Here is a 63,453-nt window from a genome sequence, read left to right on the forward strand (position 1 = left end):
GACTAGTGTGCATACATACAAGTGTGCACATGCACACATACAAGTGTGCACATGCACACATACAAGTGTGCACATGCACACATACAAGTGTGCACATGCACACATACAAGTGTGCACATGCACAATCATCCCCACAAAAACAAAAATAGACGTCCGGCCCTTTCCCTCTTCTACTTCCTTGTCCATTCAGTTTTCTAGTTTCACTGGAGTGTTTTTTCACTGCAGTGCTTTACATGGTCACCTTCGGTGGTTACAGTGTATTGCATAATATAGTCGCAAGTGTTTTATAACATTTCTTTTTGCACTAATGTAGCTGACGGAAGCAGAAAAACTCCCTTTTTTCTTCACATGTGGGATACAGGTTTCATGTTACAATGAAAAGTTCATGTTTTAATAATTTTTTTTATCCAAACAAAATTATAAGACTTAAACAGTTTGTGGCTGTGTGCAATCATAATAAAAAATAATAGCAGCTGAAGATGAACCCACGATGTTAGCACGAGCTCATCTTCATCACAACAAGAAATTACAAAAAGTAAATAAATAAATAAAACAAAAGTGAAAGAAATACAGCTACACCCCCCACCGCCCTCCCCACCCAACCCCATGCTTTGTTTGTATTTTAGCTTAAGGTACACTTTGGGATCTGTGTAGTTACTGGTATACTCGTAAAATTTAATTCACAGCTACTTGTGACAGGTGAAACCAGCTAGGAAGCATGACAACACCTGATCGAAACAGGAAGAAAGGAGGCTATGTTAGAGCCGAGCTGATTACATCACAGATACTGCAACGCAGTGAGAACTTCACAGCACGAGCAGTGAACTAAACTTGACGTTTTTTCTTCTGTAGGAATAACACAGAGGGAAAGGTAAAAAATAAAAAACACAGAGGGAAGGAGCTTGCAATCAAAAATAACATTTAATGTGTCTGAAAAAGTTACAAAGACACCCGACAAACCCCAAGATTGTAAAACACATGCTCATTGCAGCTTGATGCCTATTTCAGTCCAGTCTGAGGTAATCTCACCAAATATGACCCAACTGAATAATAATGAACAGCAAACCATGGACAAACACACAGAAGGGTGGTGCCTGTGTTTCAAGGCCTAAGATAGTTGCACAACCCAAGAGAAGTGACATTCAACAGGAGAAAAGAGCAGACAATGCAGGGACAAAAAGAGAACAGCCTGAGGTGGGTTCAAGACCTGAGTGAACTCAAAATGCCTTCAGTATGGGCCTGTGGTACAGTTACAATGTTGTTTTTAATCACATGCCCCCCCCAAAAAGGTATAAATCTGTACTTTTCCCAGCATGCTACAGGATGTTCATTAATATTATTAAAGTCACTGATTTACAGTTATAACTTCAGATAAGTGTTCAGTTCCCACAAATGGTCAATCTTATCCTTCCCAACAATACTAACCTACACCTGAATAAATATCACATTTACAAATCCATCTTTAACGTCAAAAGGCTTCTTAGTATTTATTGCAGATAACTGAGCCGTCATCTATATGTCATGTTGGTATAAGCAAGAATTCACTAAATATTATGTATATTCTCCAAACTCTTCAGCCTAAGCTCAGTCTCCTGTCTTTTTCTCAGTGCCACCATCTCCAAGTACACATCATGGCTGGTCTCACCATCAGTTAGATTAATAATGTAGCAGGGCTCGCAAAATCGCTAGCCCGACGTCCCGGGGCTAGCGATTTTTCCAGTCGGGCTACCAAAATCTATCTCTGCCCTGCCCGTCGGGCTATCATAGGAAGGACAAATATATGTCAATGCTTTTGCATTCTTTCGGACATGTAGCTGGGTAATTATGTCATTGGCATCGGTGAGCCACTGTCACTATGTGACATATTGAAATCGCGTTTGAATTTGCTCTTGTTTTTTGCTTTCACTTTGCAATCGCGCGAACTGTGTATAGAGAGCGACAGTACTGATTGGTGAGTGACGATAATTTGCGCACCAATTCCTCTGACATCGTCTTATCAATCGTTAGCTTACTATGCGAACATGACAAGTGAACTCTCCCGCAGCAAGCTTAAACATGTGAGAGGTTGATCGCGCAGAGAATCGCTGACCGTTATGTGAGTGCGTGTGTAACTAATATTTTAGTTCTGCAGAGCCAAATAAGACAGGTCAGGGTGAAGAAGTGACAGCCAAAGAAAAGCCGACCACAAAACGGAAAAGTTATGACAAATCAGACTATAAGGCAAAAAGAAAGTGCAGCTTTATGGTTTCATGGACAAAAGAATTTCTGTGGCTGCAATATGACAAGCTAAATAACCAGGGGTGCACATAAGTGGTCCGCAGGTGCGCATTCACTGTCAAAATAAAAGACGCGCACCAGATAAGAAGTTGCAACGTGCGTTTGCGTACATAAGATTTTCTGGAGGAGGACAGACATTTGTTTAGAACTCTTAAAGATGTCGAAGAAGCTCCTTTAAGCAATTACTTTGGTGTTCCTCCACCTCCCCAAAAAAATGTCAGAAGGAGTCCGAACCACAAAAGAAGAGCGTATTCTCGGAAAAGTGGTTGCAGGAGGTGAGCTGACTTCAAACAAATGATGAACGCACAGAGATTTGGTGCAGAATTGCGCGTCTTTTATTTTGACAGCGAATGCGCACATGTGACCACTTATGTGCACCCGTGTAAATAACATAATGTTCTGCCGGGTGTGTTGTTGGTTTCCCTCGATTTCTGAGTCGACAAGCGCCTTTGTTACTGGGACCAGTAATTTTAAGAAAGGCCCCCATTAGAACCCATGAGAAATGCAAGAAATGCATTATTGCTCAGTCTGCAAATAACATACTAAAAATAAACCTGAAAAATCTGTTTAGAACAGCGTACTGTGTTGCAAAGAGTGAACTACCATTGGCAAAATTTAGCAGTCTTTGCAAACTTCAAAAAGCAAATGTCCTAGATCTTGGTTCCACTTATCGCTTACCCGTGACTTCAGTGGAAATTTCAAATTCAGGATCTGACACAGACTGATTCACGTTCTACACAGTTCTTACAAGTTCATAGAAATTTCTGTTCAATTAGATCCAAGTATTTGAGTTGATGATTGTAATTTTTATACAATGTTGTAATTTGTGTTTCAACAATTTTATAATTAACAATATTATACATTAAATTTAATATTGTAACGGAAACAAAACAGGAAACAAAACATAAAAAAATTGCTCCCTTTTTTATTCGGGCTACTTAAATTTATTTTGGGCTACCAAAAACTGCAGAGTCCCTGCCCGAAGGGCTACCAGGGATTTTGAAATTTTGCGAGCCCTGTGTAGGCTTTAAAAAACTAACAAGTGAAAAATACTTACTGCAGATTCTTTTATCTTGAGGTAACATCTCCAAATTACTCATTTCAATTAATTTAACATGATAATAAGAGGAGAAAGAAGCTAATCCTCACATTTACATAACTGAAACCAGTGAACCTGTGTAGTTTTAAGCATTTTTCCCCAGTGATGTGATTAATTACTAAAACAATGTCAACATTCCGAATCAATTAATCATTTTAATTAATTTATTTATTTATTTTTAAACACGAGTCCCCATTGGGGAAAAATTACAGGGAAATAAGTGGAAAAACTAACTTGTATAATTAGTCAGTCAATCAAGGACGGCCAAGTACTTAAACACAGTCGAATGGATAAGGCTAAACATTATCCAAATATTGATGCCAATCTTTTCCACAGGAAACTATGGAAATCTCTACAAGCTGATAAACCAGAAAAACTGTGAACATGTCATTTATTTTTTTCATCCAATGCAGTAAAGTTCTCACAGGCATTAATGAGATTCATAAACGGAGAAACAAGTGAGCAGAAACAGGCTTGGTGTTACTCAGGGTCATCTTTTCACTCTATCGGCTTGCAGCTGTGCCCACATTAACACATGTGTTCTTCTAATAAAGTCTAAAAATACAATGTGTAATATTTGAAGAAGTGCCTTAGGATAAAGGATTTGGATATTGTTGTTTTTAGACTCTGCAGATGCTGATTAATCTTCTAATTTCATGTACCTGACTGGTCACAGCTGATGATGCTAATAATCCAGCATAGCGGTTGGCTGAGAGCTGGAGGGGTCCATTAAGGACAGCTGGCATGTATAAATATTATATACAAAGGTGTGTGTGTGTGTGTGTGTGTGTGTGTGTGTGTGTGTGTGTGTGTGTGTGTGTGTGTGTTATGTAAGAGGGTAGCAGGCAGGGGGACAGGTGTGGTCACTGCTCAGGACACATAATGCAAATGGATGTGACTTCCAAAGATGTGCGCTCTATGTAGCTTTCTCCTCCAATCCGGCAGAGGATTTAATGTTGTTATCTAACACACCGAGCCAACCATCCTGTTGCCAGGTAGGAAACGTTAGATATTTAAAGAGGGATTTTAAGAACAGCTAAGTAGTCTATTTTTAGCCTGGAAAGTGCATTTGTTATCTTGGTTTTGAAAATGTATCAAAAAAAGAAATCCTTCAGACAAAAAGCATAAAAGGGCAAAACCAGATTGAAAAGATGATGTTTTCACTTTCACAGCAGAAAAGCACGCCGTGGTTGAGATTATCCTATTCTGAGCCGCTTCATTGTATCTTAAATAAATAAATGGAGGACTACATCACAGCAGGCTTTCAGACACGATCTAAATCACAACTGACTGATGCTGACATCTTGACGCCTGTTATCTCAATTCAGCTCTGTCAATCCAGCCAACACAGATGAGGAGGATGAAGATATGAAGCCAAGATACCGAGACTCTTCCTTATCTGTGCTGTCCTACTGCTCAGCTAATCCCAGTCACAATATCATCCCACAGGCTTAGAGACCAGTTCACTGAATCGGATTCTCAGCCACAATAAACAGAGCGCGTTATGAACCTGAGCAGGTTTCCTAAGAACACTAAGCTTGTCCAGAGTCTTTACAAAGTTCTAACATTTTCCATAACATTTTGGATTACTGCAGAAATATAAGCTTTGAGGTAAATAAAACTTTTTGATACATGTGCTGTACTGCAAGATAATCGCACACTGACGCCACTTTTATAACATGATAAGATAGGTAACATCAGGCTATCACATCTACTAACCTCCTATATTTTCCGTAAAGGCGAATATCCCCAACAACATCTTTAGTCTTAGCATTTTTTTTCAAACAAAATTTGAAAATCTCTCAAACTTGGATCAACTGCAAATCTTACTCATATAACCACAGTAGGCAAACTGAAAGAGGCCGGATCGAGATGTGGGAACCGGAAGTGCAAATATGCTAACTCAAATCCAGGTGTTCACACTCAGGTCTGCTCCACTCTATTTAAACCACCCATTTAACTTAAGATGCTACAGCTCAGTGGACTGGATCTACTTTTATCAACCTGTTTTGCATTTATAAATTGACACACTCTCAGGCCTGAAGTAACAGTTTCCTACTGTTTGGTGCTTTAAAAAAAACTTTATTAGCACAGCTGGGCATTAAATGCATTGCTTAAAGGCTCATTTAAGTGGTGATGCATGGTTCACGACAGAGAGAGAGTTTCTGGTTTATTTTCAATAATTTTCTTTAAACCTCATTAACTTCTGGTTATAAGACCACTAATATTCCAGCTGGCCTTAAAAAACTTCAGCCACAGAGTTGCCTTAAAAAGGTAAAAAGCAAACAAAGCAGTTATTATGAGTCATTTTTTTAAGGAGAGATTCTTAATTAATTCAACAAATTTCTGCACTGTTCTGTATTATGTATGATTTACATGTGAAATTCTGGTGACCAATAAGGCGGTTTCACACAGTGTGTCCCAGTGCCAACCATTTCCTTCCAATGGAAAAGCTTGTGTGATGCATAGCAGCAGGCTGCTGCTGTGCTGAATAAATCACTCATGCGCCTTTAAATTAACCAAATTTTAACTTTGACAGTGAACTGTGAAAACTGCCCATGCAGACACTCTGAATGAGTCATGTTGTCAGCATATATCAGTCAACTATAAATTGCAAATTTGAGCTTGTTTAGGAGGAAAGCATATTTTAGAAATGTGTCCATCCACGTAGGTGTGGGTTTTAACTGGTTTTCACATAGCTTGTTGTTGGCAGCCAGTGTGTTTAAATGAACTTTAAACCTACATTCCTGTTAACTGCAGCCAGGGGCTGACTCCTGTGGTTGTGAAAAGACCACAGAAGGTCAATGGGAAAATGGCCCCAGCCCAGACTTCTGTTCCTGATTAACTTATGGGCTTAGTCACTCCTTTAGGGTCATACTGAATAAAAACTTATTGTTTAGGTAATTGTTTATGTTAGAAAGCAGGATTATCAGAGGTATTTTCATTGGCCTGTGTGACATGACCATGAAACAATGCAAACGGAGAATGTAACATCACATTTGCAGGGGGGAGATGAAATGAACATATTATATATGAAAACCAAAAGAATCTATACTATTTTTTTAGCTAACATAGATTAAAAAAAAAACATAACCCACCCCAAAAAACATATACATCTACTCTACTTGAGCACTGAAAGCGCTTTATACAAGTTGACTCGTTCACCAAATCACAAATATTCATACAAGCACTTTTTTTCTATAGTTTTCTGTATCTATAATTTACATTTATTCATACTCCAATGACCACATGAGCTACAGCTCAGCCATTAATGAGGAAATAGGACATACATATGCTATGATCCTTACAGTAAGATGATGTAAACACAGCTTAGCTTTACTATGGGTTTCTTACCCAAGCTGTACAGATCTAGTAAACATTCTTAGTTAAGCTCATTTGGGGAAAAAGTACAGTTTTTCAGGCAGAAAATTAAACCCCTGAAAATTCTGCCTTTGTTGGTGCTATAATGGATCGCAAGCCAAAACCTTTATAATTTCTTTCAGTGGTTTTCTGCCAAGATTGACTTTTTGTGGTTAACGTAAGAAATACAGAAATGTCAGGGACAAAGCAAGCGGAGGTGGAGACAGCTACACTGACGAAAACATTTACTCCTCACTGCCAGCAGCAGAAAATGTCAACAGAGCTGCCCATACAGCATGCCAAACATTTCCTGCTGAACTGAAAATGGGAAAATGTGGTTTAAAAGGTTAGGGAGACTGTAAGAGAGGACACCCTGCAGCTTTGTGCACCTGTCTGATCCTTTCTCTCAGCCTTTTAGGCCTTTTTTGTAGAACCGTTTATCACTGGAGCAATAACTCAATTTGTGGACCCCTCAGTCTTTTATCAAGCAAAAACTGACACGCACAGGCAGAATCAAGCTTCACTGTGTGTGTGTGTGTGTGTGTGTGTGTGTGTGTGTGTCTGTGTGTGTGTGTGTGTGTGTGTGTCTCTGTGTGTGTGTGTGTGTGTGTCTCTGTGTGTGTGTGTGTCTCTGTGTGTGTGTGATTTACACCATTATAAATGAGTGTTCAGCAGACGGAGATTATCATTTTCTCGTAGTCAAGATAAACGTCTGAGGTGCCAACAGGCTGTTGAAAGCAAAAGAAGTCTTTAATTCACTGTCAGATACTATTTAACCTCAGTGTGGCTGCAGCAGAACTCTGAATTGATTTGTGAGTGATGAGGCAGATGGCTGTGCATGTGTGTGTGCGCTGTTGTTGTAGTAATCCCTCGGCGACAGGCAGGACACGTTTGGTTCATTTCCCGTTCAGCAGCAGAACATCAGAGAACATTAACGGGACACAGCCTGTTTTTCAACTGGAGTCCACTAACAGGCGTGACTTCTTCAAAACAACAATCACAAAACATCCATTACAATTTGATCACATAAAGCAACCAGTATGTAAACTATATGAACATATAATTCCCTTAAAATGCTCACGGTTAACCATGAATCAGACACGTTTCCAGCCTGGTACACTTTTGTAGTCTACATGGGTAATTCTCTGCTTTATGAAAACTATGTGGGGTTAACACAGCCCAAAAGCCCATCCAAGAAAATGTCTGCTTAGGTCTTCTCAGCAGATTAAATTCTAGCACTATTTTATTTATATGTTAGCAGTAATCAACAGGTATCTCTGTCCATGTGATACACAAATACCATCTATGGTTGCCTTTCACAAGCCAAGTCACCTAAGCTAGCTTTGTTTATAGCATTCCACCTTCTTATGCCAACACTGTAACATCTGGCTTTATAAAACAAAGATAGTAAATGCCACACTTTGACTTGAAAGGTAAATATACCATCTGTAAACACAGGTGAAAGGTCAATCTGACAAATGTTACATTTTTCATTTCCAACAAACACAAATCATTTTAACTTTTTTTTTTTAACACAGAAACTTATTACAACTTTCAAAAAAGCTAAAAGTAACCAGACATAAAATTTGATAAACCACTGAACACTGTACAGCCACGCTGTACACATTTGTCTCCCTCTCTGCTCATCTTGTCTGATCTTATTACGGACAGACACAGCTTCACTGTTGTGCACTCTGACCCAGCTGGGCACACTAAAGCATTAAAAAACAAATCCAGACAGGACTCGGTATTATTTCTTCAAACACTGACTGGGGTCCTTCAAGGCAAGCAGTCCAAATGTGTTGGGTGTCCATTCACTGACACTGAATGAAGCTATGCATCCATTAGCCCAGACAACAGAGACAGAGCACAGCCATGAAGCACTGGATTCAGCAAGAGTGAAGATAAAGAGGCTTGGAGGGGAGCTGCAATTATCTAAGAAGACTTTATTCAGTCAAAGCTAAATGACTTAAGTGAGGTTACTGGGTCAACCCACATTCATCAAAATAAAATACCAGACAAAGCTATTACCAAACTCGAGTAAACACTAAAACAAGGTGTGAAAAACATTTTTTTAAACCGAATTCAAAATTCTAGCTACACATAAAGCTTACTGAAATAAAAGAAAAACATGCATGAAACAGTTACAATGTCAGTTAAATTTACCAACACAGCAAGCCTGGGAAAGCATCAATAGATAGATTTCTTTGAGACTAGTATACTGATCTGTCAGTCAGTGGCCTTAAGCATTGTTTGTATTGTAATACAGAGTTGGAGTAGTTTTTATATAGGGCTTGTCTACTCTTTTTGTTCACTCAAATTGCTTTTTTACACAACACTGCCATATAAATATTCACACATACATCCATACTGTTCTTTATTTTAAGCATCTTAAATGGCTTCATTTATCACGAACGTCCAGAGACACTACAACAACCAGACTGAAGAACTCAGTGATCGAATCCTCTGATTAGCAGATGACCCACTCTACCTCCCGAGTCAAAGTTTTCCCAGAGGGCAGGAAGTCCTTCAACAATCTCACTGAGAATTCCTTGTTTCATGGGTAATGACTGCAATTCCTGTCACACATGGACTTCAATAGTCATCTACAGTTCACCAAATGCTCAGTAGTACATCATATCTATTATAAACTTCTTAACTTTTGTCCCAAAGAACATAAAAAAATAATACTGACTGTTAAACAAAAATAGCAAATAACAATTAACAATTAAAAAAAAAAACATTATATAATCCACTCACAAATAGGGTCCCCAGTTTTCTTATAGCTAAGTCAAATTAGTCAAATTTTACTTTTCACAATGTTAATACACCTTATACTAAATAATTGTCGGGCTATAAGCCGCTACTTTTTGCACAGTTTTCCCTCGCGCTTTTAGTCAGGTATGATTTTTGTCATATCGTGAAGACGATTTGTTTTGTTTGTTCCGCTGTTGTATGTCAAATTAGTCATGTGATCAGACACACAGTATCGGGCTTTAAGAGTGGTATGTTGGTTTCCATCCACCAGGCATGTTAATACAGCCTTATATTGTTTTAACGCTTCAGTGGGACGTGGATGAGACGGGGAAAACGTGATGTTAAACTCTTGGATTCTGACAGCTGGAAAAGTGTGATTAATCCATGAAATGTTTCGAAGGGCTGGACTGCTCATGATGGAGAGGAGGCCATTCAGAGGTTGTTCGACTCTGACACTGACAACAAGGATTTGTTTGGTTTTGAAAGTGACAACGAGAGCCATCCTATCCGACACTGGAGAAGAGAGAAACAACATGGTGAATGACTGACTTTTCTTCTTGTTAAAGCCGTGTCACTTTAAAATCTGTATTATTGTTAATTTTTGTTAATTTATGAAGCACAGTACATGTTTCGTGCTTGTAATTACAGATTTTAAAAAGTTAAAATATGTACCCCTAATTTGAATAAAATATTAATTGAACATTAAGTAGTTCTATTTAGCTGATTGCAGGAAAGAGAAAAAACATTTTTTTAGATCTTTATGTACTATTTTCCCTGATTTTATCATTCAGGTGATGATAATATATAGACAAGCGTAAATCTTGACACATGAAAACATTCATAAAACATCTCAGATAGAATCAACCACTTTAAATTAAAATTAATATTCAGAATAAAAATTGAACTTAAGTAGTTCTACTTGAATGATTGCAAAGGAGACAAAAGTATTTGGATCTTTTTGAACATTTGTTCTTGATAATATATAGACAAATGATAAAAACATATCAAAATCAGCCACAATTAATTGGAACAGTTCTTTCATGATAAAAACATAAAAATCCATCATTGGTCATAAACCTAAAGACTTCCTGGAACAACCGCAGAGGTCAGAAGAGCTTCTAGAATCACAAACACAATGCTAACATTGGTATAAAAACCTTGAGGTCATTACAAACAACTGTTTTCTATCTCAGGAGTCATAAAAAAAAAAAAAACTACTTTCTTCCGTGATACATCGACAATGTCTCTAAAGTCAAACGTGGGTGAGAAATCAATTGGAGATAGGGCTGATTAAAGAGGCGGTGTTCAGACTAAAGGTACATCAAAGACTGCCTACATACTGAAAGATGACTCAATATTGCCACCAAAGTACCATATTAAAGTCACATAAAAGGACATCTATGGGCAAACATGAGATGAAAGAAATAACTAACCAAACATTTCAGGGCTGAGACAAAAGATAGAGGACAAAATAGTAGGAGGAAGAAGATGATTCACAAAGAAAAGCAAACATGAAACATTAATATCTTAAATAAACTGGAGATTCAATGCATTAAAAACATGAAAGAAATCTAAAAAAGCTATAGATGTAATGGGTACTAAACACAGTGGACCTCAATAATGAGTGGGCACTGGAAAAAGAGTGAGTCATGTCTGAGACGTCACAAATGTGGCCTTGCACTGGCAGCACCCCCCCCCCAAAAAAACAAACAAACAACCAACAACAACAACATGACAGCACACAGAAGTTTAAGGATTACTGTAAATCAGAGGAAAATACTGCAGAGGAGCGGGGGGTTTATATTATGGCAGCACTATGTTATACCATTTGTTCCTTTCCTCTTCCGCACAGACTTTATTTCAGTGACACATTTGCGCAAAACAAATCTGTCATCACCACCTGATTACCAGAACGCCCGTCAGCGGAGACTAAAAATAGGTTCAGAAGCTGATAAAAATGATCTGTGATATTTTTTCAGATGTCCAGACAACAGGCACAGAGGGTAAACATTCAATCTGGCACAGTGCTCCATGACTAAAACATCTGGAACAAAACACACCAAATCAAGTATAAACCAAATCATATCAGGTCAGTGTCAACTTTGCTTTCCATTTCTCAGACAGATCTGCAGTGGTTAAATGTAATAAACAGCCTGCATTCGAGAGGTCACTACATCTTTGGCCTGATTAGGTTAACTAGGTTAGTGGAATGCCATGTAAATAGGACATTCTTACGGAAAGACCTAAACTGGCTTTATTTAGAAAGCCAAGAGTCACACACATCTCTCTGACTCTAACTTGGATGGAACATATAAAACAGCATCCACTCCTTGTCTACTGTTAATGTAGACACACAGTAGTTCTGCACTGGCTTTTAAGTAGTGTTGACCTTTCCAGATTGTGTAGCATATCATCAAATCAATACTTGCTTAAATATATTATTATATATATATATATATATATATATATATATAAATGGGTGGGTTATATGTTTTTAAACTTTTATGTTTTAACTCTTTTCCTTCTTTTCCTTCCTTTAAAAATTTCTAATGACTGTTTAATGAGGTTTTAATTTCTTGCTTTCTACACCTTCAAGTTTAAATGTGCAGTGTAAACAAATTGACATCAATTTACTTGGAAAGGTCTTGCAAACAATCTGTTCCTCATTCTCAACACAAAAATAAAATACATGGTCAAGAAAAAATGTCCACTCACAACACAAACATGAGGTCATGATGTCAAAGAGAGAGGATGACTATTATATATTATCATCTCAGCCAAAAAGCTTCAGCTGTGAGTAGCTAAATCCCACCCATGTCCTTTTCAAACCTTCTGTTTACGAGGTGTAGCCAACCAGAAGAGAGCTGGCTTAAAGAAAGTGGAGTGAAAAACAGACAGAGAAAGAACTAAGGAGCTGCACCAAGGCCATTATAAGATAAATATAGTGAACTGTGAACCCTGCAAAGCTACTTTAGTAGAGCCTTAAATAAAACCATGAAGCTAGAAACTATGTTCAGCTTAAACTCACTGTGCTTTTAAAAGCAAATATAAATTAAGTGCATTTCCTGATATACATTTATACATATACACAATTAGCCATAAATATTATAATATAGGACACTGACCTTATTATGTTTCTGAGATGGTTTGATATTTTTGCCATTTACACAAAATGAAGCTGGAATGACCTGAAGTGAAGTGAAATTAATGATCTATAACTGATAGGAATTCACCATGAGACCACTCCATGCCTTTAGGTCCAGTGAGCCAGTTAAACACTGCATTATAGCCAGCGAAGGGGCCAATAATTGTGTGGCAGAAAAGTTAAGCAGCAGCATCCAACGACAAAATGACAGAGCAATTAGGAAAGCTCGGTGTAATTAAGCTCAACAATGCGCCCAAATACTCCCTCCGAAGTCTTTTTACAAGGTCAACGGCAGTGCAGAGTAATTGGTGGAGAGTAATGAGAAAATAAATGTACAACTAGAGCAATCAGTCCAAGGATACAACACATACTCCCCAAATCAGATGCAGAGGCAGAAATAGAAACAACCTGATAACTGCTGGGAAGAAACAATGAAACTGCAGTTTGGTTTAAATGCTGTTTTTTACTGAGATCTGAGTCCATATAGTTTAGCCTGCCACAGTTCCTGCTGGAGCCTCACTAATCATCATCGTCATGTATCCCAGATAAGAAACCACAGACATCAGTCTTTGGAAAACAGGCCAACGTAACAGATTTGTTCTTAAAAAGGAAACTGCAACAGTTTTAAAAAATGTTGTCTTTTTATGTTTCCTTTAGTATTAATAGGAGAAAGCTGCTGTTTTTCAGTTGAGTAATAAATAATTTCCACCTCATCAGATGATGATGAGGTGGTTCACAAGTTGATGTGGTCAAGGATTTTGAATATCAGCACAAAAACATCTTCTGTTTTGTAATCCTTCCATCACTCTGTGCATTTTTCCTAGCTCATTTTTCACACTCTGTTCACCACAGAGCTGTGTATCGACCTGTTTTTACACACATTCAAGAGGTGTGGTGAAGAGCGAGAAAGGAAAAAAAATATACCTTCAGATTCTTCTCCCCTCCTCCAGGCTACAGAGATGAGGCCACGAGTCTCACAGAATCATGCCTCAACAGCACACCTCTTTATGGAGGAGGAGTAGAGTAAAGGCCAGGTATGAGGAAGAAAGAGTCAGGAAGAGAGATCCCTCTGGCTAAGTACAATCCTGTAGTCAGCCTGTAGCATGCCAAAACTCCTTTTAAAAATGACTATCATTATGGGAGAAACTTGTGGAGAAAAACTACACAGACAGTGATTGCAGGGATTAACTAAAGCAATTAAAACTTCCATGGAATAGTAATTAAGGTGAAATAGGACTTTAGAATGTTATAATGTTAAATAAAAGCAAGCAAGCAAGCAAGCAAGCAAACAAACAAACAAAGATACCTTAGGTTTCTCTGTCCCAACATGATGTAATAACAATGATCATGGAAGTGAATGAGGCTCTATCCTCAATTATCATTTATTGACACTGACTATTAGACACTGATCATCTCATTATAAGAAAATACAATTTGCAATCTCGGGTCCTGGTATGTATGTTGCTGTTAACAACCATCTAAACACTGATGCAAACAAAGCACCCTTGCCTGAAAAAGGCCCCATTGGTTGAGGATCCCGCTACAGGTCAATGGCCCCACTAAACAACAGAAACTGGTCGGGAACAGCTCAAGGAACATTATAAAGAGACCAAGAGACTGACCTAGGCTTCAAGGTCCCAGGATCCAGTCTAAATTAACATTCAACCCATCTTGAAATTCATAGGACTCAAAGAATCTGCTGTCCCTGACAGGTCAGGGCTAGGCTGGCTGCATGAGGGGGGCCAAAAGTAAACTTTACTTTTTAAAGTTACAGGTGACCAATGTAGCACACATCTAGAGCATCCCCATAACAATATTTGTACGGTTAGAAAGCTAAAATATAGAGAGAAATCCTTTTATACATTGACTTCTTTGATTCCTAACAGGTGAAAACCTGTTAAAAACTAGGCTGAGCAAGGCGGCAAAATCCAGCAGTGACAGCTAACCAGCAAGTAAGTCCAGCAGATGCCATGCTGTGAAACTAGTGTTTGGGAATGCAAAGCAGGCTACAGAAAAATAATATTTGATATTCAAAAAAGCTGCCTTGCTAGAGTAAACATAGGTATTATAGTGACGTTCTGGTAGAAAATGACAAAAAAGGAGTGGAAAATTGCATTGCACAGGTGCTGTAAACCACTGTAGCTTGCCTTCAAAATCACTCCTGGCAGTTTTCCATCTACACCGGGGAAGGGGTGAAGCAACGTGGAGAGAGAGAGGAGCAGCCTGCTGGCTGTGATTATTTCAATGACCATGCAAATTCTGCAAGGTCACTGTGATAGGCAAGCAGGGAGGCAGAGACATAAAATCCACAATTTTACAAGGAGCTTGTAGAAAACACGATAGCACACTGGTATAAGTCAAACATGTTATAACATAACAACAAAAGTGAAGAAGTGGTAATGAGCTAAGAAAAAATGATTTTGTAAAGGAAAGCTATAGCAAGCTCTAAATCTATTACAAACTACCAGAGAATACTTTTTCTCCCCATATGAGAGAAACTACAAATCTTAACATTTGTTGACAGGCTGTTTTGTTCTTAACATTAACAGTGAATGAAATTCTAAGAAGAGTGTGGTGTGAGTTAGTTTTGTCCATGAACAATAAAGGATGGAATATCAGCTTCCTGCAACCGTGACTTCCTTTTGACAATCATCACTTAAAAACATTTGTGTTGCAGAAATCTGCACAATAAAGCAGCTGAAAGACAAAGTTCAACAACAAACTCCCTAGGTAGATGTTCAGCAACATTGATCCTAATGTTTTGCAAGTTGTGTCAAATTTTGGTCATTTTGACTACCCCTCATCCTTTATGATAATAATGTAAATTTACTGATAAGCTTGGGAAATATGCAAAATTTCAACAAAGCCAGATGGGGCAAAGAACATTTACTTGCAGATACTGCATGTGAAACCTCTATGATAGGCTCTCAGTACAATTCGAAAGGTGTTTGTATACAGCTACAGTAAGCAGAAAAACGTTAGCTAGGAAATTTACAGCTGAGAGTTTGTTTACCCTTTGCCACATCAGCAGTTCACAATTCTTTACTTTAAGAATGGACTGACATTTAAAAGGAGCAGTGGCCACAACTACAAGAACAACAGCTTAACTTTAATGTTTATTTTAGCAATCATTAGGCAAACACTAATCCAACTTTTTCAGATTTGAGATCAGAACAAATACCTTTGGCCTTGGTACTAATCTGATAGTAGCGCTAAATTCATAAGGTCTAATTCTCAGTGTGAGGAAGACTCTACAGATCTTTTTTTTGGAAGGCTTGACTTAAACATGATCTTCAAAAGAGTGAAAAAGTATACAGGTTACTTGCACTTCTTTGATTTCAGCTTGGTGTGAAAGTCTTTGCTGCTTACAGCTATTGTTTATGGCCTTGCTAGCTTCCCTTTCCCTGCCCTGAACCTCACTGTGAGCGTATCTCCTCACATGTGAGGCAGATATGATGCAGATGAAGGTGAAGATCATGCAAACCGAGCTGATGGCAACTTGTTATATTAACTTGTAAAAGATTTCTGATAAGAGTTAGACCAAACAACACTATGAAAGAAAGACGCCAACAGAAGAAGATTTGTTGGCAACCAACTCGGTCTACTGCAGTTTGTGAAACAGTCACGACCTCTAATCTACTGATGCACGTTTCTGGACACATTATTTTTTCATGCCTGAACACAATTTTTAATCTGTCTGTTCTCTCTCTCATTTGTGGTGATTTGTCTCCATGTACAGGAAATGAATAATTTCCACTTTCAAAAGATGAAAAAGTCACAAGAAAGTTGGAGGTTGGAAAGGTTGATGGTGGTGAAGTGAATCATTCTGCCTCCGAGATCACAGTCCACATCAATCACACATAATTTACTTTTAATACATTATCATGTTGGGTTCTTAGTGCCTAATCCCAATCACAGATCGCATGTTGGGTTATTTAAATGTTGGGTTCTTTAAAGCTCTGTTTTCTTGATTACCATGGTGAACTGTCTCCACTTTGCAACTTGAAAACAATGTCACAAACGGTATCTAGTTCTTGGTGTGGTGAGTTAAAATTACATCATAACTGATTAACATTTGCTATTAGCCAGCCTTCAGCTACTGGTGCACTGCTACTGCCAAGTGTCATAGTAAATGTAGAACAACTGACCTGAAATTAATTGTCATAAAATCCTTATCCAGCTTTTTAAGTCAGGATTGGACTGATATCTGATCCAAATATCAGTGCATCCTTAGTTTGAATCTCTTTCTCACATGTTTTGGGGATTTCTTCTTCTGGGGGGAAAGAAAAATATGTCTTTGTTGTGCCCCTCAACTACAAGTGAAAATGAATCGTATTTTTAGCAGCATTTTTCAGTCTGCACACATTTTATCTCCAACCATGCAGGTAGTCAAAGCTGCAGAGATTTGCACAGTGGAAAGATTTAGTGTCTCGCTCGACACTTCCCTGATGCACTCACTCTAATACAATGTGAAGTAGAGCAAGAACTACAAGAATCAGATTAAACTTGCATTTTAATAATCACCTGAATACAGTGAAACAAACCGTCGACAAAGACGAGCTTCTGTGAAGTGACAGATAAAAGGTTTGTGTATAGTAAAATCCAGTTGTCCTTGGCGAAAAACTCCTCCTTTTTATTCTACTCAGAATACCAGCTGTACGCTAGTCCTGAACCTGTATTTCAGGTCTTGAATGCAAATGAACAAAACTGTGGATCACGTCTCTGGCTTCTCAAACAGTTAACCTGAGCAAGGCACAAAAACCTGCTTGAGCAAAACCAGTTTGACAAAAACAAAGGGGGTTCACTGGTTTTTCTCTGAGGGACAAAAGCACAACATTATACATACAATGGGTGCTTTGGTGTATTACATCTGCTTAGAACTTATTATTGAAGACAGGAAGAGCAAAAGCAGGAGGGAAGCGCATACAGGTCTCCTAGAATAATCTACTAATCTAATCTGAAATGGAATTACTGCAGGAGCCCAGTATAAACAGGAAGTTAAGGAGCTTTTATCCTGCAGGAGAAGAGCTGACAGTGTGCAGCCAGTTCCCCAGAATGACCCTACTCATTCTGTGCGTGTTCATTTATGTTTTATTAAGCCAAAATTAAACAGGACATCCCACATATAAAGCAAATTTCTTTACAAATTATTTATTTAGAAACGTGCAAGCTGACATTCATGAAATTCAAGTTCAGAGCTTGTCTATAAAACTTGTGTATAAACTGTGAATGCTGGAAGAGTTCCCAACACACACCTAGCACAGTCATCTGAGCAGTCAGCCAATCATGCAGTTGCCCTTCGTAGTTCTAACTTGTTCCTAGCTTTAAAGTGCAAGATAAAATCATTCAGGATTAATTAATCAATCTTTGGACTGCACTTTAATAATGAAACTTGCTGAACCACATCTGTCTGATGACAGCAGATAAGCCTGATTTAAAGAAAAGATCTCTGAATTTCAATTACTAGCTCTGCAACTCTCAGACAACTACGCCTACGCTACAAGCTGCTAACTCAGCTACACCGAGGCATTTCAGCAAATACTTGCCTAAACCTGTCACAGGTACATCAGGTAAATAAGGAGGCCTTGAGCTATGAAGAGATGTTCAAACCTGTCGAATTTCAAGTACATGATAACCAAGAAAAGGCACAGGGTACAGGCACAGAGTATTTTTCTTTACCGGCAGTCTGGCTATTATGATGAACTGATAAGCTAAAAGATGTCTGGCTATTATGAAGCTGCTATTCTTCAAACCACCCTGTCTTTGTCCAAGTGGCAAATTCTTAAATTTCGCCAAAAAAAACTATTCATCTTGTGGCAGAATTTTTTTTGTTTATTTTAAGGTTTGAATGATCAGGTTTCATTTTAGTCAGACAGCATTTTTTTTTAAAATCAAACTTCATACTGACGTGGTTAAAAAGAGCATCATCAGGCTTTGTTTCACTTGACTGCCTAAAAGATGAATTCCCATCCTCAAAAAACACACAGGCATGTCCTTTTTCCTTTTGTGGGGAAGAAATTATACTGGGTGCATGTCTCAACTTGTATCATGAATTTGTCAAAGATTTCTATAACTAGAAAATAGAAAATAAGAACCCGATGTCACCAGCCATTTGCCATTTAAGTTCAACCCAGGGTGACTGTAAGAAGACAGTTAACAATCAGCAGGGACTCAACTGTGGAGCTTTGTGTAAGAGTTGAAAAAGAAACTCATTTGCCGAGAATACAGTCTCCCACTGACACATTAGAAACCCACTGTAGGCTCTGAAGAGAAAGTAGGTCTTTGTCGGTAAAGACTAAAGTCTGACTCCATTATCCTCATCTAAGCTTTAGCTGAAGAAACGCACTGTATATACAGCTAATGTATATGTATGTGTGTTCTGTGAATAAGGAAATCTGGCAAAAAGTTATTATAAAAATTGCAATAAAGACATGAAATGTAGAAAAGCAAAGCCACAACTACAAAAATCCTCATAAATTGCAGAGGATGAAAAGTCACTTAAACGCATCTTATTGACGACTACTGCACCTAGAGGCTTTCTTTGAGGGGGGTTTAAAAACAGGACAGACGTTACTTAGTTATAGACCTATGAATCGGCAGCTAAATGTGTGTTGTTTAAGATTATAGGCAGGGATGTTGATTCTTTTGCCATTCTGGGCTATGAAATGAAGCTGTGCTGAACTTTAACTACAAACTCGATGTTATTAAAAAACATAAAATCATAAAGCTCCATATTTCTGTATTACTCTAATTGGTTTATCTTTAAAAATGCTTTCATATTTCTTACAGTCACTTTATTTTTAGGACTTCTCCTAAATATAACATGTAAGGACCACATTTCCTCATAGACCCATACTATATTAACCAGACTGAAGCTGAATGTATAGAACTATAAAATCATGTTCCCATGCTGCCAAGTTAATCATCTCTGACTCTGAGCTTTGCAGAGGGCAAAGTGCACACAGGTGGTTCACTCTACTGGAGAGTCAGAAATGAATAGTGCAAGCAGTCCTCAGCCAGAGAAGTACACATGGGCTTGGCCAAAAGCAAACCTTTATTTATATTGGACCAAGAGATTACATACTGTAGCGGCTCATTGTGGTTCGGTGGCTGCTCGGGTATACATGGTGGTTAGGAAATGACTGATCATCACATAAAGGAAAGGAAGTTTTAAAAGAACTGTCACAGGTGTGTTCTGTCTTACTGTACACTTTGCTTTATTAAAGCCTCCCCTCACAGAGATAGAGAATCATTTATGTATAGTTTCAATAAATACTATTATGATGCCAACGTAAGAAGGCACGAAAGTTTAATCATCCATTTGCTTAGTTGGGTATATCCCTAATTAGGAACTGTGCCATGTTAACATAATAATCTGATGTTGCAGTTGTGGAAGAGGTATACAGTTTCATTAGGGGTGGCCAGGCAACCAGAACCCACCCACCGGCAAGTCCACTGGATAGATCTGCAGAGTGTGAAAGCTGCAGTGCAAGTCATTACTTTCTCATGTTTTCTTCATAAAATACACTGCTATTCTAGGTGCAATGATGCCAGCATGACTACACGTGAGTGAAAATGTGAAAGTAGAAAGATAGTTTGGATCACAAATATTACTGCTTGTCAAAACTGTACATGTGAAAATCTCATGCCTTTAAAGATTTTTTCTCACCTCAGACTCTTCATCATCTTTGTTTAAAAACAAAAATGGATGTTGCATTAAATGCGAAAATTGTAATATTTTCTGAAAGTTCATCTTTAAACCTACTAAACCAGGAGACATTTTAGAGGGGTATTAATTTTCATATAGGTAAATATGCTGTAGTATTTGCGGTATGAGAATTCCTTTAGCTGCATGTTACAGTTACAAGGGAAAAAATAAATCTTAGCTGCTGATTGTACCTTCTTGCACGCATGTTGTATTAAGGGTTTAGGGCAACCCCCCCCAAACCCCCTACTACTCATGACAATCAATAAAAACACAAGATTAATAATTAAGATTAATAATTTTCTAACTACGTATTATTTGTTAAACTATCATTATAAAATACAGCACATCTATAATCAAATTACATGTCACAGGATACTCTGCCCTGTCTGCCACCCTCCCTCCTCCCTGTCCTGTCTGCCATCATCACTGCTGCCCCGAGCTCGTCTCACAAGCCAGCTGTCCAAACAAATGTTACGTAGCTGGCGCTTATGTAATGAAGCATACCAAGTGCTTAGCGCATCCTCTTAGCTATCCTGTCCCATGGCACCATCAGTTCCAACATCTCAGGATAAGACTGAACCTCCCGTGTGTCCCTTCCGGCTACTGAGTTTACTGGATCAGTGGGGGGGGAAAAGCAGCTAGATTTTCACTAATCAATGGTATGGATTACTGTGAACACTCACACTGAGAGAATGGATGATAAACACAAATCTGCCCAAAGCTTGTGAGCTAAAGCTGCAAGATCACCTGCTTTGTGAATGGAAAGAAAAACAGAGCTGTGAATGAGAATGTATGATTATGCATATAACTTTTGGAAAATAGAGTCCTTGCATAAACAAGATAAAACTAAATAAATAACTAAATCACTATATATAGCAGCATGACTGATGACATTCAAAACAGGCAGTACTTCACTTAAAGACAATTTTCTCTTTGCAACAGACTCTGTAAATGCAGCAGTGCCTGCTGGCGTGTGTGCTTCCTGCAACCCAAACAGCCTGATGCTTTATCAAGAGTTTCATTGCGCTAGTAATATGTGCGAGCATTAATCACTGCGCACCACATTACTTTGGTACAACAGAGTATAACACACTGCAGGCTATGCTGACTAGGCAAAAAATGTGCATGTAGTTTTACAAAAATTCTGTATTCAAGAGCATCCCCACTGCCGGTACATGCACACATAAAGTAGCTGTCTTACCGTCTCATTCTCATCTGGGTACATACTGTCCTGTAGCTGGGTTGCCGCTGCAGAAGAATAAGTGTTGTAGCCGGTGTTGCTGATGAGAACAGTGATGGTGCAGAGAAAAGCAGCCGCCCCTGCCTATTCACCAACTCTCTGACTGACATGTCACTGTGGCAAACCAGATAATGTCACTCTGTGAGCACATACACAAACTCCAATTCACTCACACATCCTTACATAAAAAGACAGGGAGGGAGGGACAGAGAGAGAGAGAGAGAGAGGGAGAGCACACACATACAGCTTAGTGATGCTCGCTCTCCCTGTGCTTCCACGACACACGCCGCTTGACCTGCCCTCCCATAATGCCGCGCTGCACAACACAGGGCATTGCAGCTGACATAATAACCAAACACACACACAAACACATAGATATCCAATTGAAGCTCCCAGAGGGATTAAGAAAAGCTCCATGAAGTGCACACACACACACACACACACACACACACACGCACACACACTCTCTCGCTCTGTCTTCCGTTTCATCTGTGTCTCTAATCAAAGAAATACAGAGAATAGCAACGGTTTACATTGGATTATCCCTAACTTCAGTCATTCATTGCTCATCAGTCTACAGTATGATGTGGCAGAGAGCAGCTCTTGTACTAAGAAAAGCCTGATTTTGCATCAATGTGGAAGTTGCAAATACTCGCATCTTGGCTGTGAAATGTGACACAACTCCTACAATCTTGATCAAATTGTTGTCACACAACTTTCCCAAACTAGACATCTGACTTTGTGAGAACTGTGGATGCACCACTCTTTAATGCTGAGCTGACATGTCACCAGTATCGACTCTGGCTATGACTCCACACAATCATGGTATCATTTTTCAATGAAAAGGGACCTCATTTTAGGCTTACGTCATCATCCATAAAACTTTAGAATAGGTGAAGGTTTTTAGAGCATCAGATTAGATACTGATGAGGCTTACAATTAGGAACACAGCTTATTTCACTGATAGGAGCTAACACAGGCCAATGCAGCTGACTGCAGCCAAGTCTCTGAATAACTGAGCTGGACCTCTTATGATGCTGGTCCCTTTTGGAGCATTTTAATGAAATCCTATAACAAACACTAGAACACAATGTGCTCCAGGTTTGATGAGTGGAATTCTACTCTACTTAGCACTAATTATTAGTTATCTATGTGCTAATGATGCAACCACCAGAGTTTATGAAGGTTTATGAATGCCTTCTCCTTCAAAAAAACCAGCAAATTTCACCCTCTAAAAGTCTCATATGTCTTTTTCATGCAGTGGAGTGGAACCAAATTTCTACATCCGCAGACATACACAGAAAGCTGAATGCTCCAACAGTGATCAGAACCATTTCTTTTGTCTGTAAAGATGACAGTAAAGTTAGACTGGTGTTAAATTGTCCTGTGCCAAACAAGTCTTTGTATGGAACTGTCACTTTTAGCTGACACATACTCAATCTGGATGCATGCTTAATGTTTTTTTATTTTTAAAAATGCACAAACTCTCTGTTTAAAGCAAAGTAGCTCTCTCTGAAATCACTGACCGTTAAAGACCCTTTGCAAATTATTCCAAATCAATGAGCTTGACAGCTTTATGGCAATATTGGATTTAAGGCACTTAGTTTGTGAGTAAAAAAAAAAAAAAGTAATCATTTTTCAGTCTTTTTTAATGTGTATAGGGATTTTTATAGAAAGAAGAAAATAAAAAAAACTTATACTGGAAATGCATTTTTTTTTTAAATTACTCAATGGCCTTACTGGAAGCCTTTTTCTATGTTTCAAGTCGCAGGTTAATGTTATTACTTTTGAATGTTTTAAAATGTTACTGAGAGGTAAGACTGCAGTGTACCAACATAAAAAGGTAAGTGGAAGCGGCGGAATCAGAGCTTTGAAGAGGCGCAGGTGAATCTGACTGAAGGCAAAGGTAACAGGATAGAAGAGTGTTTAAAAAAAAAAAGAAAAGGAAAAAAAGACATAGACACAAAGTAAGTGTGTGAAATCTGGCCTCACCGTTGCTCTGTTACACAACAGAGAAACTGTTACACTGTTTAACAGAAGGACCTGTGGGTTTATTGACACAAATTCAAGCTGCAAAAAGGTCAGCTGCATAACAGACTGCCTGAACTCACTACTCTGTGGGCTGTTTCACTGAAAAGCGTGTTTGCTAGCGCTGTGTTTTTCTTCCAGATAAACATGTTTTTTCAGGCTCAAAAAAGCACTTTTTAAGTGCAGCACACAGTTGCAGCAACTGTGACGTTCACTAGTAGAACTGACACACAAAACAAAACGACTACACTACACACTAACTACACAAGACACACACTAACTTGAGACTCAAACATGTCTCTCACGTATCAAAACTCACTCTTTTCCGTATGAGAAGAAATAGGGAAGAGTACTATAAAATCCTCAGGGCTGCTTCATAACATCAGTGATGAGCATCCAAACATCACGTGCACATCATTTCTCCAGCTATCTGCAAAATACTCATGTGTAACACAGAGAAAATTATTTACTAGGACTCACCTATCTTTGGAGAGCATAAACTCCGCCATTGCTTTTTCCATCAAACACTCATCAGCAAACAGGTGATCTCATGACTGTCCGTCTTATTGAAACAGCTGAGCCCAGGCGGAAATTTTGCTTTTGCTGAAATCTGATAAGAAAACACAATCTAGTTATTTAAGTCATTTCATTTTCAGCACTTTTAAGCACCACATCTGAAATTCAAGCCTTTTCATTGAAAGAACATTACAATTCAAGCATTTTCATCAAGCTCAACCCTGTATTGAGGTTAACACAGGTATCCTCAAGCAATAATTGCACCAAAGACACATTTTTCATTAAATCACGCAAACTAGGACCCTGACTAGTAATTTGGTGGGAAAAAATGAGGTATAAGTTTCCTCTGTATGTATTTTTATGTATGCTGTACGCTCCAGATTTTTAGCTAAAAGCATGCAAGTGGCAGAGGTAGGTTTAGCCTCTCTAAACTGTGACAGGCAATGGACGATTCAAGAAAACCCTCAGTTAATTGTTAATAAAAGAAGTATTATTGGTTGTAGCCATACTAAACACAACCTGTCATTGAGCTACCAGTCATGTGGATGACTGTATGGTGACCTAGATGTAAGAAAAGTGGGTTTCTGACAGAAGGTCACTAACAATCTGGCAGGAAACATGATGGAGTACGATAAGGTTAAAAAAAGAAGAAAGGAACATACAGCAGAGGTCAGGGGAAAAAATGGCAGAAAGTAGGTGGAAATAGCAAGTTTTTATTTCAGGGAACCTTTCTCTCAACTTTAGTTCTGTAAAGGTAAGCAGATGCTGTAATTCAAGAGCTGTAAATCAGCAGTGAAAGCTTTTTTTTTTTTCAATATATATATAATTTCTGTTCATGGAAAAATGTATTCTCCAGCAACTAATTCATGCTTTATTTAAAATCCTTACAAAGTAGAGCCCATTTTTTATTATGTTTCCATCTGGGGTCCTAACCCTGAAAACATTTGGGAACTGAAAGACTTTGGATCCTCCTGCCAACATTTGATATAATAAGCTTTTTTAATAAGGCAGAGAAAGAGATTTAACAGTAGTGCAGATGGCCTGGCTCCTATTAACAGATCTCTCAGACGCTGTGTGTGTGTGTGTGTGTGTGTGTGTGTGTGTGTGTGTGTGTGTGTGTGTGTGTGTGTGTGTGTGTGTGTGTGTGTGTGTGTGTGTGTATACAAATTTGTCTGTTTGAATGCGTCTTTGCATAACTGAACAGAAACGGGAGTCCATGCTAATGAGAATGCATAGACTGTGTGTGTGTGTGTGTTTCTGCTTGCGTAAGTGTGCGGAGAATGACTAAAATACTTATTTCATGTGCTAAAGATGCACATCCAACCACTTCATGTAGAAACAAGGTGTGACGGTGTAAAGACACACACTTGCCATCTCAACTTCCTGCCACAATAAGTAATCAAAGAAATGAGGAAGTCCTCCAATCAATCATCCTGCTGAGAGTCATTAGAGGTTTTTAGTTGATTACAGCTGCCATTTAAGAACGATGGGAGTCTGCAGGGTTGAGTGGGTGTAATTGACTGTGACAATCAGAGGAGGGGGTACTGAGAGGTGGTAACTCTTAAGTGTTACTTTTAAAAAGTGAGACAGCAAAAGAACAGCTGATTTACATAATTTTAAGACCTTCAGCAGAGTTTCTAGATTAAAGACACTGTAAAAAGTTGCTGAAAAGTATTTTTTTTAAAGACGTTTTAGTTACATAAAGAGAAACACAAATGTTAAGAAGCACTAATGGAAACAAAACCCAGAGGTAATTTATAACTCCAAGACAACTGAACTCATTATTTGCATTTTATTAATGTTAACTGCTGGTCTTCAGATGTTACGCAGTCACCCAACCAACAGTCAGGCCTGCAGCAACACCCCTCTCTATTCTTCTGATAGAAAGTTGTAAACAAGTGAGATAGTAAGACTGACAGACGACAGCAACACTAACCATTGTGGTTTTTCGCTGCTTTGATCAAGAAAATAACTGGCTGCATGTCGCTGTGTCAGAGTAAACTGGCAAATAATCCCTTAATTCAGTCATTTCCCCCCAAAAAATCTGACATTGACTGTTATACAAATGCCACAGATTACAGCGGCATTTAAAAATAATTCATTATCAAAGAATGTGATCAAATAACTAACAGCTAATAACACAATAGCTAATAATAACACAGGCAATAACTGAGCTGCAATGCTTAACCACAATGTGTCAATGCTTCACACAGTCTATACCACACACACTTAATGTCCACTGACACAAAACAACATTTTGACTTTCAGCACATCATTTTCCTACATTACAGAACTGCTTTATTGCTGGTGTGTAATTAACTTAATGTTATTATCAGTTACAATTTTGGATTTCACTGATCGCTGAAACAAGATTATCGAGATGAAACTACGACTTGATGGCATTCTGTTTTGCCTTTATCACGTCCTTTTGTTTTACTTCACTCTTAGCGCTCTACACATTTATTTAATTTATTTGAGTTTGAAGCATTATAAATTCCTGGAAACCCATTCAGTAAATTTTTAAAAAGATTTTCAAACTCCGCAATCATATTAAATAATCATGACTTCAATATTGAGCAAAATAACTGGAATAATGAGTTCTGCCATAATCAAGGAGCTCTACTGGTCACTCTTATCTACTTGAGCTGCTACAAGAATACAAATTAACACCCCTCACTGTCTTTTCACTAGAGAAGATGTCAGGGAGCAGTGACCAGGCTGGACTAAAAAATGCTTTTAATTTTTTAAACTAATCATGCGAGTGTGTGACATAGTATGTGCTTCAGTTTTTCTCCCACATGCTGACCAACGATCAAGATCCCGATGGAAGGGGGATAATGAAAGGCAACGGATGAGAGTGCAGTAAAGCAGCAAATTAAAAACACGGCGAGATCTGACAGCCATTATATTCAGTGGCAGGAGGGAAGCCTCTGCTTCAGCGAATACAATGACCAATCCAGTGTTGCCAGAGGCTTCTACTGTATGCATGGAAGTACCAAGTGATATCTCAGCTGGAAACTGCAAGAAGGAATCAACTAAGGATCAGAGGCTGATGACAACTGAATACTAATCCAGTGATAGGTCAGCGATGTTTTGCAAACATACCTGCATTGTTTCACTTACTGCTCTAATAGTATTGCAGTACGTCACCTTTAAACTATGAGTTTCCGCTTTCTTTCCGTCTAGTGTAAAATAAGGCAGTATGAGAATAGTTGTTTACCCTTGGTTCTCCGAGATTAACTAAAAAAAAAGTTATTTTTTAACCAAACTAACAGTCAACCTTCTAGCCTCTGCTAACAAATGACATAAAGTGTAGGAAATGTTTAGCTTGCAGTAATCAAACTGTGGCTTTGGAAAAAGCTAGACACATAAAAGGCATATATGTAACTTCATCTTTCCCCCAACAAAGCATGCTTTTTCTGTAAAGCACTTTAGAGAGATGTTTAATTAAAATTGGATGGTGCAACACAGCTAATAAGCTATTACAACAAAGGTCTGTACAGCCAAGGCAACTTGCTTTTGCACAACATCACACATTTATGTCATAAAAAATTTGCCTGGATTTATTTCTCACTACTGAATTTCTCAAGCTTGCAAAACGTTGTTGTAATTCACTAGTCTTGGAGTAGACGCTCAAGTGACAGCTAGGGGAGTAAACTCTTCTTCTTGCAGATGAATGCATCTCTGAATACATCTGTACTATTTTGGACAGACAACATTCCCAAACTTCATAAAAAAAACCCATCTCTGCTGTCTGAGATAATGATGAACAGATGAAGTAATGATGAAACACTGCCAGTAGTTTAAAGGAGGACATGCGACAAAAGTAGTGACAAAGTGGGCCTTGGTGTCAGGTCGAGTGCAGCAGATAAGTGTTTGGCACACTCACTACAGCCTACTCAAGTAGCTTGTCAAAAGCTGGATGAACTGGGAATAAGAAACAGGACCTGGCAGCAGGACACAAACACACAGCTCTCCTTCCTGCATTCAGACTGCTGCTTTGGCTTTATATTCATTACTTCTTTCTTTATACTTTAAAATAAAGGCTGCAGGGAAGCAAAAAGGCTAACGGGCCCAGTACACTCTTCATACTGACAATGAGTGAACGGCACTACACGCCTGCAGGCTCAAGCCATACCTTTGTGTCATTGCAGTCAGTCATGCACCTCTTGATTTTTTGTAACCTTACTTGTATGCTGCTGCAGCACTGCCGGGTGTTGGTTTTTACTGTAATTGTAATGGCATATCAGTGCAGAAGATCAGAGAGTCAAATTATACAAAGAAAGATAACAGTTCTGAAAAAAGGTCACCTCCTGGAAAATGACTTTAATTCGGGTTTTGACTTCTTCTTTTCCTCCTATACCTGCTGATTTAGGCCAGTTTTGATTATGGCAATGCCTCTGTTTACAAGCAACACAACCAATGTGGCGAGTATAATGGACCTTTAAGGCACAACATGAGGGCTCTGCTTGTTTTAGGAAGTCCTAACTCAACCCTGAGTTTGTGTCATCAGCACCCTGCTGCCAGGACTGAGGAAAAAACAAACAAAACAAACCCACTGAAACTGGATGAGTTTCACATCACCGGATTTATGTAGGAAAGTCCACCTTTTGGCTTTCATGAGCTTTGCAGGCCTGAAGAATAGTCAATCACTGAATCATTACTAGGTTATGGGTTGATAGATCACATTGATGACACTGGTTCTGGTCCATTATGAAAAGCCTACAATCACAGAAAGACACTACACCACAGAGCGAATCCAGATTTTCAGAGATAACACATCCTTATAAACCAAAGGCAGGAAGTGAAGAACACCAGATCACATCTTTTCCTTCCAGTAGCAGGACGCCTCAGGCCACTTCTCTTGCCCTACATATTTTGGAAATATCACTTTTGCATGTGCGCGCGCGTGTGTGTCTTCAGAGCTTAACACTAGAGCACATGATAAGTCAGGGGGGTCTGATCACTACGAGAATGGTGGAAAGTTCTCAGGAGACACTCATCGTGTCGTCACCTATAAAGCTGCCACTGCTGTTATGGTCACAACATACACGATACCATTTCCTCCTCGAGTGTCAGTTTCTGTTGTGCAAAAGTCTGTTCTCATAAGGAAGATATTTCAGGAATGATGCTGATGCAGTTTCCACAACAGTGGATACACTTTTTAATCTTGATACTTACAATGAGCACAAAGCCACCCTGAGCCTGCTTCTGCTGGCAATATTTTCCATTAAAAGGAAGTTCTTTCTCCCTGTCATCACCAACTGCTATGAGATGGCCTGATTGTCAATTACAACATAAAGCACATAGCAAGACGACCAATGTTGTGAAAATGACTGAGATTGAGTTGTTGTATCTGCCCTAAGAAAGAGAAAATCACAGAGTTTACTGGTTGTATACATAACCAAAAACAAGCTTGACTGCTTTGACCTTTGTCCTTCCATTTAAATACACACAGACACAATAACCAAGGAAGGAGATCTATTGAGAACTGGGCTGCAATCAGAAAATACATGGACTTGTAAAATAGGACTTCCCTTCAGATAACCTTTTTACGCACAACACACTCAAACAATGCTTACGTCAGTGTGTGATGCATCATACTGAAATCCAAACCTATGAAACTACAGTTGACAGATTAACTAGATCGCCTGTTGTAAAACAAATAAGTCATTTAGAAGACGTGACGTGTCAATGACAAGAAATCCTACAATTGTCATTTTATTATCACAGGGAAGGTAAAGACAGTGTCTTTATTACTCAATACACAATCAAATGTGTTGTTCATGGGTTCAAACCGAAACGTGAGTTTCTTTCAGTGTTTTTATTGTACTTGTAATGATGGTGCTAATGAAGGAGCTGATTTTGTGTATGTATAGTGCAAATAATAACTTAGAAATGGAAAATAAGAACAGGAAAATAAGTTCAGCTGAACTCTGTTCATGGAAGAGGAGATGTGTATCTTTTAACTGGATATACCTGCAGTGCACGTTCAGCATAGAGGTGTGTGTGAGGCAAAAAAAAAAGAGGGCGAAATTTTCTTTTGGGACTTGGTTTTGTGTTTAATTATTGACGCTATCAGAACGCATTAAAGGTTTTGACCAAGTTTAAGTAATCCAGGACAGGTAAAGATTATTAGATTATCCAAAATAAAGTTTAGAGGCAAAAAACAGCTGGCACTGAATAAATTAATGTTAATGTTAGTCATTTGGGCATACTGACAGTTTAAAACTAAACAAACACTTTATGACCCATTTCTGTTTAACAGATGACTGATTTTATATCTGAAAACCGAATCTCAGTGCTGCACATGAATCACTTGGGGCATTTAAACTTTCTGCGACCGCAAGTCCACTCGGGTCTGCTCGGGTCAGAGCGATGTAAATTCATCACACTTTGGACAGTGACCAAGAAGGTCCGCGTCTACGTCCAAGTGCCAGCCAGTTTTTTGTCATCATGTGACGTTACACTGCAGTGCACCAATACATGTTACTTTCTTTTTGTGCTTGAAGTGGAAAATAACAGGAATGCCTACTTAGCCATTATGTCGCCAGCTGCCTGTGTCTATGTCCGCAACAGAGTATAAACGAGGGCTCAGATACTGCTCTGTAGCAGGGTGTGGCCGGTTCAGGTTCCCTTTTCAAGTTCTTCATAACACTTTATGAAGAAAGTAGGATAATTGATATACTAACAAACCTAATAGCATCCGCTCAGCAAATAGTCTGCATATATTACACAACACTTGATGTGAAAAGTTTCACAAACACCTAAAACAATAAAAATAGTTGCTACATTTGTTCTATGTCAGTAATCAAGGAACAAAAAGCAAAAGTTGTTCTGGATCTCCGATATGTGAACTGTAATTTCATAATAGTGAAACCAAAATCCTATTCCACCATGTCACATGAACACAACTTGGGCTGTCAATTCATTCCTTTGTGTGCACTAAAGGAGCACTTCTGAGACCTGGTTTCTACTTTCTAACACCGCCCCCCCATTCTTGTATACATCACTGCCAACATTAACACACACACACAAAAAGCTTTGATGTTACCTGGAGATGTTCAGTGGAAGAGCTGCTCAGTTCGTCTCCAGACTCAGAGTCATTTGTACGTCTATCTTCGCCCGCAGAGTCACAGTATTGGGTGCTGTCCACGTCCAGCGGCGCCCTGACCAGTTCTGGGGATCTGGCTCGACTGAGGGGCAGGGTGCTGGACCCACCTTTGTAAGGGGGTGGTGGGACACCACCATGGAGAGCTTCAGCCAGAGCTTTGTCATGGTCAGTGGGAGAGGTGGGGGCATGATGGTGGTTATTGTCCCTGCGCTGAATCGGGGGAGTGAATTTAGCCGTGTTTCCAGTTTGTGCTGAAGGGGAGCGCTGATAGTTGGACTCGTTTCTGTGAAGGTTCTCAGCGGGATGATTGTTTAGTCCCAGATCCAGATTGTTTGGTTTTACCCAGCGTGCACCTGCACTTTGTGAAGATGGATTACCAGTAGCACTGGGAGGATGTAGGATCGGTTTAGGGGGTGGCATGAGGGCTTTGCGGACTTCTCGGACATACTGAGCAGGTACATAAAAAGCTTTAGACCCCTCCTCTTTTTTCACCTGCCACCAATCCTCATTAGTTTTCTTGACTAGCATGTAGCATTCCCCCTGCTGGATCTTAATGATTCGGTCTTTAGACTTATACTCATAGTCGTACTCTACCTCGATGTAGATCTGGCCCGGGGCAATAGGCAGATCTGCCATGATGCCTCTTACTATCCACCAGGCTGTTCACCCCAAAAGAAAAATATTTATTACCATGTCTTCATCAGTAGACCTGGGAAAAAACAAAGAGAATATATTAAATATACACTTAATTTCAGTGCGAGTAAATCTGCTATTGTACTTATTATACATACACCTCGGGTGCCACGATGGTCTGATGTTCCAGTATGTATAACATCTAACTAAGTTATCACCTGCTAAAGTCTAAGAGGACATACTTTTTCCATTTTTCCCCACAGATTGAAATTAATTATTAAATAATAATGTCAATAAGGAGCATCTCTGCAAAATACTTTATAACCTTTAAATAGAGTAATATAATTATAACCTTAGCTGTCTCATTAGTGAGTTTTTTTCCTGAAAATGTACTCTGTCCACTCTCTTGGACTGCAGCTGAACAAAGACTATGTGGCAGCAACTACCAGCTATAGTCCAAGGCGGTGGAGCTAGACTAAAGTCTTCCTGGAGAGGCAGCCAAACATTTTCTGGGACCACCATTACAGGGACCTGCCCGCAGAGGTGGTAGATCAGAGACTTTCTCACCAAATATAATTTGGCATACCTAAATATTCCTGATTGTGCCACCTAATTAAAGTGTATGTATAGAGAAACACTCTTCTTATTACATTTTTTAGTCTTCCCATTGTATGCTGTCATAGTTAAGGGAATTTTTTTCTGTATTAGTGACCTTTGAAACAATAAAATGAATAAAAACTTTGAATGGCTTTCTAACTAAAGGTATAAGGTATGCATTTTTTTTTTAATTGTCATTAAAACAACATGTTTTCGACTAACAATTTTAAGGAAAAACTAAAAAAGTTGTGTTTTCTCTGTGTGAGAGAAAATAACTTGAAGAAATAAGCTTAAATCAAAACTAACAATGAACATTAAAACCATAAAAAAATCTTGAGGTATAGTTAAGTCAGAAAATACTTATTCCCTTGTCCTCTCATTTAATCAAAATAAAGACAAAAACAAGAGTGCCATTGAAAACCTGATACTCACATGCTAACCCAATCAGAACAAACAAATAGGATATAAACTAAGATTTAATCCTCTTCAAGGCTGAATGTACCGTCCAGCTCAGAGCTTCAAAGCCACACGTATGATTAGACAGAGGAAGTGGAGACAGTAACCTGAGTCACGCTGCTTTCTCCCACTTACTGTGTTTTTATGTCTTACTCTGTTTCTTCCTCCTTACTAAGGACAGCTTGTCCAGCAGCTATTAGGGCATGTTGGATTAGCTAAGTGACACACATAGTTTCCTGTTGAAGTCACATGCATGTGCGCATGTGACACTCTCTTACACAATGATGTGATGCTGTAGTACACCTTCTAAAAAACAACAACAACAACAACAAAAAGACAAAAACATCACCAACGCCAATATGATTTACTTAATGGAGTCAAGGTTTATATTAAAAGAAACATCTTATCAGTAGTGAACTTCGCGGCCAACCTTGAGTTAAACAATAATACACCAAAACCATTAGATTGAATAAAATTAGTGTTTCCTGGTTGGACTTTACTGCTTCAGGGTACGACTGAGCATGGCCTATTTTGATAGAAAGAGGTACCTCAGCTGTTTAGATTTTAAATTAACAGGAAAATAAATATATTATGATCAAATAAGTTTAATAGTTCAAATAAACTACAATCTTAGGCTACCCTCAAGTCAAGTCTCACTACAAAAAGACATTTAGTCTCAGCTCTCTCTTTTTGCCTCTGGTACATGACAAAAATGACTTCTAAAGTTCTGACTAGTCACTTTAGGAGACAAGTGTCAGCTGAATGCCTCATATGTACAATGTAAAAATGCAATAACTACAAAGACAAATTGTTGCAGACTGCACAAATTTACTAGGTCACAAATATTCAACTGGATATAATGTTTCTCAAATGTTGGCAAACTTGATAAAGCAAAGAGACATTTAGAGACCTATAAACTTTAAGCTATCCCAGCTACCACGGGATAACGACCGGGGTACGCCCTGGACAGACCGCCAATCTATTACTGAAAGACAGACAACCATTCACCATCAATTAGACTAACACGCAGTTCTTTTATGAGAAGAAAGACGATCTATTCTTTTTGTATTTTTCTTTATATTTTAAGCAAAAATGCCAGTCACTTACACAAAAGTAACACTTAAAAGAAAAGGAATATAGATTTTTTTTTTAAACTCCAACTTTTTTTTTTTGTTTGCTTTTGAAACTTTAGATCTGCGCATAAACTCAGCCTGAACTTGGTAACTGATGAAAAGAAACAACGAAGATACCAATCAGTTGTATCTCTGGTAATAATTAAAATATTAAAGCCGCTGGGACCTCAATGTTTATATTTGCAGTATTAAATAAAGTATGAAAAAACATCATCGCAACTCATTCCTTCCTGTTTAATGTAATAGTCCAAATCAAATTAGTCTACTGTCCCCAGGCATCCAAACCACGAGATGGTTAAAGGGCCTGTAATCTCAGCCGTGAAACAATTTCAAACAAAGTGCGATAGTCAAGCAGACTCACTTGATGACGATACAGGCTACTGCAGGATGAGCAGCAGGATAATACAATGACAGCCATAACTGCAATCCTACAAAATTATCAGGGAGTTACATCATTATCAAACCAAGAATATGCCTCCAAGGACAAAGGGTGCATTGTTGCTTTTTTTTTTTTTTTTTTTAATCCAGCAGCACTGATTTCTCTTCAGTATGACGGTCTTATTGTCCCTGTGAGATTGCCAATAACTTATACCGGTGCCACTGGGGCAGTTAAGGAACTAACGACATCCTCCACAAACACAACACACGCGCACAAACACACACACACACACACACACACACACACACACACACACACACACACACACACACACACACACACACACAAGAAAAACAAAAAGCAAACATACATACCAAGAAAAAAAAGGTGGGGAGACATTTGCATCTCTACAATAGTAACCAACACCCCTCTGTGTGTTTCCTCTCATCTTGAGTTCATGACGAATAATGAGCATCGCTGCACAACACATGCAGATTCATTTAAGAGACACCCATGATCCATGAAACTATAGCAAGGCCACCATCTGCAGCTGGTGATATAAGCCCACAAATTCTGTGAAAACATTGGCGTGGGCACCAGACAAAGCGCACAACAAATAGTGGTCACTGTAAAGACTGTTGTGGTTGTACGAGTGTCCTGAGAATGCTTAATGAGCATATCCCACACACATTAACCAGCATGAGCTACGCTATTTTAAAACCACTTGATTAATCAAAAAGTAGTTTCCACTGGGTGTCACCATTAAAGCTGCAGCTGAACATTAAATGTGCGGTTGGCAGCTATTACCTAATAATAGCATTGCGCTTCTGTTTACCTTCGGTCGTGCATTAGCTTAATAAATATCTGTGATTAGGCGAGCAGTGCCGGGATTACTGCTGATGCAGTAAATATCTGTGATTAGGCGAGCAGTACTGGGATTCACTGCTCTATGCAGCTGACTGGAGGTCCATTAGCCAAATGAAACAAAACACTGCATCTGGTGCTAATTCACAGCTATTCACAGAATAACAGCAGAGTCGAGGGGTTCAGGCTAACATCCTCAACCCTCATGCTGAAGGCATGGAGTCGAGTGGCTAGAAATTCTTTATATCACTATTTTCTATTTTATTTTTATATCAGTGCTGAACAGGAAAAAAAATCCATGAAACCAAATGAACACAATAAAACACTGCATGAAACTGGAAATGCTAATTCAAACACAGTTATACTGATCCAATATCAGTCAAAACAATCAGAATTTGCTTTTGTCCAGTAGTTTCTGAGAGCTTTTCCCAGCTCAAAATGGGCCTTTGTAGGTTTACAAAGTGTCTTTGTTAATATACTTATCATAAATCTACGCATTTTCCTGTAATTTGGGTCCAAAAATATGGATTTTAATAATAAAACCCCTCTTAAATTAACTGTTAACAAAATATTTTTATTACAATGCTGAAGATTTTTCCTAAAACTGCAATTTGCTGGAAAAACCCAGAGTATATATAGTGTAGCTAAGAAGTCCTTAATGGGCAAGACTTTGGTCATAGTGGTGAAGGGAAAAGAAACACTAACTCAGGGTGGGCAGTGGACCTGGCACAACCAGTTATGGCTGGAGAGAGTGGAGAGGAAGAAAAAAAAGAACAATAAACACTAAACACTAAACAGGAGTCAGATAATAAAAAAAAACTCTGTAGTCTGCACAGAGTTCAGATGCACGACTTCCTTCTTTCTGGGAATAATAACTGAGCAAATGGCGTGCCTAACCTGCTCATTATTCAGGGAGTCTACAAGCATCGTTTGCCCAGTGAAATACTCAAAGTGGCTGGGAGGTTTGGGGACTCAATGAGACAGTGAGATGAGATTTCATTTCCTGCCATCCTTCCACCCCTTGCAGGGTTTTGGTCTTCCCTCAAAGAAAAACCACATGGGTCATAAAAATCTAATCTCAACCAGTTTATTTTTCCAATGTGAGGTTTAATTTACTCAAACATGAAACACATTTTTGCTCATAATCAGCCAGAAATAACAGGAACTAATTTAGACAACAGACTCTTTGTCTTACATATGTGGACCAGTCAAATGCCTGTTTTCCACTAGTACCTACTCAGATTTTACTCTGCTCGACTCGGTTTTGGTCTTTTTCCATTACAACTGAGTACCACCTTAATGTGCTTGGGGTCATTGTAGCAACGTGATCAAAAGTCCCATGACGTCGTGGCGGTGGTATACCTGCTGCGCTTTCTGTGGCTTTTTGTCAGACTCAGAGGCCACGGTGTTGGTTTTTGTGCAGCCATTTCCCTCGTTGCTAGGTTTTGAAAATGGCAGTTTTGTGAAGGAGTCGTTCTCATGACTCAGCTCACTTGGAACCCCAGCCAAGGTACCAAAAAAGTACCTTTTGCGTAGAAGACGCCATTTTGCCCGCAAAGCTTGTCAACTACTCAACAAGCAGTAGTGAAACTTGTAAAAACGCAACACAAACTAGAAATGGAGACCATTCACCTTCAGAGTAAAAGTTTTGCCTTTTGAAACACCCTCGATGCAGCTTTAAGACACAAATTTGACCCTAAAGGCAAACCTTCCAGTTTGCATCACACTTTTTCAAGTTTCACTATTGCTCAGTGGGTAGTTGAAGAGTCGGCATCTTCCATGGAAACTAGGGATGACCTCAGCAATTCTGCAGCAACCGGAGATTGCAACAGGTTGATTAATCAGTCTCTATGCCTGTGGCACTGAGGCCTTATATGCCAAGTGACCCTTGAAAGAACAATTTTGATTCAGAAAAAACATACACTTGAATGTTTCCTTCTCACTGTTTTTAAATTTAAGACTGATTTTAAACCAGAGTACAGCAATTAATTACTAAGTTAGGTAAACCTCAAGTCATACAACATGAAACATGTAAAAACCAACAAAAAATTTAAAGTTTTTGAGTTCCTTTTTTATGCAGCTTTTAAAAAGTGATGATTAATTTTGAAAAAGGTGACAAAAATGCAATCCCTCTATGAGGGAGTCTGGCATGGTGGTTCTGAAATACCCTCATTAAAATGAGGAAGACTACAAACAAAACAGACAATCAACTTAATGCTCCTATTCCTCATACTGAAAGGTCTTTGGAAGATTAAGTACCTGGGGGTTGTTGTCTCTTTCACTTATCCCCCACCACGATTAAGCTACAGCTTCAGTGCTGCTATTTAGCAAACAAATCTTCTCAGAGTCCAATCAGCAAAATCAGAAGACGACCCTTAATTCAGAGTGATGGTAATAAGATTTGCAGTGGGAGACGGAGTGGATGGGTGGGTCCCATGAAAGCAGGACCTCAGCTGAAGTGTGTGGAAGTGTTGGAACTGATATGCATGTTTAAAAATCCGCCGCTGTCAGCACATGCAGGAAACACACCCTCACATTTTCTCTTGCCTCAGCAAAACAGAAATCAGCACACTGGAAATACTCTCTCATTGTGAGCGCATTAAATATTTCTACTGAAATAGGGACGAGTGAAGCACCAGCAGCAGCAGTGAAATTCCTCTGCATTGAGTCTCACATGACTCTTGTTAGCCAAGTTCAGACTGTCGATTCAGAGCCGGGCCGCTGGTGATTAGTTTAAGTTATTTTCATCAGAGAGAGCAAATTCCCATTGTGGAGATATTTAAAGGGAACAGGGTTGGGGAGAGATGGTAATCAGCTGCGCTTTCCTCATTTAAGCACTAACACAGGCTGAGAACATGAACTTTTCAGAAACATAAGTTACTCAATGTATTCCACATCATGGTCTAAACTTCTGACAGCAAGTTGTGTGTGATAATGTTTGTGCTTCCATGTCTTTAAATATGATTAGGATGATCTTTTATATTTAAACAAAAGCCAACACATTTACTTTCAATATAATGTTTTCTTTGGTCTTTTAGAGATGAAATCTTGCTATAAATGACTTGCCATTTAGACTATGCTCTATATAAAAAAGGTAGGTGTAATAAGCCAGAGCTTCAACCCACACCTTAAATAATGTGTGTTCTTTCAATTTAATCCAAGTCTTTGCTGTTGGACATTTATTTTTATAGCTTTGGTCGTTTGCTTTTCTCTTATTAATGAACAAAGAAATATCATTATCATTAGCCCGTCAGCCTCACAAGGCATCGTGTGGCTCAAAAAGACGTGGTAATAAACGGGTGTATTCTAAACTATGAAAATGACCAACTTTAAGAGTTTTAACAGTCACTGGAGGAAGAAAAATGGAGATGTATGAGGCCATGAAAACAAATCTGAGCTTTCATTTATCCTTAATAAATGTACTTACTGCAAGGGGAAATGTGAGAAATATACATTAAAATCAAAATCAAAAATACTGATTTTAACAAACCTACAACCAGCTTGTTTGTGGTTTTTAAGTTGGATATATAATATGGAGAGAAATATGTCTCATAAGGGTTACAAATGCATACGTCATTATCCACGAGCGTACACTAAGAGTAACAAATGTGTGCAGTGATTTGTGTGTAATGTTTGAGGACTCACAAGCACGTGCTTCGATGAATCAAATAAGCTGCTGCTACATCCTGAAATGTTTTTCCGCTGCGTAAAGTCAGTGAGTGCTCAGCTGCAGATGTGGAAACACTGTGGTTGTGTTGATGTTAATTTTACCATTGTATAATAACAGCAGGATAACATTAAGGAAGGAATACAGAGGAAGCCCAGATGATTTTACACCGGCACATGGACGCAGCTTACATTTGTTGATCTGCAAAGCTGGCAGCATGAAATTTGTCTCACAACCCCACACGGGCATGCAACAGTATTTATTCAGGTTTGAGTATATGCACCAGTAAAATAGTTTTACGCGTGGTTAAATTGCTTTGCATTAGTGTGTGGATGGAAGCATGCATTTGTGAGTCTTCAAACATTACACACAAATCATGGACACATTTGTAAATCTTCATTTACACTTGTGGATGATTCGTACACATTTGTAACCCTTTCGAGACATATTTTTCTCCATGATATAAAAACTGCCAATGAACTCTCAGCATCAGTTACTTGTCTCGTGCGAGCATACTCTTTGCTCCACATTTAGTTTGCTGCGATGTGATCTGCCTCGTCTTAATCGTCTTAATCTGTATTTTTATTACAACTGGTGGCCCCACAGTACGGAAGGTGTGAACAGCAGGTGGGTGGGATGTCAGATCACAGATATCTGCTCTCACTGACATCATTCAGAGCCAAGGAGAGAAAAAAAAACTTCAGAGTTTCCAACTTTGTGACACAAAGCGCAAATCGCTCTGGCCTGTGGGCGCAGATCAGATGTAACAGAACATTAGCATGAGTCTCGCAAAGCACGAATTATTTTCCACTGGATCATTCACTGTTCAGATGTCAAGAGTAAACGCTTGTGTTTGCTCTTGATGCCAACAACAGCTAGCAAAAGAGGCTGTGACGAAGGAAATAATGGGTGGACATGAAGGAAGCTGCTCAAGGTTGAATGGTGAGTCTCTTTGGCAAGACCAAGGCTAAGGGCAGTGACTACATATCTGTGACACTGCAACCTTACAGACATCCTGATTGCCTGTTTACAGGCACAGTTTGTTAAAATGGGGTATGGGTATTTACATTTATGTCCAGACCGACTTCACCACTAAAAGAGACACATAGCTAATACTCTTAAAAACATGGTGATAATCAGGGACGCACCACATATCAGATATTTGGATCCAATATCAGTCTGATCCCATCTCACAAAGTTAGACTGGTAACAATGACCTTATTTAAGGGATCCATCTATTGAATTAAATTCTATGTTGTTAACTGCAGAACGATGGTTGCAAAATGGAGAGGTAAGTTAGCATAGAGGAAGCTAAAAGCAAAGCTTTAGCAATTTGGAGATATTTTAGGAGGAATTTTGGTTCAGTTTGACACTTAGTAAATCTTTACTGCGATCATGTTTTGTTTTTTTAAATCATCTAAATTGTCATCTAAATGATGTATGTGGTTCCTCTTACTTGTCAAGCTCTTTGTTTAGCTTTCTGGCTCTTAAATGTCCCATTTCAGGCCACTGCAAACAGCTTAAAAAACCCTAAAACTCAAAAAAATTAACTGACCTGCAGCAAAAAAAACAAAAGGAAAAACAAACTCACAGACACACAAAGCAACCCAGTGGAACAAAAAGTAGTGAAAATGTTATTCGCTACAGAGCCAAACATTTCCCTCAGGAGTCGGTAGGAACCAAAAATATTGGCTTTACATTCACCAGAGGACCACAAACACATCTCCAAATGAACCATAATTCTATCAAATAAGCAATTGTTTGCATCCAGATTTATGTGTCAATGTTATGTTTATACTGCCTTTATCTATATTTTGCTTTTCACTTGTTTGGAGCAGAAAAACCACAGTTACCAGCAAACAGCTCACAAACAAAAGTCAGAATAGTTTCAGAATGGGGGATAAGTGAGGATATAAAATATAGTCTTTAACGTGTAAAACTAATTCTCGATGTATCTATTTGTAACAAGCAGAAGCAGTGCACCGTGCTCCTTTCACAAAGAAGCCACCAAATATAGGCCCAAGCTGCCTCAAACAGCCTGGATCCAGCACTGGCTGTCCTACTTTGACACTGACTCTCACCATAATTTTCTTCTAGAGAAATCAAAATCAGCTCCCCACGGAATCCCCCCACCCCATCACTGTTACAGCCACAACCTGAACCACTTTCACCAACCACGGCCAGCTGCAGCTCTCTCAATGGAGAAAGAAAGAAATCAGAGTACACATTTTAAGCAAAACACAAATAAGGAACATGTTAAAGGCATGCTGGCCACAATAAGACCAGGAGGTTTTACAGAAAATCTCTCTTCCGTTCACCACGTGAAGCTCTGTCACCAGCAAGGTTTTCTCAAGCCCATCATTACAAAAATAAAGTAAATAAAAAACAGTAACAATGCTTTAACTGTCTCTTTAAATTGGTTGCTTTTTCACTTCATAAACAAATATTTGTCTTTACTTTCATAAATGGCAGTTTTGGGGGAGATCATCCAAACTCTCAAATAACTACTTGTTCAACTGACACCAACTTATGCCCTTTAAAAGTACAAGTTTAGTTTTAAGGTCAGTAACGGCATAGAAACATCTGCTTCTAAATCACCTCAAAACTTAAGACAATGAACATTTTTGAAACAATTAAAGGTTCTTCATTATAATTCATGATAGGACTGTGTCGTTGAGGTTATGATTATAGGCTCTACTGTGATTTAAACGGCAGCTTTCAAACCACGAGGATCAGATTAACTTTAAAAAGACATTTAACTGTCTAATATCGCTATTTGATATATTTAAAAAGGTGTAAGCAGGAGGATTTTATGGCAGATCCATTTCACTGCTCTCAGGTAATAAGGTTAACCCTGCCAGTCAAAAAGTACTATAACACATCTGTTTAAGACACTCCTTAGAAAAGTAAACACTGATTTCTGCGCTTTCTTGACACTAATTTAGAAGGTATTCCCAAAAGGATTCAAGTTTATCTGATTTTTTTTATTAGGTCTGAAAATAGCTTTGGGCTCTTTTGTGGGTTCAGAGCTTTAACCTTCACCTTAACGTCACGTTTTGTGGTCTTAACTCGTAGTTTCAGCTCGCAGGTCTCATCGGTCTTGCTTAATCTGCCGCTAACGTTAGCTAGCTAATTAGCTTTCAGGGCTACAGCATTCCTCAGTGTCCCGCACTGAGGCACAGATCCGCACCTTCACCTACCTCCTCCGCTGGATCCCAGGGGGGAAACACACCGACACGCCGCGGTGCTCCCGGGTGAAGTTAAACTCCCAGTAAACTTTCCCGTCGACCGGTCACCGTGTGAAACTATTTCCCTACTTGTCAGGTTTGTCGGAGAGCGGCGTTCCAGTCCGTCCTGCTCTTCCCTGGCCGGTGTGTAATCTACAGCAGTGCTCGCTCCCGTGGACTCGCTTGCCCCGAGAACTTCGCAACTACCTTCAAGCAAAGATCGTCTATGCAGACAAGACGTGTTATTCTATACATTTTCCGGAAAACACAAAAATAAAAATAACACTTTCCGGTTTAACGAATAGTAAGTTACCATAGTCACCGGTCTCGTACATGCCCAGTTAACTAATTAAACTTAGCACTGTTTTATCTGGCAACGCTGTAGTTGTAAGTGGCTAATGACTAATCACTAGCTATCGTAGTGAGACCTCTTCTCTTGTTTGTGAGTTATACACATGGGTCGAACTCTCAGGTGTTCCGGACACAAAAGGGGATTTAGCGCAACCTGGCGGTGATGGCCGTGAACTACAAATACATTGTGCGTAATTGTGACTGCTTTTAAAACGAAAAAAAGGTGTGTCAACTTTTAGTTCATGGCACACATACAATGTGCTAATCAGCCCAATGTACTGTCAAGTGAGCCGGACCAGCAAATGAACAATGAATAAACTATCATTTCACAGTTTACAAAATGCCCATTCATTTCCCTGTGTGTTACAATTCACAGCCCATCTACAAATGGGACCAAAAGCTGCACTGTTCTACATCAAAAGTTTTAACACTACTTTTAACTTTGTCTTATCTTTATAAACAGTATAAAGATAAACTCGTCCAGTCGGCCGGTTTGAAAACTGCAGCGGGCCATTTTGGACCCCAGGCTGCATGTTTGACACCCATCGTCTGAAGCAACAACAGAAATCAAAGTCTTTGATGTTCATGAGGAACATTTGGCCAAGATTTTACTTCAAATGAGCCTTTAATGAACCATCTATTTAAAAAGAAAAAAGCATCAGTATTCACTCAGGAGTTATTACATGTTTGTTAGTATGTATGGATTACAGTGGCTCTACAAAAGCACAAAAACTGCAAAGGTTCTGTAAATCAGAAAGCTGATTCTGCTGATCTGCACATTGTGTTTTCAGTGGGAGAAATGTTTCATTACTCATCAAAGTGACTTCTTCAATCTCAGCCAACTGCAGGTTTCCCCAACTTTATAAACAGTACATTTGCATAAAGACCAAACCTAGCACCACTGATTAACAATGGGGTCGTGAGGTCAGTTTCGTGATCATTAATATGCAGACTGTCATGACCACTGATCAATGGCCAAGAAACAATAGAATTTTACTATTTACAACTTTAACACCCTGAGTCTGGGGGAATCAGGTGTCCCACTGTGGCTGGGACATCCCCCACATCCTACATACTGAGAAAATGTCCTAAATTTTCACTTGTTTTAGTTGTTGTGCTGGGCGACACACTGCACACAGGTTTGAATCCACCAGCCGACTAGCACCTTTCTGTGTTTGCATATTTTTCATTGTAGTCTGGCAAAGACGGGTTCAGTCATCAGGAAAGCAAGTATATCCTCTGTCAGTTCTGATGCTTTATGTATCAGGATACAATAAAAAAAAAATCATCTTGTCCTTAGCAGGTCTTAAATTAAGTGGATACAACCTAAAATTGAGGCCTGCAGAATGTGAGATGTAGCTCTTGGATTTTTTGCAGTTTGAATATTGCAGGGTCTGACCTTGGGGAGAAATTGCTGGGACTTTCCGTTCTGGGATGATTGCTGACCTTTTTGAATACTATATGTATGTGTATATGTTACATGTGAATAAACTTTCTGTTTGTAGAATGACGGACTTCAAGTTGTTTGAAAATCGACTTTTAAACCTTCTTAAATATAATGGGCAGCAACAGTTGCTTCTCTAAGAGCACTGCTGATGTTTCTCCTCCTTGGACTTGTGTTTACACAAACACACACAAAATGCTTCGGACCAGCAAACTGCCAAGACCTCTGCTTTAGTCGAGGCGCTCACACTTGCAAATGATCACATGCTACTTGTCCTCTTAATTCACGATGAAGCAATAAGGGTGTACTGCTTCTGCACTTTGGCTTAATCTTCATGCAACACGGCATGTATTTCATTCATCTGAGGTTGTATTCACCAAATTTTAAGCCCTTCTTTAATTATATGTAAAACCTGAACTGACATTCAGAACTGACTGGGATTTATTGGTGAATCTAAAATGGGTGTAGGTGTGAGTTGCTGTCTTTCTGTGTTAGCTAACTGCAGCTTTCTTCACTGCAATTTTCACACTTTGTAAAACCATCTCGTGGGCTGATGCCACTCAGTGGGCAGAGTGGCAAATCCTTCCACTTAAGACTGGGGAAATAATTTATATGTACCTGGATTTGCTTGAAGTGACTGTGTTAAAACATGAAAGAAGACCCCTTTTCCAATTCCAAATGAGTTCTCAGAGCGAAGCCCCAAACCAAAAAAAGAAAAACTGTCGACCAGTGTATGTACGTAAAACAGAAACAGCCCTGTGAAACCCATCTCCACATTCACAAGAGTCAAATGACAGAACAGAGGGGACAGTTTTTTTTCCTCATAATTATTTAATCACACATACATTTACATCATGCAGTCAATCCAAAACTGTGATCTCATTAACGTCCCGTCTCCGTCCGTATCAGAGCCCAGCCATTTGTGCCCCAGTTCTCCAGGAATGATCCAGTACCTTGTCCACTGATGGAGCCCCAAAACTGTCCTTTTAAAAACTGACCAACTATTACACAGTAATAAAAAAAAGTGGCTACACTTTTAATTTAGAATTAATGCAAAATTTAATTTAGGTAAACAAGTATTTATCTTTTTGCTGTATTTATTCCCCATTTCGTATCCAGTTTTGGTGGGAGGTCAAAGGATGAACATTTTGAGGTCCACGCTGCAATGTCTCAGCTAAATCTAGAAGGTTACACAGAGGGTATAAACCGTCTCGATAAGACACCAAACACTGTCCTGTCATAGATGCGAGGGAGCTACTCCTCCCTGCATCTTGCAGAGTGTAATTATTACAACTGAATACACTTCAGCGACAACAAGCGGTTGTCAAAAACTTTTCTTCCCCTCCTCCACTCAAAAACAGCCACATGTGGAGTGTTTTTATCTGAGTGCAGCTAAAGAAGTGCTATTTTACACCCAGCTTTCCTGTATGGAGATAACAGGTTTTAGCCAAAATCATTTCCCCTCCTTTTGTTTTCCAGCTACATTCGTTCCACCAGTCTCAAAAAGTATCCTTTTTCAGTAGAAGTTTCTTTGACCAGTCTTCCTAAAAAGCTTCAAACTCAAAACTTTGGGTCATATGTGATTTTTTATACAATCTGTGCACTTTTGTTAACTTTCCATTACAGCAGCTGCAGTAGATTTGATATAGAATATGACGTTTATATAAAACTAAACTAAACAAAAAGATCTGCAACATGTCTCAGCTTTTCAGAAAGAGTGATCAAAGAAAGAGAGCACACACCGAGGACTTGACACCAGTGAAACAAAATGCAACACAAAAAGGAGGAGTGGGCAGGTACAACCACACCCTGATCACACCTGCCGGCCGACTGATATACAGTGTATTTTACAGTATATTGCACTTGCACAAGATGTTAGTGTTCTCATGCTGGGGTTACAATCACAACAAGCTCTTTGCCAAATGCAGTGGGGCTTCACAGGGTTAAAATAAAGATGTGATGGGAAATTAATAACAATTTAAAAAAAACCCACTAAAAAAACAACAAAGAACAAAAACACAAAAAATCTACACCCCTGGTTAGATTTAGTTAAATAAACCCTTCTTCCAGATGATGACAGAAGATCATTGTGCAATTATAGACCCCGCTCTCCCTGACTGGCTGATCAGTGGCGAAGGTCTAACCCATCAACTGAACGATCCCACTCCACCCGCCCGGTGTTACCCCCCACTTTGAAATAGAAATCTACACCATCTATGGAACAAAGAAAGAGATACAGTACATAAAACCCAGCATGACACTCTGCAAATTTACAACTGAAAGGGGGCGCATACAGTTACAGGTCTTTTAATCTATAAGGTGTGGGGAGGGAAGACTGAAGAAGCGAGGCACCCTTGAAAAAGAAAACATGACACTGCAGGGATTCAACAGTCAAACTAGAAACAAGAACCAAAAAAGAAGAGGTCCTGAATACACGAGTGAAAGGAGACGAGTTACCGACAGGGACCCAGCGAGGACAGGACGAGCATCGTGTGCCATTTCCATCTATACACTTGCAATCTATGTGCTCCAATGTGCAGAGAGATATTAAACAGCTTCCATTAACACGTCATTATTAACCACCGAGAGAAGTAAAAACAGTACATTTAGCTACGTAGCATAGGCTATGCTTAAAGGTGGAAGTCTGTTGTCTTAACCGGATCCTCCTCCTCTTTTCCCTTCATTCTACATTCTTTGCATCCTTCTCATGAAGCCACCATTAACGAGTATAGTTTTTTTTAACTTAATATTAAAAACAGTTGGCCTCCACAGGTATTTAGGTAAATACACCTACGGTACACTGTCGCACATCTTCTTGGCTTTATTTTAATCCTTGTGTTTAGCCTCGTCTCTCCAGGGAAACGTGTGCAGTAGTGCCAATTTTACAACTGTACAACAAGATCAGACAGAACAGCAGTGCTCGACGCCATCTAGTCAATTCAAAACATTTTTTGTACTTTTTTTGTATTTCCCTTAAAGAAGCATGTAAAATCTACCCAGAGAAAAGTGTGGTTAACAGCCAATGATAATGATAATAATAATAATTATAATAATAATAATAACAATGAACTGTACAGAGGTTAGCTTTATAGGGTCAAGCTGTTTCTCACTGTAGGGTCTCCTCTTCGTTTTTTTTTCTTTTTTTTAATATTAGGTGTTTATTTCTATGAAGTTTTTGGATCTTTCGACCGTTACATTCAGCTTGGCACAGTGCAGAACTACTCGCACGACAGATGACGACAGACTGTGCAAAACGAAAAAGAAAAAACTGAACAAAATCAACAAACCCGAAGCTACACATTCGAGTCGCGCTGCGGTTTCGCTCGCCGAGGCTGCGCTCAAGACTGCGTTTGGTTGCCTGAATAAGAATATTATCTTGGCTTTTTGTAAATTAAAATGGTTGTCTTCTTTCTTTTATTATATCCAGTAAGAGAAAAAGAGATGAGTCATGATTAGAACTTCGGGGGAGAGGGAGGTGGGTAGGTGGAGGTGTGGTGATGGGGGGGCTGGAGCTGTACAAGCTGGGAATATTTATATATATATATTTATATTTCAGAAACTCCTTCGTGGTTCCAAAGCAGCGACGAGGAGTCTGTTCGCTGTAATGGAATGACAGGTTGTCGGGGTGGGCGGGGGGTGATATTGGCTTCTTCTGTGGTGTCGTCCTTCTGTTCTGCTGCTCTTCAGCTACATATTAAAAATATATTTATATAAAAATTAGTGAAGTGCATTAGTGAAGGCAACTTTCATTTAACTTGAGACAAAGTTTTCAGTTGTACAATAAATAAAAATGATTTTTAACAGGATATCTTCAGTACTCCTGGTTATTAAAGAAAGTCTACCATGCCTGGCTTTAGGTGTGTTATCGTGTACTTTTAAGAATTGTTGCGTGAGAATAAAAAACAAAAACAAAAAAAACCTAACAACTACAAACTACTTACTTCTTGTCAGGCTTGCTGCTGCCCCCTCTGATGGACACCGTCTGGCTGTTCTGGTAGAAGCCTCCTCCACTGCGGTTAATGTTGGGGTGGGTGGGGGATGCTACTGGCTGCTGCCCAGGCCTGATGGGTTTGGCTGAGGAGAAGTGGAAGACAAGTTACCTTTAGAAGCTGACTGTTTGTTTATGACAGGCAGCCAATCACACAAAAGCTACAGTGAAGCCAAAACAGCTGTTTTTAGAGAGCTGAACTGAAGGACTTCACAGAGGGCCAGTATAAAATGAATCTGGATTAGTTTGAACTGTCGATCATGCAAAGCTAATCTTAGAGAACTTTAGTGGGGAAAAAAAGCAGAGACATAAGCATAACAGGTTCCCATTAAAGTGCCTTTCAACACATAAAATCTAATCAAATGATTGAGAAATCCAGTAGATGAATAAAAATAAAAAAAATACACCAACATAAAGCTATTTGCAGGTTTCAAAGTAAATTCAGCTTTCTATTTAAATGATATTCATATACAGGTTAGCAAAATCTTCTGCAAAACAGCAACACAACATGATGTTCTCCTTTGAGCCACCATAAAATAAAGATTTTTATATTCTGCCCTAAATAAAGGAAGAATGCTGAGGGGTGTTCCCCGGCCTGTTCATTCCTACTAACCAATCTGGGCTGAATGTCCCCTCCTGGCCATGTTCTTGGCTCTGACGGCCTCTTTGATGCGGTCCACTTCCTGCTGGTAGCGCTTGCGATCGCGGGCGGCGTTCTCCTTGGCTTCCTTCAAAGCAGACTCCAAGGCCTTGACCCGCTCAGCCGTAGCTCGAAGACGCTTTTCCAGTTTAGGAAGCTCACAGCGCAGGTCTGCATTATCACGCACCAGCTGTAGGACAATTTGCGTGATAACATGCAAATCATTTAGTCACTTTAGCTTCATACATAAGTGCCAACAAGGGAAGATGGGTTGAGCTACAACAGGCAAACAAAAATATGGCATGAACAAAAAACACACGTTGGTGTGCACATCTGTCTCGTACCTGTTTGTGAACCTTGGTGAGCTGTTCAAGATTGTTCTCAAGAAAGGAAATTTTCTGTTTCTGAGCTGCACTCCCACCTGTGTCATCCGAGTCCATCTCAGCGCTCTGCACAAAATAAAAAACAAACAGATGTGACTCATGAACAGAGATTAATATACACGCCTCCCATCTGTTACCACATCCATGTTTATTGCTGCACGTGATGTTTGGTGTGCTCTTTTTTTTTTTTTTTTAACTCAAAGTTCTTCTCTACAGACATAAATATTTCTTGGTAAGCTGCCCGTCATCTTGTGAATGCTCACCTTTTTCACTCGGGTGGCCAGGTCCTGGACAAAGAGTTTCCTCAGGTTGTGCAGAGTCTGCAGCTCTTTAGCCTGAAATAAAAACAGTGCATTATAAACTCATTTGCAGGAATAATGAAACAAACACAGTGTGTTTCCTACAGAGCTGAATCCCACTTTTAATGGTAGTGTGTTTATATGCAAAAGTAAGTCACAAGCATGCCAAATAATGCTGTTCATAACATGCTCCTCTCAAAATATTTTAACAGCAGAGCATTTTGTGATAAATTAATCATGCAGCAATAGAATCAGCTGCCCAATGTTTCTTCTGCACCACAAGTCATCTTCAGCTCCACAGTACTGGACTGCAAGCTTCTGCTCCTCAGCCTCGGAGAGACCTCAGCATAGCACAGCTCTCCATCTGTTGTATGCTCTGATTAGAGTGGCCCACTAGCTTTCAGAGGACTTCCAGAGCTGAACAAAGACTACGGAGTGCTGCAGTCTAACACTGTGAGTTGGACTGTGGTAAAACACAATGACAATGACGACCACTACAGCAGGCCAGCGGAAGAGGAAACGGGGACTAGATTGCTACTGATTGCTAAATTTTCAAAATAAGATTGAGGGAGTTAAATATAAAAGCAGATGGCATCCTTCTCTTGGGATTTAAAAAAAAAGCTAAGCCGAGTAGTCAAAGACACCTGGTCAGACTGTTCAAATCCATGTATTTTATTTATCTGACAATTTCAATCAACTCACCACTGTCTCTTCCAGACCCTTCAGGTCCTGTCTGGCCTGCTCCCTCCTGTCCTGCATCACCCTGAAGAAGAACAAAGGAACAATAATACATCATCTAGGTAATTCTAAAAAAATACAAAACAAAACAAAACTGCACGTTGACAGAGTTGTTTTTTGTTGCATCTTGTAAGTGGAGAGAAAAACAAACAGAAAATGGCGACCAGTGGACAGTAAACATACGTGAGCTCGTGCAGCTTGCGGCTCTTCTCCTGATCGGTGGATTTAAGCTTCTCATGCTCCACTCTGAGCCTCTCCTGCTCCAGCATGATCTTCTGATTCAGACTAGAAGAAACAAAATAAATCATAATCAGAGTACGTCTCAGTCAACATATCCAAGTCCTGAGTGCACTTTTTCTACTCTTCTCATGAACCTCCCATCTAGTTAAAATTAAACTCTGCATAAATATTTGTTCCGCTGTGGGTTTCCATGTCCCACTACTGCATCTATGTGAGCACAGACAAAGACTGACGACAAAGGCAGCCGGACATTGTAAAGCCTTACTCCTGCAGCTCGGTGATGAGCTTCTCCTTGTTGTCCAGCTCATCTCTCAGGCTGCTGATCTGTTTCTGATGAGCTTCACGATGGGAGTGGATCTGCTTCTCCACTGCTTCCTGAACACAGACATAAACAGACAATCAGATTAAAATCTAAGGAAAGTTTCACTGACTAATAACAAGCAAAATGATAATGGGATACAAAAAGTTACCAGGATGACATTTAGCATTAGCATGGGAGTATATGACATATTTTAGTAGCAATAGTCAGCCAAAAGCCGCCACTGAGAACATTTTATGTTGCATTTTATGCACCCACAATTGATCTCACACTATTATATGGCAGGACAAAATGAGACTCAAAGGACCACTTGTTCTTAATGTCTCTTCTGGCCATCATCAGCTGATGTGAAACAGCCATCCCAGTAAAGGTAAAAACATACACCAGGACAGAAATAAGACAATAAAATTAAGAAATAGAAATTAAGAATAAAATATGTGAGTGTGTAATTTTCCTCTGGAGCTGTCAACAATAAAATACTTCCCTAAAATAAAACTTTGATGTTTTTTTGTTTTTTTAAACATCCTGTTTATTGGGAATGAGGAACATACCTTGACTTCATTGGCAGTCTGGATCTCGTTCTCTTTCTCCATAGCATGGACTTTCTCTGCATAACAGAAAACAATTCCCCATTATTCACTGACATCAAAAGGACAAAGTGCTGAATGCATACTACAAAAGATCCTCAAAGTAAACTCATTATTTTCTGTAGGTAACCACACTGAGTTTAACCAGCCGTGAAAGCTTGTTTATTTCTGCTAGACTGCACGTCGTCTTTAAGCAGACTTTGAGTGAGTGCCAGTGTCGGTGCTTTAATTCCTGCCCTTCCCTCACAGAGTGACATACCTTGAGCACTGATCTTGACAAGTTCCTCATTGAGAGCGTCCACATTTTCCTCCAACTGCCTCTTCTTCTGCTCTACATTTTGCAGGTACTCAGTCAAGGACTTGATTTTAGCCTCGTGCTTTGGACAGAGGAAAGAGGCACATGTAAATACATAGGTGCCAGTGAAAGCCGCGATTCACTGTGCCGTTTGTGGTTCGTTTCCACATACCTGGGAGATGCGTAGCTGGCAGGCGGCCAGTTCCTTCTCGTTCTCATCCATCTTCTTGTTGCTTTCTGCCTGGGTTCCCTCTAGCTGCTTGCAGCGTTTCACCATCGTCTTCACTTCTGACTTCATCTTGCTGATGTACAGACGGGCCACTGTAAACTCCTCGTCAATCAGACCGCTGCCACCGTCATGTTGCTGAAATGAAAAACGACGTTAAGACCACATAGTGGAAAAAGAAAAAGAGGAACAAAAACTGGAAAAGATGGATAGAAGCTGAACCAGAAAGTGTAGAAATCAGCTCAGTACCTTAATGTCATTGCTGCCTACAGCGATGCCAATCTCAGCTAGGTCTTTAAGCAGTGATGACATCATTTCAGTCACCCTCTTCTTCTGGTGGTTGGACATCTCCTTCAGCTTCTGAAGCTCCGAGTCCAGAGATGACAGGATGGACTGCAAGAAAAGAGAAGGTCTTAATACAAAGTCAACTGCTGCTGAACTATTCAGCACTAAAGTTGTCACTGCTCCTCCTTTTCTTCTCTTGGCTGATCCCTTTTAGGGGTCACTGTAGATAAACGACTTCCATCTCGCCCTATCCCAACCCAACACCAACCCTCTGCACTTCCTCCTTCACTACATCCATGAACCTTTTCTGTGGTCTCTCTCTTTTCCTCCTTCCTGTCTGCTCCATCTTCAACATTCCTTTGTCCAATAGTCACATCTGTCTCCAAGCTCTTCAGCCTGAGCTGTCCCTCTTGCTTCTTAACCAATATTTGAATTTAATTCAGTGCTATTCTCTGTAATACAACAACACAACCAGTGTACTGGTGTATGCGTGTTCATCTTTCCCTGTCAGGCATCTCTCTCTCACTGTGTTCAAGTGTAGCACCTGCTGGGAATATTTTATTGCACTTGCAAGTAAAACTTCTGCAATTAATATTATTTCAGCTGTATGTGAGCAGGTGAACCTATAATTAATAACAGCAACTAGTGACCTACAGACTCTCACACCGAGCTAAAATGAGAGAAGCACAAAGACTAGACAAATGACACTAATGTTATTTATTCTACGCAATTAGCATACTGATAGATATCAATTCCATAAACTTATGTTATTTTTTATATATGTCTGTTAGATTTAAAAAAAATAAAAAGTCAGGAAAGCAATATCCAGACTGATTCTGCTATACAGACACAAGAATGATTCCCAGTCTGCAAGTGGAAAAAAACTGGATCAGTGCATGCCAATTAAAGTTTCCTCCACATTCTCTGACCCTGCACACAATAACTTATGTGGCCAAAAGGCTACTACTACAGGCATTGCTCCCTCACTCCTCTGCTGCTTTTTCAATATGTTCTTGTAGACAGGCATTGAGACTTATTTGAGGGTGTAATTACCTTTGTAAAATCATAAATTAAATGTTTTTGCCTTGAGGCGCATAATAAGAATGAAGGCATTTAGTCAATCTGCCAAGTACTTTTCCACTTTATGGAACATGGTTCAGTTACTTACCGAAATAAAGGGTCTGCAGCACCAATTAATATGCGCATGTTTGCCGGGGTGAATGTGTCAGTTCTAGTTTTTAATCCCCGCAGGTTTTAAAGGCTCTAATTATAGTGCTCTGTGTCTGTGTGTCGCATATTAACATGGCCACAATAAAGGACACGTAAAAGGCAACCGAATGAAATTAAAGTATCACTGAGCCTATGAGCATGCTGATATCTGTTCCGGGCTCACCGATTTCTGGCTGAGCTCCTCACTGATGGCCTCAAACTCCTTGGTTTTATCCTCCACCTCTTGGCTCTTCTGGTCATAATTGACAGCCAGCTCTTCCAGGGCCTGCAGCACCTCCTTCACCTCCTCCTTTGAGGCTTCGTTTTCAGCCTGGAGGCGGTTCAGCTCTGCCTGGAGGTTCTCGTGATCACGGCGGGAAGAGGCTAGAAGCTGGATGAAGGAAAAGCAGCTTAACTTTGTTTTATTCTTTTAAACATGTCATTGCAACAATAAGGAAAGCTGACTGCATTTTAAGTCCAATAAAAACATTTTTCATAGTGATTGACAGCTTCACATCTTTCCTCACTCCTGTGAAACTACAAAGATCACAAGTTCACTCTGCATCTGTGCCTCCACGCTACCTGTTAGACCTCCAGTACTCACCTCCTCCTGGTCCAGCATCTGCTGTTTCAGCTTCTCAGCCAGCTGGCTCTGCTGGTTGATTTCCTCATCCTGTAAAGGGTAAAGACAGACAGCAACATCAGCATTTAGGCCAGGCCAAACACCACAGGTAGACAATTACAAGGTGAAAGACCATTGGTAAACAAAGAACGGTCTGAATGATTAAAGGAACATTTAATCATTCAGATTATTTAATAACTTTAGATTTTCAAAAGAAGACTCAGACTTCTACTTTCCAATGAAAAGGATGCAGAATAAAGTCTGAAGGGATTAGTTAATCAGTCTTTAGTTACAGATATAACTTCACTGTTGTTCCATTTTTACATTTACTATGTAGTAATTGTTTAAAACCTGTCACACACAATCCAGGTTGACAAACACACCTTATCATCCAGCTGTTTATAGAGTTTGGCCAGCTCTGCTTCACACTTGTCCTTCTCCACGTCAGTGAGGCGAACGCCGGGCACGTTGGGTGTCGAGGCCGCCTTGTCGTTTATAATATTATCCAGGGCCAGCACCTCGGCGTTGGCTTTCTCCTTATCAAACTGCTCCTCCACTGGCACGCTCTCACCTGAGGAGGGGCAGGAAAATGTGTATGTTCAGTAGATGTAGGAAGAGTTGTTTCTCTCATGCGCTGCACATAAACAGCACTGGGAAAGGATTAGACGACAGCCTCACCATTTCTCCAGCGGTTCAGCTCATTCTCCAACCACGTGATGGTATTCCTCAGGGTCTTGTTCTTCTCCTTCTCTCGCTCATACTTCTGCTTCCACTGCTCTGCTGTCAGCTCAATGTTCACTGTCACTGTGTTCTTGATGGTCTTTGCTCTGGATTATGAAGAAATACATTTTTGTTTTGCACCAAAGAAAAACCTCATGCATCATTATTTATTACAAGGAAAATAGCACATAAATGTACCATCTGGGACTTGACAAGTATTTTTTATAACTTCACATTCTGCTTTGTTATAAATCTGATATTTATAATTAAATTTTCTAATGTAGTTGCTTAATTTATATGAAAAAGTTTTCTGTAATGTCAAAGTGGGACATGAAGCTGATTTGTTTTGACAAAACCAATGTAGTTGTAAAATTTCCATCAGCCTACTGACCTCTGCCCGAACATTAGGGTGGATTTGGTTTCAGCCTCATTAAAGGAGGAAGGTGAGCAGCAGATGACAATGGTGGTTCGACAGTTACCGCCCAGCGAGTCCTGCAGGATACGGGTCATCTTGCTGTCTCGGTAAGGGATGTAGGCCTTGAAATGGGCAACAAAAAACATAGAATTCAATGACAGAAAAACACCAGCTCTGCAATTAGTCCCATAAACATGAAATTAGGATTAAAAATAACTAAATGTTTTATAGTCATCACATATAGCTCAATTCCCTGAAATAAAATTAATAAATAAAAGCTTTATAGAAAAAGAACAAATTTTTTTAAAACCACAGCACATGTGTGGATATTCTGAGGTCATCATTTAGTGACTAATATCAGTCACAGGATAAGATATGCATCAGGTTCTCAGAGAAGGTGGCATTGTCAACAGAGATACTCAACCTCCTTTCCAACAGAGGACACTTTTGAAGGACAGGTGCAGTCAATTAATATATTTACCAGAAATTAAACAACAAATAAAAAGTAAATAAACATTAGAAGGCCTGGAAGTCATCCTTTTTCAATATGATTTACCTACAAATTTACAGAGTATATTAACAACACTAACTAGATCAAATTTCTTATTCTTTCGGCCCCTCTCCTATTGGAGTGGCCACAGTAGATCACCTACTTCTCAGCCCATCCCTAACACCTTAGTCTGTCACACCAAACCTCTGAGGTCTTCCTCTTTTCCTCCTGTCTGATCTCATCACACACAAAGATAGCGACCAGTCCTACGTGTTTCTGGACTCAGTCACTCAATTTGAGTCATACTGAATAAAACATTAACCCTTTAATGTTCTGCTCAACCATTTGGTAGGGCATTTTGAGTCCTTATATTGTTCTGAAACAGCACTGACATTAACTTGCCTGAGCAAGTTCTACCATTTGGTCTACCAATTGATTTTCAAAAGAATCAATTGGATGTCAATATGTCCTTTAGTGGTTAGCTTTTTCAGTTAGCAATGACAAAGCTAACCACTAAAAGACATATTGAATGCTTCAAATGTGGAGTCTGTTTGGTGAAAATGTCCAAGTTACGTACATTTTTTTGGGCATGGCCTAATGTCAGAGACTTAACTGAACATAATGAAGTAATATGATAAGATAATAAATTTTTATATTGGTCAAATAACATTCTAAAACACTTACAATGGAAAGGCTTATATAGAACCTTTAGGACAAGTTTCAGAAAACTTGACCCCTTATCTCTAACCTTGAGGTCAAGGTTAGAGGCATCGTTCTGCCCGGCAGGTTGACGACAATACCTCATCAGCCTTTTACAGCTGAGAGTTAAAAACCCTTATCTGCCTATATTACAGGTCTCACAAGTTTAGAAAAAACAGACATTTAAATAATAACTTGATTTATGACTCGAATTTATCCAAATGGCTAAGCTGAAACAGCCTCCTATACGTCACACTCCTACACACAGTAGCGGTAAGCAAGACATCTGTGGACAATAGCTCATTTGTTTTACACCATTGCCCGCCTCAGGTTGTTTACAAAGCCAAGAGTCTCAACATCAAACCAATCGTTGATCAAAATGAAAAGGGTGAAATCAGAATGAAACGGCTGAGTCAAAACATTGCTGGGAGAAAAGTTTTTGCTTTTTTTAGCTGCTTAAGTGTTACTGCAGCACAAAGAACCTGTAGAAGGCTGAAAATGCTACTTTCACATCAAGATCACAGAAAAGGAGTGTGGTTTTTCAACAAGCACACCAAGCCTGGGGTTGTGCAGCTGGGTCAGTAGTACCGACTTTGCTTCTGTTTGCTACAATAATAGTAATGCCTGTCTGCTTCAAGATGCAACAGAAGCATGAGGCAAAAGAGCATAGCCTGAGGTTATAACAGATTTAATGCTTATTATTCTGAATACACCACATTATGCTGTGAAAACCCAAATTATTTTTCATAACGTTTTGAACCAAAGACAGACCTCAAATGTAAAACACCTTTACCTCATCAAATGGATAATTATTCATCCAAAATAAATAATAAAAATCCTAGACACGATCAAAAAATACTCATAAACAGACCTCTTAAAAAGGAGAAATTGGCACACACTTGAAGCATGCTTAAAAGCAGGGCTTTTCATAGCATTTAGGGAGCCGGTATATGATTGAGGGCCACAAGGGAACTTTTAGTAAATGCCTCAAATGCTTTGTTTTTTGGGTAGTTTTTGCAGGTTTGTAGTTTTTCAGTAATTTGTGAGGTGACTATTACATTCTTCGACATCAACTGCATTTGTACGTGTTAGGAACGTAGGACGTTCAAGTTTAAATGGAAGAAAAAAAAAATACTCCTTTGCTTTGTTCTACACTGCTGAATCACAGTAAGAGCTAACAGTCTAAAATCTATAACAAAGTAGTACTGACCGTTCCTTCAGCCAACGCAGAGATGACATTTCCCAGGGATGACAGGGACTTGTTTATGTTCTTGGCTTCATCCAGCACTGCTCCCTCGGCACCTGTTTTACTGACCTGAGAATCACAGGGAATAAATAAAGTTCAATGGGCAATGAAAAGAATGGATTGTAGCCTGAATTATTTGCCACTACATGTTAAAAACAACAACAACAAAAAAAAACAAAACATAGGAACAATTTATATTACAATAATTTATCACAAAGTTACTGCTAGAGCAGAATGAATACCACTGAGGCCAATATGTAAGAAATGTTCCAGCTTACCTTTTCACTACCAGCCAGATCTACCAGGTAGAGTTTTCCACTGAGCTTCTGCTCTGTTTGAGTATTCTCCTGTTTAACGTTGATCAGGAAGATACTGTGACTCCTGGAGCTGTGCTCGTTCATGTCTGAGGGAGAGGCGACATTTGGTCAGACATCATCATTCTATAAAATACAAAATCTACAGTAAATAGATTCATGACAGAGGGTGCTATCTTACTTGTAACTGCTACATGTCTGTTAGCTTTGCCTTCATCAATTGTATCCATGACCTCATCTGGGCTGCAGACAAATCTCTCAGTGCAGCCCTTTAAAAAAGGAAAACATGAGGTTAGACTCTTGGTCTTCTCTTTCCAGCAGGTTTTACCAGTTTGTTGAAATCTGATATATATGAGTAGGTCTCACCTTGACATAAGGTACTCTGTTTTTGTCTTCATGCACTGACAAATTGGTCTTTGACACTGGAAGTAAATTGAAATAAATCAGTCTTACAAACTAATTTTGAACTACAAACACTTTGAATTAAATGTTTCCATTTCAAAGGCATTATAAAAGACAAAGCCATGACATTAGAAAGAATCCTGAAATGAAATCTATAGACGCAACAGAAATGGCAGAGAAAAAGCCTTTAAAACCAAAAAAAAAAAGGAAACCAAGTGTTTTTTGTTTTGTTAATATTTGACTGGTTTCTCTGTATATGTACATTCCAGTGACCAGTCAAATTAAATTTAATTTCAAAATTACTGTCTAAATTAGTGCCCTGTGGCATTTCACAATGCTACCAGTGGCATGTATTGAAACTTATGGGCCCATTATACTAGCTGTTCCTGCCCTGGCCATATAAAGGCCCTTTATCTGACCAGAAAGTTCTATTATTCATATCTTCATGTGCGTTCACTCTTCTGCCATTTCTACATCTATCTTCATTGTCTTGGACTTCTAAACCATTTCCTTTTAGATCATTTACAACAAACAAAGCCGGAAAAACCCACTCAGCAAGAAATATGCCGACCTGTAACTTTTTTTTTTACAATTAATAATAAAACGCCTAGTTTATTAAAAAATGACGAGAAAACCTTATTATGCAATGTAGGGCAATATAAGAACTGGGTACTGTGAGAAATTTAAGGCACAGGACAACTCACACAACAAAACACCGTGAGGATAAGCTTCTGCAGCTCATTTTGATATGAATATATAGTGTGTAGTTATACTGCATAGCATAACATGCATGCTACGCACTTGTGTAGTAGTGATTTTTGATAATATAGTGCATCTTGAATTAAAGATGGCAAGTTTCTTTCTTTACCTTTACCTGAAATTTTCACTGAGACAGTGAAGATAGCAATTCAAGATACGTAAAACAAGGCCACAAACTCACATGTTAACAAGCTTGCTAGACCTCAGTAAGCATCAGTAAAATCACTTGTCCTGACTCTGCATCCTCATGCAACCAACTAAAAACTGCCCCTTCCCTTTGGTCATCTTTCCATTTCTGCTATCTTGAGTCAAGATGGCAGCCACTTGGTAAAGGAAGTATACACCATCCCACTATTCATAGAGCACTTTATAAAGTTGTACCTGATAGTGTAAACACATATGACGTGTGTAAGCATGGAAATACGTGATGAAGATAAAATAAAATACAATTAAATAAAATAAATATTTCTCTTGAAACAGCCTGCTGCTATGCTCAGTTTTTAGATGTTTTTATACATTGTTGCACTTACAAAATTACCTACATTTGCAATTCTGTACATATACAGCTAACAACTGCTGCACCGTGCTTCTAACTGCTGCTCATTAATTTCCATTTCACAGACTCATCCTGTGACACGTGGTACCAAAGTTTGGTACAATTAGAGGAGATGAGAAATGTTTGACACTTACCGTCCAAAAGGTCCCGGATCTTGTCTAAGTAGATTTCAAAATATGAAACCTGTAAACAGATGAACAATCTCATTATGTAGAGCTTCAAACTGAAGGAACAAACTAGACAATCCAGATGCACACTCATCGATCTGCCTTACTCTAAGAGACAGATGTGCAAAGGTCTGAAGAGTGTAGTTTGTAATTGTTTTTTGGATCTTTTTGATTAAATGATTTCATTCATTTCTTCACACATACTTCAAATACAGCAGCAACAGACAGTTAAAATCTGGTACTCAGTACAGTTTCACAGTAAGGGCTTTAACATAAGAGCAGAGCTCAAAGGAGGTGGGTCAAACAGGAAATATGACATTGCAGTTCAAAGCATATCACCCTTCTCCATCTCTTATATTGTCTCAGGCAAAAGAAATGCAGAATAACCACAGACTACAAAAAAAGGAACTAAGCAGCTTGTCTCTTGCACTCATAGTCTCAGATCTTAACCATATATCTGAAAATGTAACTTCAGTTTTAAAGAGTAAAAACTGCACTTTTTATAAGAGCTTTTTTTTTTTTTTTTTATCTGTTGGATCACTGTACTGTGCATCCCGTCTTCTTACTTTGATATGAAACTCCAGGTTTTCGTCCATGGAATAGATGTAGTTGAAGATGTCTTGCACTATCCTGGGGATGATTCCCATTGAATCTGTGTCATGGAGATTCCCCTGGGAACACAGAACAAATTACTGCAATGTCTCAAAGTCAAATGAAAATTTTATTGAAGACAAGACTTGGAGGCCATCCTTACCTCCATGGTGTGTGTTTTACCAGATGATGTCTGCCCATATGCAAAAATTGTCCCATTATAACCCTCGAGAACATCTACAAGAAAAAAAAAACAAAAACTTGGAACTTAGTAAAGCAAAGATTCAACGGACCTGCTGTATAAATGCCTGTAAACAAGCAAATATAAAATGATTACAAAAATAAAAGCGACCCCTCACCTTTTACAATCTTTTGGGCACAGGCGTTGTACACTTGTTCTTGTGTTGTATTTGACTGAAACACTCTGTCAAACATGTAAGGTTTACCCTGCAGGGGAAAAAAAAAAAAAAAAAAAAAAAGGAGGAGGAGTATTAATGACACAGTAAAAAAAAATAAAAAAACATGAAAGCCAATAATCTGCAATCTCTGAAAAATAAACCGACGTGTGTTTTGTAAACAGATGTGTGTACAATAACTTCTTTCACTAACAGACACAATAGGAATTCACAACGGACCATGTTCCCACCCAGAATCGGATAGGTGTTTCCTGATGGAAGCTGTCCAGCAGGCTGTAAGTTATACAAACTTACAAAAATGTCCAGCAGCAGCAGCTTAGATTAATCTACAGTAACTCAAAGATAGACATGGGGACCCACCACACAATATTATTTACTTGGATTACTAAACAATACTTTGTTACAATAAATAACACAGGAGTAATTAGCTGCTTATCCAAACAGTTTCTTGCTACAGATGTTCTGCACTTGGTGACGGTAGTTCTTCTGCAGTCTTTCACAGCACCGTGGAGCAGCCCACTAACCGCCTCTCTGCCTGCTGCAAAAGTTCTGTTTTTTGTGGCCTTCTAGCTTACAACATAAGGCCTATCATCATGATGGTACATGGTGATGTCAGGGTGGACCCCTGATCGTGACACAAGAGACTCGCCAGAACAACAGAAGGACCAGAGCTAGCTGGTAAGCAGTAGCTGAACCTTCAAAATAAGAGTGGCAGCATTGTTCACCAGTAAAATCATTAATGGTTATAAAGTCTACGTGTGGGGAAACACTGTTAATTGTACTTTAGGTGTGTTTCATCAGTTGTTAAGTGTTTAAAAGCATTTTTTCCCCAAACACATTTTCCTTTTTTTTTTTTAAGAGAAAAAACTGAAAGATGCCAGGAAATGTATGTGAATAGGAGGGATGACATCTGATGCTGGACAAAATAAATAAATAAATAAACCTAAAACCTAAACTAAAACCTTGGCGGCTTTTATACTGTTGTATTTTTTTACTCTCCACCCAATTCATTCTTTGTCAGCTGCACTCTAGTTAACCTCTAAATGCTTGCATCTCCCACCTAATATAGCTTTTCTCATCCCACATCTCTCTCCCAGCATTTGAAATAAACTAAAGTACACCCTGAGCTTTTAGTGCTAATTTAAGAGCTATCCTGCTTCAAAAAAGCCAAGTGTATCTCACTCTGATGACCCACAGGCTAGTCAAAACTTCAAAGCAGACTTTCAGTCAGATAGCAATCAATAGCTGGCAAGATGACGAAGTGCAAGATGAGGAAGAAGATGATGAACCGCAGGGCGATAAAACTAATGCTACAAGCAAATCTGAAGTTCAGCTGGAATGGCATGCTCTCTCTGAAGGTTTGGATCTCTCATCTTGACTTCAGCCGTACAGGCGAGGACGTAGCTGTGATGTGTTAACAGTCTGAGCACAAGAGAGCCTCATTAGTGATAGCCCAGGTTACAAACAGACATGGCAGCAGGTAAGTTACTGTCAGATTCAGCGTTAACACCTGTTTAGGAAGATGAAAATGTCGACAAGCAGCTGGTGTCACCTTGAAGGCTCCACTTACTAGCTTACTAGTTTGAGGCCAGGAATAAAAGCAAACACATTCACTACTCAAGGTGAAGTCACAAATACTTCATAGCCTGGCAGCAAACGCAACAGCCTGTTTACCAGTGTTGGAATTATTCAGACGACTGCAGCTGTGCTTAGATGTCCTCAATTTGCACACCGGCTCATAATCCCCTCCTGACAGACGGTCACATCTAAAGCACAGCTCTGTGCAATACCTACCGGCAGCATCTTAAGACATTTGTAATTCACTCCAGTTAGCCACATCCCAGAAACTGACCCAAAACAAGAGTGCTGAGCCACTATCAGGACTGCCAGACGCTGTCAGCAAACAATAGAGCTTGACTTTAAAGTCCTCATTGTTACCTGCACTTATGTCTAATGGGATTACTGTCTGAAATTGTAACTGCAGTTAAATGTATTGTTAGAGTATTTATGAGTGCTCTGTCACACCCCTTGCTTCCTGATGGTTTTCTATGAGACGTATTAAGTTATATCTTAGACAATAAAGCTACAGTTAGCTTATTCTGCCAACACCCAATGCATCTTAATATTTTAAGCATGATACAACCATGGTTTTCCCCCCCCAAATCTGGATTTTTCTTACATATGGCAGAAAAAAAAAATAACAGGTGCTGACTGCTTTCACTCTTTTCTGTCATCTGTTTAAGTGCTGCTGTCACAAGGACAGAAAATTTTCAAACCATTTCATACAATTTCTGTTTCAATTTGCTCCTTTTGCATATTTTTTAACCTGATTTCGCTGTTTTGTCCAGTTTTATTTTACTTAGCTTGTCTATGTTATTTAGAATTTTTTTTTGTTATGGTTAATGTTTTGGCTGCTAGAACACAGTAAGTTCCCATGGTTTGGGATAAATACAGTATATCTGATTTATCTCATCTTACATGTTGCATAAGCACTTTTATTTATCCTGTTATTCTCCATGCTAGGGTTTTCAAAATTAAATACATAAATATCAATACTCCTGTATTAACTGATACTAAAAATTTATATCAAATTAAAATACACCTTTGCAAGAGTATCGATACCAACAGTGGCCTCCTCCAGCCAATTCACAACTTCACACAACACTGCTGCAGATAGACGATGAACGTTATCTATGTGTTTATTCTTAACTTTTTCAAACTGTTCTTCTTCTAAAATAATTCAAATATTTGGAGAGTAAGTATTTTTGGTGTTTGTGACCTAGGTATCAGTGCCTACGTTCTGAAACATATTTTACCTTCACAATCTGTGATACAATGATCCAAATACTCTG

The 63,453-nt window shown here is 39.1% G+C and overlaps 2 protein-coding genes across 4 annotated transcripts; both read right to left on the reverse strand.

Moving 5' to 3' along the window:
• Positions 1-21,682: 21,682 nt before the first annotated feature.
• Positions 21,683-42,454, reverse strand: LOC116328108 (rho GTPase-activating protein 12-like). 3 transcript variants are annotated; one of them, XM_039601823.1, is made up of 3 exons: positions 42,174-42,450; positions 31,185-31,953; positions 21,683-21,700 (listed from the first exon to the last, which is right to left on the reverse strand). In XM_039601823.1, exons 2-3 carry the CDS (start codon positions 31,878-31,880, stop codon positions 21,698-21,700), a joined length of 699 nt encoding a protein of 232 aa, XP_039457757.1. In that variant the 5' UTR covers positions 31,881-31,953; positions 42,174-42,450; the 3' UTR covers positions 21,683-21,697. The 3 variants fall into 3 exon arrangements, with proteins under 3 accessions (XP_039457757.1, XP_039457756.1, XP_039457755.1); XM_039601822.1 differs by lacking the exon at positions 21,683-21,700 and adding an exon at positions 29,402-29,491 and having other exon boundaries at positions 42,164-42,454; XM_039601821.1 differs by lacking the exon at positions 21,683-21,700 and adding an exon at positions 29,402-29,491 and having other exon boundaries at positions 42,174-42,453.
• Positions 42,455-44,802: 2,348 nt separating this feature from the next.
• Positions 44,803-60,627, reverse strand: LOC116328110 (kinesin-1 heavy chain). Its single transcript, XM_031749813.2, has 25 exons — positions 60,545-60,627; positions 60,349-60,422; positions 60,161-60,265; positions 59,562-59,610; positions 58,077-58,132; positions 57,892-57,979; positions 57,675-57,799; positions 57,361-57,465; positions 54,938-55,083; positions 54,505-54,653; positions 54,210-54,397; positions 53,809-53,877; positions 53,389-53,595; positions 51,960-52,103; positions 51,657-51,848; positions 51,449-51,566; positions 51,154-51,209; positions 50,549-50,658; positions 50,227-50,328; positions 50,008-50,068; positions 49,270-49,341; positions 48,968-49,072; positions 48,597-48,813; positions 47,937-48,069; positions 44,803-47,682 (listed from the first exon to the last, which is right to left on the reverse strand). The coding sequence occupies exons 1-25, from the start codon at positions 60,618-60,620 to the stop codon at positions 47,679-47,681; spliced, it is 2,751 nt and encodes a 916-aa protein (XP_031605673.2). The 5' UTR covers positions 60,621-60,627; the 3' UTR covers positions 44,803-47,678.
• Between the last annotated feature and the right edge of the window lie 2,826 nt (positions 60,628-63,453).

Source organism: Oreochromis aureus, linkage group 18 (assembly GCF_013358895.1).
Source record: "Oreochromis aureus strain Israel breed Guangdong linkage group 18, ZZ_aureus, whole genome shotgun sequence".
In the NCBI taxonomy this organism is placed as follows: domain Eukaryota; kingdom Metazoa; phylum Chordata; class Actinopteri; order Cichliformes; family Cichlidae; genus Oreochromis; species Oreochromis aureus.

Bases quoted from the DNA above. Each gene is read 5' to 3' on its own strand.
- LOC116328108 (XM_039601822.1), bottom strand. From the start codon at position 31,880: ATGGCAGATCTGCCTATTGCCCCGGGCCAGATCTACATCGAGGTAGAG. The intron at 29,492-31,184 runs GTAACATCAAAG...TCTCTTTCTTAG, and splicing joins CTTCCACTGAACATCTCCAG to GGCAGATACAACAACTCAAT.
- LOC116328110 (XM_031749813.2), bottom strand. From the start codon at position 60,620: ATGTTTGACAGAGTGTTTCAGTCAAATACAACACAAGAACAAGTGTAC. The intron at 60,423-60,544 runs GTGAGGGGTCGC...TTTTTCTTGTAG, and splicing joins TGCCCAAAAGATTGTAAAAG to ATGTTCTCGAGGGTTATAAT. The intron at 54,654-54,937 runs GTCAGTAGGCTG...TTCATAATCCAG, and splicing joins ACCCTAATGTTCGGGCAGAG to AGCAAAGACCATCAAGAACA.